Source organism: Cydia strobilella, chromosome Z (genome assembly GCF_947568885.1).
Source record: "Cydia strobilella chromosome Z, ilCydStro3.1, whole genome shotgun sequence".
In the NCBI taxonomy this organism is placed as follows: Eukaryota; Metazoa; Arthropoda; class Insecta; order Lepidoptera; family Tortricidae; genus Cydia; species Cydia strobilella.
The window spans coordinates 19,727,830-19,799,918 of record NC_086068.1 but is presented as its reverse complement, the minus strand read 5'-3'; the positions used below and the strand labels follow the sequence as shown (position 1 = coordinate 19,799,918).

The 72,089-nt window shown below is 37.1% G+C and overlaps 2 protein-coding genes across 4 annotated transcripts; one reads left to right on the top strand and one right to left on the bottom strand.

Annotated features, from left to right (window-relative positions):
* The first annotated feature begins 15,206 nt into the window (after window positions 1-15,206).
* LOC134754422 (enolase-like) lies at window positions 15,207-39,050 on the top strand. 2 transcript variants are annotated; one of them, XM_063690747.1, is made up of 4 exons: window positions 15,207-15,500; window positions 16,857-17,079; window positions 19,981-20,071; window positions 38,866-39,050. In XM_063690747.1, the coding sequence occupies exons 1-4, from the start codon at window positions 15,307-15,309 to the stop codon at window positions 39,003-39,005; spliced, it is 648 nt and encodes a 215-aa protein (XP_063546817.1). In that variant the 5' UTR covers window positions 15,207-15,306; the 3' UTR covers window positions 39,006-39,050. The 2 variants fall into 2 exon arrangements, with proteins under 2 accessions (XP_063546817.1, XP_063546818.1); XM_063690748.1 differs by lacking the exon at window positions 38,866-39,050 and adding an exon at window positions 30,179-31,461 and having other exon boundaries at window positions 15,208-15,500.
* Window positions 39,051-50,353: 11,303 nt separating this feature from the next.
* Window positions 50,354-69,653, bottom strand: LOC134755044 (lysophospholipid acyltransferase 5). Of its 2 annotated transcripts, none has more exons than XM_063691522.1 (4): window positions 69,618-69,653; window positions 60,371-61,082; window positions 56,443-56,577; window positions 50,354-54,834 (listed from the first exon to the last, which is right to left on the bottom strand). In XM_063691522.1, the coding sequence occupies exons 2-4, from the start codon at window positions 61,077-61,079 to the stop codon at window positions 54,218-54,220; spliced, it is 1,461 nt and encodes a 486-aa protein (XP_063547592.1). In that variant the 5' UTR covers window positions 61,080-61,082; window positions 69,618-69,653; the 3' UTR covers window positions 50,354-54,217. The 2 variants fall into 2 exon arrangements, with proteins under 2 accessions (XP_063547592.1, XP_063547591.1); XM_063691521.1 differs by lacking the exon at window positions 69,618-69,653 and adding an exon at window positions 69,388-69,592.
* Between the last annotated feature and the right edge of the window lie 2,436 nt (window positions 69,654-72,089).

The window sequence follows — 72,089 nt, the reverse complement described above, 5'->3', positions numbered from 1 at the left end:
GCCCACCGAGGGTTCCGTACTTTTTAGTATTTGTTGTTATAGCGGCAACAGAAATACATCATCTGTGAAAATTTCAACTCTCTAACTATCACGGTTCATTAGATACAGCCTGGTGACAGACAGACGGACAGACAGACAGATGCACTCGCTCGGTGCGCGAGTCCAACTCGCACTTGGCCGGTTTATTTTTTATACCTATTAGAGTAATTGATTCGAGTCAATCCGTCCTCGCTTGAAATACGGGCGCCCGTTTGCTCTAGCACAATCGGATTAAGTTTCACCTCGAAATCCTTCCAAAGATGAAATTTGGTATGTATGTTAATTAAAGGTCTCTTTTTCATGTCCACACTATTTGACTTTTGGGGACCTCGAGGAATCGCAGGCATCTTGGAAAATGTGTACCATCCTGGAGAAATTTGCGTTTTACTCTAAATATACGTTCTCTATGAAAATATGGTGTAAGGCAACATTAAAGCTTAATAAATTCTACACGAAAAAGTCCTAGACATCTTTGCGGAAAAAATACATCTTGTTGTAGAAAATAATAGCTGAATCCAGATTTAGCGCTTATACCCTTTCAGGGGATATTCTCTTAATATGAAACTTGGAGGAATATTAATTTCACTTTTGTCTATACATTTGTACGCGTTCTACCCCAATATCAACATTTTACTCGACTGCGACTTAAACAGAAAGTAGGGTTATGGGTTTAAATACTGAAAATCAGTACACCCTGTAGCTCAGGATACTGGACGGATTTTTTTAAATGACATATCGGTAGATTCCTCTTGCCCTTCACAATCTGTTTACACCTGTTTTATTAAAGAAAAATTAATACAGCCGCCTTGAAAGAACTCATATTTTTACTTCTAGCGCCTTAACTATTGAGTGGATTTCAATAAAATAGACATCAGCAGATCCATAATTGGTACACGAGTGCTATGCAATACAAATTTAATAAAATAAATGGACGAAAAATGTGTAAAACTTAAAAATGTGACTACAACTACAGATTTTAGGTCTTAAATGGGGTTTAAACAATAGTGACAGTAATGAAATTTGACACCTACAATTTCAGGGATCCCTGTTTACGTGTCATAAAATTGGAGCTTCGGTGACCACGGAGATCAAACGCCATCTTGAAAAGTATAAGTATTTTTTGGTTTTTCTGTGTTCCTCGGAATATCTGGGTTTAATGTGAATACTGTGTATAACGAAACAAAAGCTTATTAGGTTCTACACAAAAAAAGGTATAAAACACCATGTCCCTAAAACGGAGCTTTCTTCTAGAAATATGGCTCAGAAGTCAAATCATCTTAATCATCTTTTACTAAAATTTTATTTTAAGACGGGTCAGAAAATTTCTAGAAAAAGGCTTCGTTTTTAGGACATGGTGTTGTATGACTTTTTAGTGTGGAATTTAATAAGCTTTCGTTTCGCCATACACAGTATTCACATTAAACCCAGATATTCCGAGAAAAAAAGAAAAACCAAAGAAGACATACTTTTCAAGATGGCGTTTGATCCCCGTGGTCCCCGAAGCTCCAATTTTATGACACGTAAACAGGGATCCCTGAAATTGTAGGTGTCAAATTTCTTTACTGTCACTATTGTTTAAACCCCATTTAAGACCTAAAATCTGTTTTTGTAGTTACATTTTTAAGTTTTACACATTTTTCCTCCATTTATTTTAGTAAATTTGTATTGCATAGCACTCGTGTACCAATTATGGATCTACTGATGTCTATTTTATTGAAATCCACTCAATAGTTTAGGCGCTAGAAGTAAAAATATGATTTACTGTTCGGCGTCCTCTCAAGGCGGCTGTATTAATTTTTCTTTAATAAAACAGGTGTAAACAGGTTGTGAAGGGTAAGAGGAATCTACCGATATGTCATTTTAAAAAATCCGTCCAGTATCCTGAGCTACAGGGTGTACTGGTTTTCAGTATTTAAATCCATAACCCTACTTTCTGTTTAAGTCGCAGCCGAGTAAAATGTTGATATTGGAGTAGAACGTGTACAAATGTAAAGACAAAAGTGGAATTCATATTCTTCCAAGTTTCATATTAAGAGAATATCCCCTGAAAGGGTATAAGCGCCAAATCTGGATTCAGCCATTATTTTCTATAACAAGATGTATTTTTTCCGCAAAGTTATCTAGGACTTTTTTGTGTAGAATTTAATAAGCTTAATGTTGCCTTACACCATATTTTCATAGAGAACGCATATTTAGAGTAAAACGCAAATTTCTCCAGGATGGTACAAAATTTCCAAGATGGCTGCGATTCCTCGAGGTCCCCAAATGTCAAATAGTGTGGACATGAAAAAGAGACCTTTAATTAACATATATACCAAATTTCATATCTTTGGAAGGATTTCGAGGTGAGACTTTATCCGATTGTGCTACTTAGTGAATTGCCGTGTCTGTTTAGTGGTCTTGGGCAGGTTCCCGCAATGGTACGGTACGGGCATACCTGCCCCAAGTTTTAGGTATTCGCCATGACATGAAGGAAAGATAACTATAGTTGTGCCATTCTCGAGAACGCTCTCGGGACTATGTTACTACTAGCTGTTGCCCGCGACTTCGTACGCGTGGATTTGTATTTATGGGGTGGGTTCTTGTTGTGTAAGTAACGGAGGGGCTCTCAAACAACGCGTTACGTAACATTATTTATTAGGACAAATTTGAGCCCATTTTAACATAGGTATTTCAAATTATAAGCAATGGTTTAATGTTAAATATTACATTACATTACCTAATTATTTATTTAATAACAATATGATAAAATTAAGTACTTACTTTAGTCCATCGCTTTCACCAAATAGCCTAGTTCATTTTAGATTCCATCAACTCTCGATAGTCCTTATTTACTTAGCTGTTTTCTATCCCAATAATTTTAAAAATCTACTAAGGTAATCTTGTCCACGTAGATTTGGTTTCTTGGAAAGGCTCTATAGTTTTGACTAACAATTTGTATTTACAGAAGAGTTCTTATCCCTTTCTCCTTTTCTCGGATCGGAAAACGTGTATTCTGTTTTGTCGTTTTATCTGGTCTGATTGATGTCAATCACGCAGACTTTTCATAATAATATTATGTACATAAGGTCAACCGGGCTAATAGCGTCACCGTTTTTTTAAAAGTATAAATTAAAAAAAAAAACCCTAAGTTAGAGTTAGACCAAGAAGTCTGCAACTATTTTGATAGCACACGCAGTGCAAGTGTTATTTTAAACGTCAAACTTCTATGAAATTATGACGTATAAATAACACTTGCACTGCGTATGTTATCAGCATCGTTGCAGACTTTTCTTGGTCTAACTCTATGAAATATTTAGTTAGTGTATAAAAATATTATTTTAATGTCTGTCGTCACAAATTAGAGACGCATTTACCCAAATTATACCATTTTCTACCTGATGTTGTTAATTGCTGTTTTTGGCCCATTATATTGATTATACCTTCTAAAATACTGTATTATGAACATGTTTCATGAGGTTTAAAACGTCTTATCATAATTGTTTATAAATTATTTTTAAAAGACGCAATTTGCCCAACTGGGGCAAAGGCGTTAAAATTTCCGTTTTTAAAAAACATAATTATGTATTTTAATTATAGTGCAACGAAAAAGTTACTTCACGAATTATATTATTGGCAAAGAGTTGTAGAAACTAACGTTGTTTAAAAATTAACCAATAATCCCAGTGGCAATTACCTCGCTTGACCTTATTATGTACATATTAAGTACCTACATATACTATATAATCAACAGTTTCCAACTTTTTACAGAGCCACATGCGAATCTAAATCTAAAATGACAATTTTTCGTAAATATTTACAAATTGGTTCAAGTTTGAGGTTTGAGGTTGATCGGGTGAGACTGTATAGGAATTTGTCCTCTTCCTAGTTGACTATCTGGGTCTGGGATCCAATGCCATGGCCGTAAAATATGCTTGAGTTGCTTATTAACGACAAAAAGTGTACCAAAATAATTATCATTCGTGTTATTTATTTGTATAAAATAAGCAGGCCACTGACGAGCCTTCCAATCATTTATCATTTGAGAATATACATATATTCGAATGATTATTTAGTTGAACAATTATTTGAATAATGCCCAGCTATGCTTGGAAATAGGTAGTCAAAGAGTTTGTGAATGCCAAGGACTGCAAAGTGAAGGAGAAAATACGGAAAGGGGATCGTGGGCGCCGAAGCAGCTGAACGTGCAACTGGGATAAACGCTCAGACGAGGCGATAGAGACTCAAACATTGGTTACCTTTTAAATTCCTTAACTATTATGTAGCGTTTTGGCGTTGCGTTTACAGTTGTTGAGGATTCAGATGCACTGAAAAGTTACACAAAAATTATGATAGACATTTTATAGTACCTACTTTATATTTTATATACATATATACTTTACTTTTTGGGTTTAACAAAATAATATGCGATTTGTCTCGTGTACGAATTCGGAAATACTTAGAAATCAGAAACTATTTATTTTATTTGCATTGATACAGTATGGGGATTGTACAATAATAATAAATAATAAATAAATAATAAAAATCTTATTTATTTAGGTATCAACCCATAACATTAAGAATAATTATTATATTAATCTAATTTATACATTCTAATCTATATTAAATTTTACTATTCTAAACTAAACTAATTATTACCTAATCTAACACTAATTAAATATTTGCAGCAGAGGCCTTGCTCATACAGTAGCAGGTTGCGTACACTACGCTAACAATGCTGTTCATCGATTCGATCACTCTCCCGACAAACGACCAGTGCCTTTTACGCATTATAGCGTAAAAGTCGTCTAGTCTGTTCTCGGCGAACATGCCAGATGCACTACACCGCCACGGTAGCCGTAACATTGCACGAAACGCGTTGTTGTACTGTACTCGAAGCTTATTGAACGATCGTTTCGTGTAATGGTACCACAGCTGACTGGTGTAGAACGCCTGACAGTACGCCCTGAACAAAGTTATTTTAGCTTGGTCGGAACAGTGAGCAAACCGACGCGCCAACATGTTGCTTCTCATCGCTATGGCCCGCCGCTGTGTTTCGAGATCGTCATCGTCCTTTAGTCTGTCTATCAAAACGTGCCCTAGATACTTAAAACTATTTACAGTTTTTAATTCTGTCCCGTTTAGCCTAAGGGGAGGAACGATATCTGGGCCCTTATCATATTTAAATACAATTAATTCGGATTTTTTAACATTATATTTTAGTCCGTGTGTTGCAGCATAACGCTCACAAATCGACACTAGTATCCTTAGGCCCGTGATAGAGGGGCTTCAATTAAGACACAATACATTATGTCTTAATTGAAGTACTAGTAAACAAAACTGCATTAAAGAAATAAATATTAACTGATAAATATACAGACTTCTTTAGTGTCCCACTGCTGGGCAAAGGCCTCCCCTCGTTTCCTCCACTCGACCCTGTCGTTTGTAGTGTCCCGCCAATCCGGATAAAATGCGTCCAAGTCGTCCCGCCATCTCCTTTTCGGCCTGCCTGCACCCCGGCCAGCACCATCTATGGTGTTCCGTGGGTCCCACTCGGTAACCATTTTGGCCCACCTGCGGCAGACATGCCCAGCCCAGTCCCACTTAAGCTTAGCGGTCTGGACACCTACATCTACAACTCGAGTTCTGGAGCGCAGTTCCGTGTTTCTGATTCTATCAGTTCTGCGAACACCTAGTATACTGCGCTCCATCGCTCGCTGGCAAACCTTGAGTTTGGACTTTAACGCCTCAGTTAATGACCATGTTTGAGCACCGTAGGTTAGGATAGGCAGGATACACATGTCGATGAGTTTGCGCTTGAGACACAGGGGAAGGTCGCCCTTCAATAGCGCCTTCATGGACCAGAAGCTCTTTCAGGCGTTGTCAATACGTCTATTGACCTCTATGGTTTGCCTGTTTTCGAAGGAGGCTATCTGGCCCAAGTAAATGTACTCATCAACATACTGTATATCCTGCCCATCTACCGTGACCCTGTGTTTTGCTCCATTGGTCATCAACTGAGTTTTCGCTCTGTTCATTATGAGTCCAACCTCGAGGCTCGCTGTGCTGAGATCTTGTAGCATGTGTTGTAGTTGAGATGCCGTGTGGGAGAAAAGGACGATGTCGTCGGCAAAACGCAGGTTAGTTAACCGTTTATTACCGACGACAATGCCCAATCCTTCCCACGAGACCGCCAGCTTTTTGAATATCTCCTCTAGGCAACTGGTAAACAGTTTAGGAGACAGCGGGTCGCCCTGTTTAACGCCTTTCTCTATTTTAAATATAGGACCAGGTGCGTGTAATTTAATGTTGGCTGTGCTGTTATTATAAATTGTTCCAACGAGTCCAACGTATGTCGGGTCTACACCCTGATTCTGCATGGCGGAAAATATAGCGGAGTGTTGGACGCTGTCGAATGCTTTGCTATAATCTACAAAACCAAGGTATAGAGAATAAGATTTTTTTGATTTTATAAAGTCTGTATTTTTATAAAAAAAAAAAATACAGACTTCATATGTGGCTTTTCACTGAGAAGGGTCATTATGCTTCATGTGCAATAATGGTGCTCCCAGATTGGCTGTTATAAAATGTTATACAACATCGTGTGACAAGGACAGCATGATAGTATTGATAGTTTTATTATGACGACCGGTCTGGCCTAGTGGGAGTGACCCGGCCTGTGAAGCCGAACCGAATCCCGGTAAGGGCATTTATATTTGTGTGATGAACACAAATATTTGTTCCTGGGTCATGGGTGTTTTCTATGTATATACTCGTATGTATATCGTCGCCTAGCACCCATACTACAAGCTTTGCTCAGTTTGGGACTAGGTTGATCTGTGTAAGATGTCCCCTAATATTTATTTTCATTATTTTATTATGCTGTCCCTGTCAAACGATGTTATATAACATTTTATAATAGCAAAAGTGGGTGCACCATGAGGACCATTCTATCAGAATTTCTGTTGGAATTTCAGATAAAAGGGACCTTATTGCACTTGAAGCATAGCCCAATAGCCCTTCTGTGATGGAAAGCCACATATACCTATATAGTGTACTTCTGAGGCTTATTGCCTTATGGCAAATCGATTTACTGTTATAAGTAGGTATACTTCGATTTAATCTATATTAGAAAAAATATTGTGTGCTATTGTGCGCATATTGAGCTGCACTTTTAATTTGTTAGTATATACTTTGGCAATAGATAAAACCTAAGCTAATAAATATGATATATGTAAAAATAACAATAGGTACTAAAAATATGTATGTAAGTAAGATTGGCAATAAAGGCTTTTATTATAGCAACTATCTCCTTAATCCATTTCAGTCTGGTTTCCGATCTGGTTGCAGCACGGTCACCGCTCTAGTTAAAATTACAGACGACATCCGTTTAGGAATGGATAACGGAAAGCTAACAATACTGACATTGCTCGATTTCACTAACGCATTTAATACTGTAGACTTCGATATACTGTTAGGGGTGCTAGGTACTCTCAATATATCTCCTAATGCAATTAGGTGGTTTCGCAGTTACTTGGAAGGTCGTCGGCAACGTATTAAAATAGACGACGTTCGTTCATCGTGGTGCAACACGCTAGCTGGCGTCCCGCAGGGTGGCGTGTTGTCTCCCCTTCTCTTTTCCTTTTTCATTAATTCTATTTCTCTTAACCTCCTTTCTTCTTATCATTTGTATGCCGACGACCTCCAAATTTACTCTCAGTGCCCAATTGCGGATCTACCTTCTCTGATTCTTACCACCAACTCTGATTTAGAGCGCATTTTGCACTGGAGTTCTTGCTATGGAATTAGAGTTAATCCTACGAAGACCCAAGCTATTATTATTAGTAGCCCTAAGAACATAGCTAAGGTGATTTTTGTGAGTCTGCCTCCTATTTTATTCGATGGGGTCCAGATCCCGTACTCGGCCCAAGTAAAGAATCTGGGCGTGATTATGGATCGTACTCTTTCCTGGGGTCCGCAACTTAATGAAGTCGGTCGTAAAATTTTTGCCGCTGTGGGATCTCTTAGGCGTCTCCGCAACTTTTTACCACTTTCCACTAAAACCGCGCTGGCCCAATCCCTTCTTCTTCCCATTTTAGACTATGCCGACATCTATTATCTCGATCTTACGAAGAGCAATTGAGCAAGATTGAACGGCTTCAAAATGTGTGCATTCGCTTAATTTTCGGGCTACGAAAATTTGATCATGTCTCCAGCTTCCGGTCACAGCTCAGGTGGTTACCGATTCGTTTCCGACGTAATACACATATCCTGTCTCTACTCTATCGCACTTTATTTATTCCAAATACTCCTGAATACCTTAAAAAACGGTTTAGTTTTCTTTTGTCTGTTAGGTGTTCTCAGAATCGCCTTCTTGCTCCCCCTCGGTCATCTAGTAAGTTCTACAACAAATCCTTTCCAGTCTGTAAGGTTGTGGAATGCTTTGCCCATTGATATAAGACGTGCTCAATCCCTACCCATTTTTAAAAAACTTCTAAAAGAACACTATTTAAAATCTCTTTCTTAGTCTTGGTCCTTTCACTTACACATATATATTTTTCTTCCCAGGTAGCATTTATACGTCATTATGACGTCCTTTACGTCATTATGACGTATCAATGACGTCATTATGACGTCGCTGACGTCACTTTGCTACCTGGGTTTTTATTCACGCTACCTGGTCGTTCTTCTCTTGCTTAAATTCTCATTATGTATTTATGTATTTTGTGTAGGTTTATGTAGTGTATTATTGTTGCTTAAATAATATATGTAGTTTATTTTTCTTTGTTTGTAGTTTATACTTAGGTATTTGATTTGTAAACTTTACACCTTTGTTATTTTGCACTGCCCATTAACTTATTTCTAGCCACTGAATCGCTATCTGAAGGTTGTCTGGAAGAGATCGCTTTTTAGCGATGAGTCCGCCTGTTGTTACCTTCTCACTTATGTCCTGTCTTTGTTTGTAACATGTATTTTTCTTTGTAGTGCACAATAAAGTATTTTATTATTATTATTATCGTCCTTTACATAATCTCGGGACCATGGGGTCCCGGACAATTGGAAGGCGTGCGTGGGGCCGAAGCCAACACAGCCCTTTGTAAAAAGAAAATTTACTCTGAAAGGTGATGTGACACCAACCGACGATTATCCCTGTATGCACTATAGTAGTGCACCCAAGGACAAGCCCCGGTTAGTACAGGACTATTGAAATGATAAGAAACAAAATAAACTAGGCTATTTTGTTGAGATGTTAGTGTACTGGTTACCGGGTCTATGGAAATACTATGACACCTGCCCCAATCTATGTTTAAAAACACGACAAAAATGGACAGGTGGTGACTCGCCAACTCACAATATGGGTCCCCGAAAACGGCCGCTCGCACGGAGCGACAAGGGGACAACATCGCGTGAGTGGCTCAGGGTGTGGAGAGGTGTGCACCGCTTTCTACCCAGTGGCTGTAAACACTCACAGCCACTGTGCCAACTCGCGTCTTATGCATATTTCACTTCCACCCTGCGAGCATATAGCTCTGACACCCCACTCTGGACGGCCGGTAAAGGCTTATTATTATTATTATTATTTGTATCTCCGTTATAAACTCTCGGGTTTTCAGGCCCGGTCATTTATAAGGCGTGCGTGGGGATATAGATCCAACACGTAGAGGCCGTTTGGAGAGTTTTGATGTCATGTAGAACGCCTGCTGGAACCCATTCACCGGTACATAAATAGATACCCGTAAACCGGTTTCAGCAGGCATCGGGAGCTATTATAGAAAAGTGGAAAGAGTCCTGGGGCCCTATTCGAGATGCACAACTGTCATTTTCGGCTTCAACATCACTTCAACAGTGGAATGAATCATTTGTTCATCAACTGTGGAAAGTATCATTTGGTACAACCAAAACTCATTCATTGAAAAAATTATGCAACAAAAATCAACTTTGTTTTCTTACTACTATACGGTTTAAAATGGCTCTGAACTCGGCGTGGTTCGGTTTGGTTTCGTTGTCACCTAACTGTGTATTGCTAATGTCAAATTTACCTATTCGACAACACCCGATCTCTTCCATTCAACTGAAGTTCAACACGAAACGTCACTTAACGCATGTCAAATACCGCTCCAGGTCTATGGCTTAAATTTGGGTGGAATATAAAACTGGGCTATTGCTGTTGCTGGGCTGGGCTTTTCGGACACCTGCCATAACATTGTGCTATACAGTGCTATCGAGGCAGGCGGTGACTCGCCACTCGTTAGATGGGCACCTGATGCGCCATCGTAAAGACGGCCAGGCGCAATACCGGCGTGGGCGGCTCAGGGGTGTCGAGAGGTGTGCTGCGCTTTCTCCGAAGTTACTCGCGGCGTTATGCCCTTTAACACTTCCACCCCTGGAGCATATAGCTCTTACGACTCCCCTCTGGACGGCCAATGAAGGCAAGCCAGAGCTGAGAGTCCTACGGGTCCCCTTGGGGTCTACTCCGACCGACGAAGACACACCGGAGACGGAGACCCTGACTGACTCTCTGGAGCACTCGGGTCCGTGGGGTCGTCAACCCCCCAACAGCTCGCCACAAGCTGCCCTGCGGGCTTATTATTATTATTATATTACCTAAGCATAAATTGGTTTTTAGGTTCAACCAAGTTAATTAAAAATAATAAAACTAATAATTAGTGTCGAATAGCTGAAATAATCTTATGTTGTTCACATTAATTAGGTACCTACCTACCTAGTAGCCTAGTACCTACAGTAGCGGAAAATAATGTATAATATTTTTTCACATATTATATTCGCATATTTTTTTTGGTAATTTACAATAAAGAGACGTATGAAAAGGACAATTCGATCAAATCAAATTAGGCCAATTCTTTTAAGTAATTAGTTTGTCCGAGTTTTCGCGGTAGCCCGGTGGGTACTGGGTATTAAATTTTAAAGTAATGATACAATTTAATTTTCAAACCAGAGGCTAACGGTGGTGAAAAATCGATCCATCTAGGTTTTATTGTTGGCAAGATTCGCTTCAGTGTTTTCAAATAAGAAATTCAATGAACAAGTTTGGGAACAAATCAAATTATTATTTTTATTAAATATTTTGATTTGTTTTTTTTAAGTAGTCACACTACTATATAAAAATTAAAAACTGTAATAGATATATTAAAGAAAAAGTGACGAAGCCCTCCAGTGGCGAAGGCCGGATTCGAACCGGCGTCTTTAGCTATCGCGGCTAATGCCATGAACCCCTAGGAGGCCACCCCGCCACGGCGGTGCCCGTCCGAATTTCTCAACTATATGCCATCTTAGTAAGACTAGGCGTCTTTGACCAGCTCTAAGGGCAAGCAGTGCGCGCTTGCACCTCCTAAACGAACTCCTTACGGATTTACGTTTATTTACGGCATATAGTCGAGAAATTCGGGGCTTCGTCACTTTTTCTTTAATATATGACATCTATTACAGTTTTTAATAAATTCAACATTTATAACATACATTAATTGGTGTGTGTGAGGTCCCCAATCCGCATTGTTCTAACGTGGCAGCCTATGTTGACACGTGCAGTGGGACGTATATATTTTATTCATCCTTTTTACATATGTATATCAAACCACAAATTGATTTGCTGATTTCAAAACCTGGGTAACGCACGGAATAGCAAGCAGGGTAGAGGGCCGGGCGTTTACATTTACTCCCTTTGCTCACTTTGCTGCTTTCTGCATTTTCATTCCGTGCTCAGTAGCACGGTGCGACTTACACTTGGCCATTTTTTAGGGTTCCGTAATACCTCAAAAGGAAAAACGGAACCCTTATAGGATCACTCGTGCGTCTGTCTGTCTGTATGTCCGTCTGTCACAGCCCAATTGTTTGGAGACAATTCTCCAAAACGACTGGACCAATTAAGTTGAAATTTAATACACATATGTAAATTTGAGACTCAAAGACGGACATGTAAACAAATGAATTTTAAACATGGGGGCCACTCTTGCCGGGTAAATGATAAAATTAAAAATAAAGTTTTTCAAACCTTATCGTTTTATATATCAAATGAAATACATTATTTTAAGAATCTCATATATATATATATTTTGTAATTTTAAAATAAATAGTTTAGAAGTTATTAAAAAAAATAGACAAAAAAATACCATTCCCCCTTTATCTCGGTAACTATTGCGTCTAAAGCTTTGAAAAAAATAAATAAAATAGTTTTTTACCTATAGAAGACAGGAAAACCTATTAGAAATGTCCAGTCAAGCGTGAGTCGGACTTAATTACTTAATAGTTTTTGATCCGACGCGGGTTTTTAAAGACATTTCACTCGCATTTCACATAAATAAATACATTGTTAAAAATTGTGTAACATACATCCTTGGAACGCAAGTCCGACTCGCACTTGGCCGGTTTTTTGTACTTACTTGTCAGGATTTTCAGTAAATGGATTCACACAGTCGGAGCGGCCGTAACAAGGTGGGCCCATATTATCATTGAGGGTGCTGTGCTTAGCGTCAATTCTATAAAATGTAAAGTTTTGTGCTTAGTGTACTTGATCATTTTCATCAACGTACCTACACGTTGATGAAGTACTATTATAACAAATTAATAATACTTTGTCTGTATGAGTATAAATATTTGTACTTAACAATAAAAAAGACCTACAACAGCAAAAAATATGGCATAATATAAAATACACCAAACATTTTAAGTATAAATAATTCACAATACTGAATTTGTCAATACAACCAAGATTTTTATAACTGCAATAAAATTGTTTTATGACAAAAAAAATATTGATTCCAATTTCTTTTGTGGGTACTGCGTTGGTACCTATTGCATAGAGATACTTACTTACTTACTGCTGTGGCGCGACGACCCGAAGTGGATCTTGGCCTCCGACACCAAAGACCGCCATGCTACTCTGTCCAAAGCCGTAAAGCAAAGAGATAGGGTCTACAAATTGAACGGTCTCTAAGTGTGTTGTTGCAGGAGTTGGCATCAAAAATTGAGAACTTTTGGAAAATTAACTAATGCTGGCTATACATTTTTTTTATTATGAAAAAAAAAAATGAAATATATATTTATTTTGCACACACAAAGATGGGGGCCACAGATGGGGGGAAAGATGGGGAGATTATAGCCATTTATTTCCGATCCTTGGGTACCACGGTTATTAAATTGATAGTAGATATCATTAATTTGTAAACTACAAAATGTCCCGCTGTTCGGTGTGCCTTTTGGCATAGGCCTCCTCCAGCCTTCTCCACTGTACGTTGTCCTCTGCAACTCTGGACCAGTAAGGCCCCAAGGTTAAGTGGATATCATCTACCTCGTCGGACGTCTTTGTTTTCTACTTCCGTCTCTCGGGTACCATAGGGTAACTTGTTTGCTCCCATTTGTTTAATTTGCAACTCAGCAGGTGCAGTCCTGTCCACCCCCACTTTAGATGGTCTAGCCGGCTTAATATGTCCATAACCTTGGTTTTTCTTATCCCTGAGCTTGAGATTTTGTCGACAAAATCGTAAGCGACTATACAATACCAACCGCATTCCAAATAAGGAAAAGAAAAGACCAGAACTCTGATTTTATCATATTTTATTTGACAGCTTTACACCCCGAATGACTGCGTACGTAATTGGTAATATTAATGGCAGACCTTAAAACTGTAATGGTGATATGTGATTAGTCCACTTACAATTATTATTAGGTACTAGCTTTTGTCCGCGACTTCGTCTGCGTGGAATTAGTAATTTGAGTACCTTAATTTTTAAACAAATCTGCTATTAAATCCATCCTTTTTTTCACCTCCAAATTAGTCCACTATAAATTTCCACCCCATTTATTACACCCTTAAGGGATGATTTCGGGGATAAAAATTATTCTATATCCTTTCGACAGCTCAAACTATCCCCATACCAAGTTTCATATAAATTGGTTCAGCGGTTATTGATTCCCCATACAAATTTCCACCCCCCTTATCACCCCCTTGAGGGGTGATTTCTGGGATAAAAAGTATTCTATGTCCTTCCCCGGGACTCAAACTATCTGTAGGTATATTTCAAGCAAATTCCAACTAAATCGGTTCAGCAGTTTTAGCGTGAAGAGGTAACAGACAGACAGACACACTTAGCATTTATAATATTAGTATGGATTCCCAATAGTGACCCGTGCATTGCATATGCCATATGGCTCCTGCAAAACATCTTATACTTTCTCGTATTAGGTACATAACTAGTATAACTACACTCAGCAAGTCAGCATCAATGGTAGCGGGCGGATATCTGCCAAGTTATTCCCACTATTTATCACCAAGTTGTTACCAGTGGTAACTACTGGGAATTATTTTCCCATCTTTTACCACTGGGGAAAAAAACCAGTAGTTACCACCAAAATAGTTTGGTTTTTTTTTTCAGTAGTTACCAGTGGTAAAAGGTGGGGAAAATAAATCCAAGTAGTTACCACTGGTAACAACTTGGTGATAACTAGTGGGAATAACCCTATCTGCCTCGCTGGAACACTTTTTCAAATAGATATACCTTCATATATCTCTACCTACAGTTCGCATTCAAATATATCTGCTACTGTCTAATTTGCTCTTCATAAAGAGACATCTCTTTTTGTTAAGTTATTAGAGAAGTTATGGATACCTTTGACGGGTAGTCTGATCCGTTGCTTTTAATGCTGACTCCACCTACGTATATGTATGTGTATATATTTATATGTTACGGTCATGTATCAAAGCAAATCAATGGGAGTATGTTCTATAGGTCTTTGAATGCTTAGGAAGTTACCTGTAAGCACTGTATGAAAAAATAAATCGTAAGCTAAAATTAGTAGAATAATAGACATTTTCAAGTAAAAGTCTAGTACACTCTACATAATCATATAGTTATAATTCAACGTACCAACATTCTGAACGACTACTCCAATTCTGAAAACTGTTTCCTATCCCGCTCTATTTTTTTATAAAAACAGTGAACAAAGGGAGAGGCCATACGATAAATACCGTTTCCACTAGGGGGGTAGAACGAAATGTGGGCGTCAGGCAACAAATGGGCGGGGTGCCCACCCTCTCGGATTAGCTTTAGGCCCTCCCTTCAAAAGCACTCCGGCCTCACTGTGGCTTGTATGTTCACGGTCCGCTGTTCGCATTCCATTAATTCACAAATGGAAGTGAAAACTATTTGTTAACAGAAATAGTACCTACTAATCATTAAGTCTAGAACTGTTAGAGTCTTTCACAGTTGTTTGTGATGGTATTGAGGTGAAAAACTGAGTGAGAGTGCAGGGGCCGGTGCGGTGTTAAGTGCGATGTTTAACATGGACGGTATAAGCGGCAACCACCGCTGCCTACCAGTGGAGAGCAGCAGTGTTGTCCCCGTGAGTCTGGGCGGGTCACCCACTTCCGCGAATGGGTCAGATTTGTTCCTCTACGATGATTCGTCCATGTCGGATGGCAGTCTATACGCGAGCGACCAAGAGAACCTGTCTATACCAAGAAAACGGTAAGTCCGACCATATTCATTACAATTTTTACATTTCTTTGTTAATTAATGTATATTGACGTATTTCACTTAGTTATAAACGTATAAATCTTGTAATAATTTGTAACAAGCCAAACGCTAGGCGATTTGTCTATCTGTGTATACTTATGCACTTGACAAACGTAAAATGCACACTTTTATATAGGTACCTAAATACTATTGTTTTCAACACAGCACTGCTATTGCGCGCCATGTGTTTACTTTGCTCAAGCCTAAAAAGTAAGTGATTATCTGGTTAATGGCGTGGATAAGATACCCGTTTTAGGGCTCCATGTGGTCCTATACTTTAATTGTAACAACTATGTACTATGGTTCGCAATAAATTATTTATGATTTATTTATGAGATCAGCAGTAAATAATAACTAATTTGAGATCAGAATACATTAAGATGATGTTTGGATAAGCACAGTCGAATCGATATTTTCCTTTGTCTTAGAAAAACACTTTATTGACGAACTTTTCTAACTTGTTCAAAATTATCTTGACTCTATTTATTACATTGGTAACATTACACTTAACATGTGCACATCTTGTAACAGTTGTAACCAGTATTGCAAGTCCATGGAGATGATATTCTGACATAATAAATAACATGGAGCATGGATTTTATTACCACAGTTCAGAGGTGATAGAAATTAAAAATAACCTCCTACATTATATTTATTTGACTCAACTAACTACACCAATACACTAATTCGTGAACTGTTTTAATCACGTATAAATAATGTCGATATCCCATCCAACTACTTATTAATGTGCCTCAAGCTCACTAAAATTACTTTTTCTTAAGTACTTAACTATATACAAGTACGAACTTTAAAAACAAAATATGATTGTTATAATGCTGATACAGGAAATACATATAGGTAGTTAGTAGTTACCTACGCTTGATCTATTTTTTGTACACAGTTGTCGTTGTGTGTGTTTGACTGTATTTGTCCGAAAAAAAAATAGGTGGAGAGAAAAGTTTTTATATAGGTAAACAAAAACTTTTTGGCAAAATATTTTATGCCTATTTTTGATGCTTAGTAAATACCTAGTCATTGAAGAGTATACGTATACGTACATATGTAACTAAATAAATATGTAACTTCACATAGCATATTATCAAGCACATCACCTTAAAGGTTCTAACATTCAGGATGACTGATAGGTATATAAGTAAATGTGGCAGTAGTAAAATTACGAGCGAGCGTAATTTTACTACTTTACGTCATTAGTAAATTCGGCACCAGTTTTTAGTTTAGTGTTTTCCGATGTTATAATTGGCATGTAGTAGGTAGCTAAGTCTAGCTAACACGGAGCGAGTGTTGCAGGTCGGAGTACCGGCGGCACCACAAGCGGCGTTCGCGCTGCCCGCAGCAGCAGATCCAGCAGCGCCAGGCGGCTAACCTGCGCGAGCGCCGACGTATGCAGTCCATCAACGACGCCTTCGAGGGCCTGCGCGCCCACATCCCCACCTTGCCCTACGAGAAGAGGCTCTCTAAAGTAGATACTCTAAAACTGGCTATAGGATACATCAGCTTCTTAGGCGAATTGGTAAGTAATGTTATAGAATGCCCTCTGGCGGCCGATTAACGGCCGAGCTAAAGTAGATATTATATTTATTTATATAAATAATATACGGAGGACATTATTTCACTCAAAATCGTGTAATCTTGTTGAATTCACAATTCTCTAGACTGTATTTGCTGATGATAATAAAATTGCCGCTGCTGCCTGCCGCAAGTGCGAAAAAATGTATTTCATAAAATCAGAACATTACCTAATGAAAAATGAAACTAAATAATACCTCCCTTTAGCTACATATCTATAGGAATGCACTTATATACAATCTGGAAATGATATTATAACTATAAATCGGTTTATACTCATACATACCTACTAAAATTACTAATGAATGAGCACAAAAATACTTACATGTTTATTTTTTAGGGTTCCGTACCTCAAAAGGAAAAAACGGAACCCTTATAGGATCACTTTAGCGCCTGTCTGTCTGTCCGTCTGTCACAGCCCATTTTCTCCAAAACTACTGGACCAATTTAGTTGAAATTTGGTATACATATGTAAGTTTGTAACCCAAAGACGGACATGTAACTTAAACAAATGAATTTTCATCATGGGGGCCAGTTTTGGGGGGTAAATGGGAAAATTAAAAAATTAAGTTTTTCAAACTATATCGTGTTACACATCAAATAAAAGAGCTCATTTTGAGAATCTCAAATATATATTTTTTTGTAATTTTAAAATAAATAGAAGTTATTTGAGAAAATAGCTAAAAAGGGACCATCCCCCCCCCCCCCTTTATCTCCGAAACTACTGGATCCAAAATTTTGAAAAAAATACACAAAATAGTTCTTTACCTATGAATGACAGGAAAACCTATTAGAAATGTGCAGTCAAGCGTGAGTCGGACTTATTTCTAAATACGACTGATGAGATCACCAAGTAAATAATAAGGGTTATTTTAGCTCCGAATGCGTCGTCTCTAGAGCAAAATGAGCGCCATCTCTATCAGCAGACCATTCAATTCTAAGTAATGGCTTCTTTCCTAAACATCGATATAAAAATATTAAACTTATACATAGTTGCAGAGATATAAGCCACCGTGCCATAACACTCCGTTACATCTGGGATTTCATCCGACACATTCGGTTTTTTCAAGACGTTTCACATACAAAAAAAACATAGTTTAAATTTGTGCGATGTACGGAACCCTTGAATCGTGAGTCCGACTCGCACTTGATCGGTTTTTATTACCTACGAATGAATCGGTTTGGATGATTAATTCGCGCAATGCATTCATCATTGTTAACCCTTGAATGGATTTTGTCCGTTATAAAGGACATCTTATAAACATGACCACACCATTATTTCTAGAAACGCTAGCACAAATCGCGTAAGACGCGTGGCTTATATACCTTTTGCTTAATTGTGCTTAAGATGTGAATTGAACCGTTATTCGGAAAAAAAATCTGTTCAAAAACTACCAACTTCCGATTTTATTTTCGGTCGATGTAAATTTGTTTTTTTTTTTTTAGAATATTTCCATCTTATATGTTTTTTAGGGTTTCGTACCTCAAAAAGAAAAACGGAACCCTTATAGAATCACTCGTACGTCTGTCTGTCTGTCTGTCTGTTTGTCTGTCTGTCTGTCCGCCTGTCACAGCCTATTGTCTCCGAAACTACGGGACCAATTAAGTTAAAATTTGGTATACATAGGTATGTATGTTTGTGACCCAAAGACGGACATGTAACGTAAACAAATGAATTTTACAAACTATATCCGTGTTACATATCAAATGAAAGAGCTCATTGTGAGAATCTCAAATATATTTTTTTTATAATTTTAGGATAAACAGTTCAGAAGTTATTCAAGAAAATAGGCAGAAAATGACCATACCCACCCCCCCCCCTTTATCTCCAAAACTACTGGTTCTAAAATTTTGAAAAAAATACACAAAATAGTTCTTTACCTATAGATCACAGGAAAACCTATTAGAAATGTGCAGTCAAGCGTGAGTCGGACCTAATTACTTAGGTTTTGATCCGACCCCTACGGGTTTTTTTAAAGATATTTCACTCACGTTTCACATAAAAAATCCATGGTTTAATCTATGGAACCCTTAAAACGCGAGTCCGACTCGCACTTGGCCCGTTTTTTTTTACTAGTTATGTTAAATTATTAACAATTTTAATTTAAGCAGGTAGTTAATTCTCCTCATTAGATTAAATGTAGATGTCACTTAAAAAGGACATTGCCCCTGATGGGCACCGATTGCGGAACTTTGTGGTGTCACTTGTAACGAACATTGCCCGTGAAATCCAAATACTACATCATTTTTGATCAAAAATGTATTTTTTTATTGTGTTATGGCTAAATAACAGCCACGATCGAGGAGAATTATAGCTCGTCTAGATATTTATGTCGATGTTTCAAACATAAACCGTCTTTTCTCGTGTATTCACAGCAATTACACCAGTTGATTGTGCAACAAGCAAGGAAATTTAGTTTTTGCTTTAAGTGGTAGTTTTAAGTACACATTATAATAATAAACCATCGGAGTGATGTCGAACAAATCAAATCTTTTACACCGAAAATAAATGTTAAAATCTTTGTTATTATACGGAAAAAAACGGTAATATATAACGGCAATAATACATCACTCAACCAGAGATTCACTTAATATTATGGAACACTGGACATAATTGGACACTTTTTATATAGAAAAATATTGTATCAATGGAGATAAAATAGTAAATGAATCACAAAAAATGCTTATTTTCGTTTATATTTTGATATTGTGTTAATTTTGATGATAATCTAAGTTAAAGCTATTTGTGGCAATGTCCGTCTCATAGGACGTTTGAAGTAGGGAATGCAAAAACCGCAAACCCTAGTTGCACGGCCCAAGTTCTAACGATACATTTCTTTTGCAGGTAAGAGCAGATCGCAACTCTCCTAGTCACATGTTAACTGGTTCGGGCAAGAAACATGATAACGAAGAACGGAAAAAAGTGGTAATACGAGGTATGTACCTTCTACATACTTACTCGATTCTTTTGCCTTCTCTAATTCGCAGTTACAATTTAACCACTAGTGATGACCGTAAGGAATTTGCAGGAAGAGTTTAACTCGGGTGGTATAAATGGATACTCGATACAGTCCGACAAGAAATTGAAATTTAATAGTGGCAATACTGTAGTGTCGTCCCGTTTTCTTAGATTGATTTGAAAGGGTTGATTATAGTTAGACACAGAAAATCTAATTATTATTACACAATTGGCGCAACTCGATCTGTTATCTACATTTTTCTTAAAAATTTTAGACAAATCAAAACAGCATTTGTCTTGGCAAATTTTGGCGGCTCTAAAGGTTTTTATTATACTTTAATGTGCATCGTGAATCCATAATGAAGCCTGCACTCATGTGGCAAGTGGTGAGTTTTCGGGACGACCGTGCCAGGCAGCAGGCGACCCCAGCACTTTGCCCCTCAATTTGGCCGTGCACCTTTCTGAGATCGATTCCCCGCTTTGGAGCTATAAATTAATGGTTTGTTATCTCTGCTTTTCTAGGTAGGTAGACTAGATAGGAATCATACCTGTCGCATCGAATGATAATAGTCTCTATGACAGTTTCTTATCGAGTAGCTGTCATGTGATATGTTTGAAGACGTTTTGTGAAAGTTTAACACACTCATAGGAATGTAACATTTAGAATTGTTTTTTTTTTAATTAACCCCAACCAAAAGAGATTTGAAGAAAGTGTAATATCCAACCACTGTATTCTGCAGGACCAACATTCGACACGAAAGGCGGATAATAATAATAAGTACCCGTACCGTACCATGAGTCACTGACAGTGTCAAAACTGACATAGGTATACGCTAACGTCTACGTAATTTACTTTCTATACATCCCGCTCGCACTAATATGCGAGTACGAGCGAGATGCATATAAATTAAGTTACGTTCTAGAAAGCGTTTATGTCAGTGCTGCCAAATGGTGGTAGCCACACTAGTAGGGGTTATTAGAACCTGGTAAAGTAAATATTAACTGTACATGAAACGTCGCTCTATTGTGTCGATATGCTTTCTCCTATTTTCAGAATTAAGTAGACAAACTTTTTTTTATCTAAACTCGGATTTATATTATTCAAGACCAAAAAAATGCAACAAGGTTGCCGCTGCAAATTTTTTTTTTTGCAATATTTAGTTTATTCCTCTTTTACAAAATAAAACCCGCTAAGATAATTTCTACATTGGTAATTTTAGTCGTAAGATTTAAAGAAGTAATTAGATTTATTTATTTTTACATTTAAATACAAGACGTGTGAAGGGACCCACTGACTATCAGTCCACCGGACGATATCGGCCTGTTAGTTGTTCGGAACTGTCAATTATTACATTTAAATACAAGACGTGTGAAGGGGCCCACTGACTACGAGTATCAGTCCGCCGGACGATATCGGCTCGGCCTGTTAGTTGTTCGGAACTGTAATTTTTTTGTCACAGCGTTGTTGTTTTTTGTTGACAGGCCGATATCGTCCGGCGGACTGATAGTCCATGGGCCCCTTAAACTTTTCACTAAAACTCAAAAACCTTTCAATCGGACATAGCATGACTAAATATAGTTTGTCAAATGACTGTCTCATTTCAAACATAGACAGAGAGAATCATTCAATTTTTGTCTTATTACACTAGTACTAGCACCCAAAAGAAAAGGATGAGTATAGTTTTTTTGTTCTTATTCACTGACAGTTTGGTTTGACCAACTATATCTTTCATTGTCCATGACTGTTCTCATAATTTTTGAACTGTAGTTCAAAGGTTTAAGAAGGAGGGGTAGGGTCTTTTCGTGTAGAGGACAGGCAGTCAGCAGCAGAAGTAGTATCTTTTACTATGGGACCAACCACGAAATCAGCAAAAAAAAATTACCCTCCCATAGAAAATGGACCAGCCAAAATGTATGAAACAGGCAATTTTTTTGCGATTTCGGGGTTGGTCCCATAGTAAAAGTTGCTCAGTATAATCTCAAAACCTCCCTGGCAATGGGAATGCACTTATTGTTTAGACACCGCGTATATATCAAACATGTTAAACTTCTGAATTTTATAGCTTTTAGGGTAGGGTAGTTTAGCAAGGTTATAATCTTACGTGAAAATGTTATGACAGTAACTTTTGCAGCCATGATGAGATCAAAATGTGAGCATTCTGAACAATACATGTAACTAAGGAAACGCGTTTCAAATTCGAATTATGTACCTACGTATTCTGAATAAGTAGTTCTCTACTTAGCCGCGTCGAGTTAAGATATAATGATGAACAACGTGTTCTCTCCTACATCGGATGTCGCCATCATAGATTAGTATATGTTATTACGTCGCCATGATGTCGCAGTCGCCATATACAGATGTAGTGCATAATGGTTTGCCATCGTTTTTTCTCGAAAACGTTCGTATTTGTCATGCTAAGTACTTCTGTCAACCTCAGTACTTATTGTACTGAGACTGACAGAAACAGCATAACACGTTCAGTGCGTTTCCGTGAAAATACGATGGCAAACAATTATGCACTAAATCTGTACCATTAGGTATTTGGGAAGTTTCGTCGATTTTAAAATTAGTTTTCGGGAGCCGGTAAAAAATAAAGATGAACCGACAAGCCAATTCGAACGTACACTGACATCAAAATGATATTTGAATTATGTTATTTAGTTATCGTTTATCGTGCTTCTCGCGCGCACCAATACACGTACGGATACGGATAAGGACGAGCGAAATTCTGATGTCAGTGTATTTACGTTCGAATTGGCCTATAAACTCGAAAGTAATTGCGTGTGCATTGTGCATTATCACGTTATGATCGCGATCGATTGGTCCAGGTGTTTGCGGCGCGCGGTTCCCACGGCCACGCAAGCGCATCCCGCCCGCGCCCGTCGCGTGATGTGCACCCACTCCCGCCCGCCGCCCGCCTGATGCTCCATGCTCTCACGCGATGTCATCCAATTCGTTGCAGATTATTTGCGGGGGTGAATATGGGAGCTGTACTCGTAATACGTCAGGAAATTTAATTGAAAAAATCGTACCCTACTCGTTTTACCTACGTCAATTATGAAATAAAATTATTTTAATTTTATCATTATCATTTTTAGTGTTCCGTACCCAAAGGGTAAATACTGTCCGTCTGTCTGTCTGTCTGTCTGGCACCAGGCTGTATCTCATGAACCGTGATAGCTAGACAGTTGAAATTTTTACAGATGATGTATTTCTGTTGCCGCTATAACAACAAATACTAAAAAGTACGGAACTCTCGGTGGGCGAGTCCGACTCGCACTTGTCCGGTTTTTTCTTACCTCAATGTGAAATTGTTAATGAGTTGCCTATTTCCAAAAAAAAACATGTGTGAAATATAGTCGTATACAGAGTAAATAGGTTCTAATGTCATCAGTCAAATTGGGCTACTAATAGATTCTAATTTTATGATTGTACCTACCCTTAACGTTAAGGGATAGCTAGGTACTCCTTTTTGAACCTGAATCATAAAATCACAACTTACCTATATACGAAAGAAAACAAGATTTTTACTGTTGACAACTTTAGTTTTGAAATCTGTGTATAGGTAAAAAAAAAATTATTGAAGCCCCTCTTGCATGTGTAAGTAAAGTGTTCGAATAGGCATTCCATTTTTAGGGTTCCGTAGTCAACTAGGAACCCTTATAGTTTAGCCATGTCCGTCCGTCCGTCTGTCTGTCTGTCCGAGGCTTTGCTCCGTGATCGTTAGTGCTAGAAAGTTGCAATTTGGCATGGTTATATAAATCAATAAATTCGACAGTCGTACAATAAAATAAAATAAAATAAATTATTTAGGGTACCACAACACGTAAAGTGGGGGTGTAATTTTTTTTGGCTTGAACCCTACAATGTGGGGTATCGTTGGATAGGTCTTTTAAAACAAATACGGGTCTTCAACAAACATTTTTTGACAAAGTTAATATTTTCGGAAATAATCGCGTGGAAATAGAGCTTTAGACAGACATTAAATGAAAACTATAGCGAACATGATCAGTTTAGCCGTTTATAGTAAAAAGACGTACAGCCACATTTAAACGTTATTAAGACATTAAATGGGTTTTTTAAGTTCTTTGGCAGTATTTTTGTAAATAAAGTAAAATGTTAGATATAAAATTGCTTATTTTACTCATTCAATTGTTATTTAATATTTAATTACTCTACAACAGTTTCATTGGCTGAACGCCGTTGCCTATTGGCAGTTTTAGAACAAAAAAGTAAAAAGTAAGAGGCAGATACCGCTGATTTTCATACTTTAATTAACAAATCATTTTAAAATTACTGCAGTTTCCTAAAATATGTGTTTTTTTTTTCATAAATGCAATTTAACAACCAAACATGTAGTCTCCGATTGAAAGGAAAAAATCATGACGTCTATAACCTTAATTTAAATTACTGACTATGCAAATTTGCCTTGTCCTTTTGGTTTCTTCGTATTCGATATGAAAAGTAGATTGTTTAACTCGGGTGAAAGGCACCAATAATCATTTCATAACTATGTTAAGAGGCCGGTGTTGATTTTAGTCGCAAAAATATAAAATTGATAGATTTAGTCGGTGAAATTGTACACCTTTTATTACCAAATTGAAATAGCAAGTACTGGTTTCTATTAGCACGTCTTCTTATCTTGCCTTTTATCAGATCAATTTTTGAAAACAGATTCACTAAATTAGTAATGATTTTTTTTCTGATGGACGTTTAGGTAAACGCGCGTAAAGCACTCATTTTGTCGCTCTTATTTGTAAATTTCGTAAAGTTTGGACTGCTAAAAATGGTAAATTTGTATTACGCATGTTCTGTACTTGACCTTTATCAGATTACATTTTTGTTATATGACTTGGAGTTCGAGGAAATGAAAGTTAAACGAATTCAATTCTCTCTAGAAATTACTTCAAGACAAGTGACAATTTCTCTGAAAATCGACTTAATTTCAACGTAATTTGGATACTTAAACAATCTACAACATTTGCTGAAACTATTCTTTTACATCAATTTGTATAATTTACCACCATAATTTTTTCATGAATTTTTAAAAACTGCCCCTTCTATATATTACCGGTGACGCACGCTCGCGACCTCATTATTAAGAGGCAAGATGAGAAAACGTGCTAATAGAAACCAATACTTGTTTTTAGATATTACGTTACAAAACGTGTATAATTTCAACGACTAAATCTATCAATTTTACATTTTTGCTCCAAAATCGACTACGGCCTCTTAACGTTAACAATCTTCTATACAAATAGCTCCAGTTTAGCCTATTGTGACGCAAGGGTAACTACGGAACCCTGAGCATGGCCCGACATGCTCTTGGCCGGTTTTTGTACCTAAGTATTAAGTAATGTAAATGTATGGTTTGCAAACTCATTATTTGCTTATATTTCAAGTTTGATTGTTCCTGACCACTTGATTCTTTTCTATTGCATGATGAGATTGATGAGATATAAATATACTCTGGCTCACCCAGTTTATCAGTCAAAAAATGGGCGAAATTTAATAAATGTAGGCGTTGGAAAAGGTTGTCCACCCATATAAAATTTGAATTTCGCACCTTTTTCTACTGACAAACTAGGTGTGCCTGCCAAGTGCCAGAGTATAAGGAGTTGTCGCTTATGAATATACAATACAGTACCTACAATTTAATTTACCACCAAAGTAAATTTGAATTCAGCTACGCAACTTAATATAGTTATAATATGGAGTTGCTATAATAATTTCACATAACTTGGGTACGGTGACAGGTGCCCCCTTGAATAACATTAAACGCAAAATTTTATTGAAATGACAGCTGTCCAGTTGCTATTTAAAAAATACTATTACAGAGGATGACCACTGCATATTCAAACGGAAATAATTTTTCCCCTCACTAGCTCGGAAAGTTGTCGTTAATCCTTCAATACAAGCGGGGAAAAACGCGTTTTATCCACTAGTGGGGAAAGTAATTTGACCTTGGAAGGAGCGTGTTTAAGTAGCTTGACAGATAACAAAACGTAAAACGCTCATGATAATGGTTCGTTCGATATTAATTATCATTAAATAAATGGTTTGAGAATCTAATAAAAAATACCAAATTTAGCTTTATTTAATGATTTTAAGTCATAAACCTTAAAATTCTTAAAATGATGTTAAATATAATTCTGAACGCACAAGTTGAGTCGATGCAATTTCAAAACGCATCGTTGACATTTCATACATCAGAAATGTCAACATTGTCAACATTTTTTTTACTTAAAACCTTTTCTCACCGACTCGCGTAATACACAACTTCCAGAGTTTTCTGTTATAATATCGTAAAGAAATGAGTGATTCCAGTGATGAAGAGGATCTAACGCCTGTGGATGTTGCACTTTCCTCGCTATAGTGAGGTGAAAAGTTTTGTGTTACACACGGGCGCAAATGTATTTTACTTCTCGTGTGTTGAAACACTCGCTACGCTCAGGATTCTATTGTAGAACCACTCGCTTCGCTCGTGGTTCACCCATAGAATCCTTTCGCTTGCTCGTGTTTCAATTCTACACTCGCGGGTAAAATACAACTTTGCACCCTTGTATAACAAATAACTATTTTAATACAGTTGCTAAAAAGTGCTACTTTTCGTGGCTGTTTAGCGTGCGGAAAGTTGGTTTTCGCGAACTAGTGCTTATTACTTTTCCAATTTTTTTAAATTTTTACTTGTTCCAATTCATAACTGTTAATACACAATTGATGAGTGTTAATATTAGTTTCCTTTAAACGTTGTAATCAACATAAAAACCAACTGTTAATGTAAGAATACGAAAAATATGCATATTTCATATTTTATTACTTACCTCTCATAAGTATTATAACACGTTTATTTTTTAATGTTGAAAAACCGTTCTTAATAAGTTGTCTGAATGGAACCGAACGCCTGTCAAAGAAGAGGTGTATTTTCTTACTGCAAGAATGTTTTAAGTTTCCAAAGGCAACATTCGATATTGTTTTTATAAATATACGATACACAAATAATCATAAATAACGATATTTAGGTAATAATAGTACAATGTTTTAATATTTACAATTGTTTTTGTCTTATAGAACATGCATTTGAAAAAAAAAACTTTCTTTGAAGTGGGTTTAATAATAATAAAAAAATTTATTCTAGTCGAATATATGCTAGAAAAACACTACTTCATAATGTCAATGTCAATGATGTCACAGAATTAATAATATAAAAGTTTCGAATTCTGTTCCTTACTTGTTGCTTTTCTTATTTTTTCGCAACTGTATTAAAAAACGTCGTTCGATACATGTGCGGAAATGTCATTCTTCACTCGTCCCGAGTATTGCCACTCGCCTATGGCTCGCGGCAAGATATCTCGGTACTCGTGAAGTAATGACATACTTTCCGCACTAGCATCGAAATGTACTATTGTGTTCTTAGTAGGTACAAATATTTCCAAGAGGTTTGCGATAAAGACTCAAATTGTTTATATCAACACCAAGACAGTTTTTTTGGTCATTAAATCGTATAGTGCATCTAGAAAATTTACATAATTTATTATGCGTGCAAACTGTACACAACTACGCGTAAGACGGGTTTTACCAAAGATTTTTACCATATCTAGTTGTAACAATATCAAATATGAATAAGTAGGTACACTACATTATTAAGAACATTCCCTTCTCTCATTTGAAAAGCGTTTATAGAAAATGTGTTTTTGCCTCTGCCTAACACTTTTTTAGTTACAATCGGTCCATGTGCACTTTAGAAGTGTAAACAAGGGAGACGTGTTTGACGACAATCACCGGAGCAAATTGAAAGACCCTTCATAAACTGTTAGGCGGGGTGTATTAGAAACCTATTAAGCACTCAAGCCCCCTTTTGCTATTAGTATCTACGTATACGCTACCTCTATATTAGGTAAGGTACCTATCACTATCAGATCACTTTGTTAAACACATTAAACTGAACAGCACATCTAGCACATTTTGCCGAAATTCGCGCGATGTAGTGCCCATTTTCCACTCCGGATATCGACGTACCTATTAGAAAAGTTAAGTTGCTCTTTTTCGCTTGTAACTTATAATAAAATATACCTACTTGTAAATGGTATATATGTATGTATGTAAGTTATTTAAAACAATTTCATCATTTTAAATATTAAAAAGCAACACGTAATCCTTTTTTTTTTTCAATTAGAGGTAGTAAAACGCTATCAAAACAGAGAGGAGATTATCATGCACGTGCGTCTCGCAGCCCCGTCGGTTGCCAGCGCCGCGCGCCGCCGGGCGTGGCTAGTACGACAAGTGCTAGAAAAGTACCCTAGCTAGCACGTGGAGGCGATGTGGTTTTTAATCATTATTAGAAGCTTTATGCAGCAGAAGCAGAATGTCCCAGAACAACCACGTCACAGTGACGAGGTAGGTCAACTGAAGGGGAACCTAACAAGCGTTTTTTTTACGTAGAGTAATGCAGTTAGGCATTGCGCCCAGCCGAACATGACCCCAGTAAAAGTTGCATGGTTTTCAGGTTATCGATGCTGGTAGGTACTAAAATGTTAAATAAAAGAAAAATTCTCAATTTTTTTTTCGGTAATAACTCGAAAACCATGCAACTTTTACTGGGGTCATTATTAGGCTGGTTAGGTTCCTCTTGAGTTGACCTACCTCCGGTGTCACTGTGACGTGGTACTTCTGGGACACCCTGAATTTTGTCGCACTATACTTAGGATGTTTGTATGGCGTTCACACAAAGTTTCAAATATGTATCTTAGAAACATCGGATTTTTTTGTTCCCATTGGTATGGAAAAATTTCGTAGGTAAGTAGAATAGTACATTTCGATGCTAGTGCGGAAAGCATGTCATTACTTCACGACTACCGAGATATCTTGCCACGAGCCGTAGGCGAGTGGCAAGACTCGGGACGAGTCGAGAATGACATATCCGCACGTGCATCGAACGACGTTTTTTTAATACAGTTGCGAAAAAATAAGAAAAGCAACAAGTATTAAGGAATGGAATTCGAAACTTTTTATATTATTAATTCTGTGACATCATTGACATTGACATTATGAAAAGGTGTTTTTCTAGCTTTTATTCGACTAAAATAGATTTTGTTATTATTATTAAACCCACTTCAATGAAAGATTTTTCTTTCAAATGCATGTTCTATAGGACAGAAACAATTGTAAATATTAAAACATTCTAAGAACAAATTAAATTATTTTCTATGAAAATATTTTAATTTGTGGTTTTTCAAGTAGACACACTACTATTTAAACTATAAACTGAAATAAATATCATATACGAAGGAAAAAAATAACCAAAGCCTCCACACAGCTCTGGACACTGGAGGCTTTGGTCATTTTTTCCGTCGTATATGATATTAAAACATTGTACTATTATTACCTAAATATCGTTATTTACGATTATTTGTGTATCATATATTTAATAAAACAATATCGAATGTTGCCTTTGGAAACTTAAAACATTCTTGCAGTAAGAAAATACGCCTCTTCTTTGACAGGCGTTCCGTTCCATTCAGACAACTTATTAAGAACGGTTTTTCAACATTAAAAAATAAACGTGTTATAATACTTATAATGATGAAGAGGTAAGTAATAAAATATGAAATATGCATATTTTTCGTATTCTTACATTAACAGTAGGTTTTTATGTTGATTACGACGTTTAAAGGAAACTAATATTAACACTCATCAATAAGTAGTCATGAATTGGAACAAGTATAAATTTAAAAAAATTGGAAAAGTGAAATGCACTAGTTCGCGAAAACCAACTTTCCGCACGCTAAACAGCCACGAAAAATAGCACTTTTTGAACAACTGTATTAAAAATAATATTTATACAAGTTGCAGATATGATACAATTGAAATTTTGGTAATTTTTTTAAAGAAATGCTCAATTGCTCATGTCAAACATATTTGGTATTTTTTTTAATACTGGCATACTTTTTATTAATACAAGTAAAGAACAAAATTGACATTTTGACACGTGAAATTGTATTCAGTCGATAGATTTTTGATATTACTTACCATAAAATCCTTTTTTAAATTTATTTTGCAAAATGCCTATTAAATTATTATTAGCCCGTCAAGTATTTGATTCTACTGGTATCCCGACAGTGGAGGTAGACTTGGTGTCCGAACTTGGATTGTTTCGTATCGGAGTACCAAACACTGATTCTAAAAAAGTCGCCGAAGCAGTTCAGCTCCGTGATAACAATCCTGCCGAGTATCGAGGAATGGGCGTCAAGGCTGCAGTTAAAAATATAAATACCATTATTGCTCCTGAACTCATAAAACAAAATCTTGAAGTCATAAATCAAAAGGAAATCGATGATTTTATGATTGCTCTGGATGGAACGGAAAACAGATCACGATTAGGTGCGAACGCCATCATGGCCGTATCATTGGTGGTGGCGAGAGCCGGGGCGGCCAAGAAAGGTATTCCTATTTACAGACACATCTCGGATTTGGCTGGCACAAACACCATAATACTTCCGGTACCACATCTAACCATTCTGACAGGCGGGATCCTGTCTACGAATGGACTACCATTTCAAGAGTATTGCGTGATGCCTACCGGTGCCACAAACTTTTCGGATGCAATGAGAATGGGGACAGAAATATATCACTACGTCAAGCAGGTTGTGAAAGAAAAGTATGGCGTCTTAGCTACTTATGCCGCTAATAACGGAGGCATGTCGATTCCTATGGAAGGGCACCGCGATGCTCTCGTCTTCCTCACTGACGTCATAAAGCAGTGCGGTTTTACGGGTAAAGTAGAAATCGCCATCAACGCGGCAGCCACTGACTTTTACAAGGATGGGTCGTACGATTTAGAGTTTAAAAATCCCCATTCCAACCCACAAGGGTATATGTCGTCAGACAAACTTGCGGAGGTATTTTTAGACAACATAAAAGAGTTTCCCGTATGCTCCGTCGAAGATCCATTTGAATACGACGACTGGGCCGCTTGGTCCAATATGACTAGTCGGACGCAGGCGCAAGTTTGTGGAAACGATTTGACCCAAACAAGCTTAAGGAGAATCGGATTAGCAGTGGAGAAAAAAGCTGCCAACTCTGTAGCTTTGCGTGTGAATCAGGCGGGAACAGTGACGGAGGTCATAGAAGCTTTCAAGCTAGCAAAAGCGAATGGGATGGGGTGTTGTGTGATGGACCGCGCAGGCGATACCGAAGACTTGTTCCTAGCCGACTTGGTGGTCGGTCTATCCTGCGGCCAGATCAAGTGCGGGGGACCGTCGCGCGGCGAGCGTATCAGCAAATATAACCAAATATTGAGGATTGAGGAAGAACTTGGGGCATTGGCTAAATATGCCGGCAAAAATTTCAGAGGCCAACAACAATGAAATTTCCATCCCCACTGCAACTGCAACTGCTTACCATCAGGCGGGCCGTATGCTTGATTGCCACCGACGTGGTATAAAAAAAATTCTCACATTATATATCGTGTAATATTCTCAAACTAACTAACTAAATTGATGTATTCACTTGAATTTATTTAATTAAAAGGGCATTTAACCTCTATCCATCCTATTACTTCTTTGTTTTCTACAACTTTATAATTTATAGTCTGCCGATTCGCGATAACCTTAAATACTAGTCTTTGATCATTATTAATACTCTTGGCATAGCTGTATACTCATACAGCTATGCCTACCTACCTACCAAATTTCACAGAACGAGCTACTTAATTCCTGCCTGCTTATGAATTTAATAAACGCTTAAGTATTAAATCTTAAAGCGCACTTAGGTATTTCTCGCAGAAGTCAGGCAGATGATGTCTTCATTAAATTAGATACTGCGTTCGTTCGTTAGCGCATTGTTTCTTGGCTCACGTTTCTGCATTTTTTTTACATTTATTATCACAAAACAGATTAAACAAAATCTAAACCTAAATTAGCCTGAGGCATTAATTGTGCCATTTTCAACCAAAAGGGTACTTATTGTCGCTTGTCAGTAAGGCGCTATTTCCATATAGCTTCAATTAGAAATCAACCTTATCGACAACCGACAATGTGGTACCTTTTGGTTGAAACCGCGTTCCCCCTCTGCACAGTGAGGCTGAGCTTCTGCGCAAAAAAAGCGCCAGCTCGTAGGTCGCCAGACACCCAGACTAGTTTGGTAGAAATTTATTTTACTAGTTTTCTGGTGTCTGACGACCAAGGACCGAAAGTTTCAATCGCAAGTGCCGCAAATACATAATGAGTTTTTAAAAATGCATATTTGCGACACTTGGCAATTTGGGCGTCGTCTGCTGCCGACCCTGACTTCCTGGCTGAGCGCCGGACGTGAGACGGGGCCAGCGTGTCAACGCCACATCACACGCCAGGGGCCGCCCCAGGAACCAAGGTACGAGCGAGCAGCCGTCGGGCCTTTTGCCATCCGCCGCAGATAGACCAACTGGCTCCAGGATTGCTGGCATGGAGGCGGAACCGAGTGCTTTTGCGGATTAGGTCGTTTAGAGCCATGTGTCTATAAAATCGGCCGGCGCTTGACTGGCAGTGGAGTCCGTGGTGCCCATAATTGTCAACATTGCTTCCGCAGCGGGAGCAAGCGTGTGGCTCGCAGGCTTTTAAACCTAGCCTGAGGCATACGGCTACGCGCAGTGACTCCGGGTCCAAAAGGGAACCAATGGTCCGCGACGGCAAGGCGCGCAGCCAATGCCCTGACTCAGGTTCCGATACTGCGAGCAGTCTAGCGCGTATTTTTTTTATAAGTAGATAAAATACGCATAGTATTTTTCACCACTATCGTTATCTTTGCCAAAATACTTATTCGGTTGTAGGTATTAGTTTATTGAATTGTGGTTTGCTCAAATATGCATAATATTGCATATGCACCCGAGTGGCATACGCGACAACCGGACTAATAGCCGGAAACACTCATTATGTCCATTGTGAGATAGCCTAAACTGTTATTAATGCACTTGTCCAACTTTTCAAATAGGGTGAAGGGTGGTTCCCAAATATGTCGATACCGTATGTACCTAATGTCGTATAGGTACGTCATTTACGAGACTAGTAGAAATAGCATAGAAGATAATTTATAAATGTACCAATTAGCAGTTCCTAACTGAAAAAGTATAAAGGATTAAATGTTGGTAGTTAGATAAATAGTGTGTCTTCACTTCTGACCTCAAAAGGTACCGGTTTGTGCTGTGGGTTCCACTTCGACCACACTTTTGAGCATTCATAAACATACAATTTCAAGACGGTAAGGGTGACATTAGTCATTATCAACATTGTTCAAATATTAATTGTTGTAACAATCGACACAGGTCAAACCCTATCAGCGATATCGTCGAGGCGAGGGGGCTAAGTTGAAAACATAACAGCGCGCACGTGCGCGACCCTCACATTACACCCCACTCACAAAAGAATAACACTACGGTATTATACCACATTCGCGAATACTTAGTTTGGATTGTCCTCGGGGGCCACTCTGCGCTCTCGCCTAAATAATTGTGGATAAATAAACCTTAAATATACTTACTCACGTTAGGGACACCCCAATTCGATTAAAAATACAATGAAAGAAAGGAGATTGGAGATTAGTTTTTTTTTTACGGATTCATTCATAGAGCTTTGTTTTGTTAAAATTGTTAATGAAAAGTTTGAGTAAGCTAAGGTTTATTGTTTTTTATGTGATAACGTTAATAATAGAATAAAATGGAAAACGATCCAGTAAGAAGTCGTAAGAAATAATTAAGGTCTGGATACTACCTACTGATAATGAAATTCAATTGCGTTTGTTTTATTATTTCGTCCGATTAAAACAAAACTGGTCAAGTGCGAATCGTATTCGGTTCCATACAAACTTACCTATGCAAATAATTATATTGCCGATCCTCTAACGAAAGGATAAACTATACTGTACCGAGGGATAAACCATAGATTAGTATATGTTATTCCTGGGATAAACTACTTATAACATATTGTCGTTAGAAAACTATTATCCTATACATCGACATGGGTTGCGGTTAGTTTACCAACTGCAAATAAGTTTATAATTGCAAGAAACTAATTATTTTTTGATGAAACTAGAAAACGGTTTTCGGACTGTAAGAGACCTTTACTTGCCTTAGCCTTCTCTTTAGATTACGTTGACTTAGAATTTTTCCCCTCACTAGCTCGGAAAGTTGTCGTTTATCCTTCAATACAAGCGGGGAAAAACGCGTTTTATCCACTAGTGGGGAAAGTAATTTGAACTTGGATGGAGCGTGTTTAAGTAGCTTGACAGATAACAAAACGTAAAACGCTCATGATAATGGTTCGTTCGATATTAATTATCATTAAATAAATGGTTTGAGAATCTAATAAAAATACCAAATTTAGCTTTATTTAATGATTTTAAGTCATAAACCTTAAAATTCCATAAGAAAAGTTTGTTTTTTTATAATGATGTTAAATATAATTCTGAACGCACAAGTTGAGTCGATGCAATTTCAAAACGCATCGTTGACATTTCATACATCAGAAATGTCAACATTGTCAACAATTTTTTTACTTCAAACCTTTTCTCACCGACTCGCGTAAAAATACACAACTTCCAGAGTTCTGTTATAATATCGTAAAGAAATGAGTGATTCCAGTGATGAAGATGATCTAACGCCTGTGGATGTTGCACTTTCCTCGCTATAGTGAGGTGAAAAGTTTTGTGTTACACACGGGCGCAAATGTATTTTACTTCTCGTGTGTTGAAACACTCGCTACGCTCAGGATTCTATTTTAGAACCACTCGCTTCGCTCGTGGTTCACCTATAGAATCCTTTCGCTTGCTCGTCTTTCAATTCTACACTCGCGGGTAAAATACAACTTTGCACCCTTGTATAACAAATAACTATTTACTCCTCCGAGTATATGATATTAATTTTAACTTGATACCTCTACGCGTTCCTAAGAAAAAGGGTATAGACAAACGGACAACAGAGTGACCCTAGCTATAGGTATTTAGAACTCCAGGAAGAGGACTGGTCTGCTAGTCTAACCCGTTCGTATAAAAATACCGCAAATCGATGTACAGGTTAGCCGTTTGGCACACACATACTAGAGGTCAAAACAAAATTTTAGTCATATGAAAGAACTCATAGTGAGAAGCTCAAATATATATTTTTTATAATTTTAGGATAAACAATTCAGAAGTTATTCAAGAAAATATACAAAAAAATTACCATTCCCCCCCCCCCCCTTTATCTCCGAAACTACTGGGTCTAAAATTAAAAAAAATAATACACACAACAGTTCTTTACCTATAGATCACAGGAAAACCTATTAGAAATGCGTAGTCAAGCGTGAGTCGGACTTAATCACTTAGTTTTTGATCCGACCCCTACGGGTTTTTTAAAGACATTTCACATAAAAAATACATTGTTTAAATTGTGTAATGTACGGAACCCTGGAACGCGAGTCCGACTCGCACTTGGCCGGTTTTTTATTAAACCATTCCATTCGTTATTTTTCACCTCAACAGCTCGAACAAGCCTACTTTCGTCACTCCCTGGAGTGAGGAAAGTGCGACTTTCCTCACTTCAGGGAGTGAAACAATGTAGCTTTTTAATTTAGTGAAGGCCATGAACTTCATACTTTTATTAAAAAAAATTTTATGGTATGGTATGGTATGGTATGGTGTGGTGTGGTGTGGTATGGTATGGTATGGTATGGTATGGTATGGTATGGTATGGTATGGTATGGTCTAGTCTAGTATGGGTATCGTATCGTATCTTATCGTATCGTATCGTGTCGTGTCGTGTCGTGTCGTGTCATGTCGTATCGTATCGTATGGTATGGTATGGTACATATTATAATACTTTTTTTCTGTTTATTCTGTGTAATTCGAAATACATTTTAACCTTTAATATGTTCTCACTACTGAGGTGAAAAACTATGTGTGCAACACGAGAGCAAAGTTATTTTACATCTCGTGTTTTTGAGTCCCTCGCTACGCTCAAGATTCTACCTTAGAATCATTCGCTTTCTCGGGACTCAAAATAAACACTCGCAAGAAAAAACAACTTTCCTCTCTTGTTGCACAAATAATTATATTATCCAACCATTTATTTAATGATAATTAATATCGAACGAACCATTATTAATATTATTATGAGCGTTTTACGTTTTGTTATCTGTCAAAAGCTACTTAAACACGCTTCAAGGTCAAATTACTTTCCCCACTAGTGGATAAAATGCGTTTTTCCCCGCTTGTTTTAAAGGATAAAAGACGGCTTTCCGAGCTAGTGAGGGAAAAGTAATTAAAAGCATTGCCGAATTCCTAAATAGTAAGTCAAAAGCCTAAGAACTAACATAAATAAAGCCAACGCCCTTAGGATACATTATTACAATAACCACTTTGCCAACACGGGGACACGTCTAGTCTAGACAGTAACTTACTCTCAAAAAAGGACAAGACAGAGCTTACTCTCACATCGACTCTCGGCAAAGCGGCCATTCGGTATTTGGGTGTTGACGTCGATCAGCACTTCTCATTTAAGCAACACATAGGCTCACTTTCACAGCGAGTAAGAATTATGATTTACGTTATGCACCTACTTCGGAATTCCTCTGATAACAGAGTCCTACGTCAAGTCTAGATTGCCTTATGTCAGTCTATACTGGGGTATTTATATCGGTATGGGGCGGAGCTGGTACCACCACGATTCTCGGATTAGAAAGAGCACAAAGAGCTGTTCTCAAGGTTATGTACAAGAAGCCCTACCAACATCCTACAGACCAAATTTTCGCCGAAACCCAATTACTTTCAGTTCAAAAATTGTTTGTCTGCAGGATCGCCATGATAATGCATAAACTCACTCTCAACTCTCCCACATACGCAGCATTGCGCAAAAGGGTTTTTCGTGTCCCACAAACTTTGACAACAACATCTCGCGACGCTTCCCACAGTTTCTACATTTTGTATAGGTATATTTGTATTTATAGCCTCTCGTGCTAATATTGATACCCGAGCAAGCGAGACTCCAAATTTTAACCACGAGCGTACTGAGTGGTCGAAAAATTTTATCTTGAGCATTGCGAGGGTTAGGCACGAGGGTTAAACAAATTTTACCACCGAGCGAAAGACAAAATTTTTCACCACACCAACACAAGGAAAATACTGTAAAATATCAAACAAAATCATACAAAACAATTCAAAATAAATGTTATTAAATATTTATCATTCAAAATCCTCATTTAAAAGTCAATTCTACCAGCCAACATAAGGAAACAACTCAAAATTTGCATTTCATTACTTTGCCCCACATGTGAATAAAATGCAACTTTATCCTCAGTTTTTCAACCAAGAGAGACTTTACTAGCTGGTGTGGTGAAAATAAATAAAGGGTTCTGTTTTTGCCGACTGAGGTACGGAACCCTAGAAAAAAGCCGGAAAGTGCGAGTCGGACTCGCGCACCTAGGGTTCCGTACTTTTTAGTATTTGTTGTTATAGCGGCAACAGAAATACATCATCTGTGCAACTGTCTATAGCTATCACGGTTCATGAGATACAGCCTGGTGACAGACAGACAGATGGACAGACGGACAGCGGAGTCTTAGTAATAGGGTCCCGTTTTTACCCTTTGGGTACGGAACAAAGAGATTCCATCTAACTTCTATACAATGGGAAAATGAGTTAAATGAGCCAAGTGTAATTAAATAGTAGATTGTGTCACAAGGGAGCAAAATTACATATTTACGGCGAGGGCGTACAATTGAATCCTAAACGAAGCGAAGGATTCTATAATAGAATCCTGAGCGTAGCGAGGGATTCTAACATAGAATCCTGAGCGTAGTGAGGGATTCAAGTGTTAACGCCCAAGGTGAAAATAATTTTGCTACCATGTGACACATACTGCTTTTCACATCACCTATGAGGAAATTACATACATATTCATTAGGTTTCAAAACATTGTTATTTTAAGCAAAGATCGATACGGACAAAGTGCAAAAAATATGTATACACGACCTTAGTATAGGTACATACTTCTGGCACTTTGTCCGTATCGATATTTTCAGACGTGACTGTACTGACAAATTAAAAGTACCTACAGCTCATAATTATGTACCTAATATCTTTTCAAAGACAGCAGCAAACACCTAAAATGATACAATGAAAATCAAGTGCATTATTTTTGTAGATTTTTCTGGTAACAAATTAGCTCTTAAGTACCCTTTTGAACCAAATCTTCGGAAGAACACTATGAAGACTGATATCACTTATATTTATTATTATAAATTTATTGATTTAAACTAAGTATTTACAAATTTATACACAATTCAGAACCGCATAATTATGCTTTGTGAAATATTTGTACAATTTTTTTTAATATAAACTTTTTAAATTGCATAGACAAGTATGGTTGCGTTTAAGGAGACCTAAAATGTCAAAATAAAAATTAAATTATTAAACTAGTGTTTTTTACGTTTCTTTGTAAATATTACGCTAATTAATTAATTTACTTAATTGAAATATGCTATTAATTAATTTAAAATACGCTAATTACATTTATTGTTTACAATTACAACAAAATATTATTTAAGTTAGAAAATTGTATGCACGTAATCGATTATAAAGAAATTGTAATCGATTATATGCATACTAATTTCATATGTCTTTGTGTCAATATTTCATACTGGCAACAAAATGTCCTTGAACAGAAAAGTGCCACTTTGATCCCTCCTAGCAGGGAAGAAAAGTTCCCTTTTCGATTAGGTGATGTGAAAATGTATATATTTACTCGTAAAATGCGCTTGTTTCAGGCAACAACTTCCAGTCGCACTCTCTGTCTTGGTCGCGGCGGGGCGAGCGCCCGCACGGCGGCCTGCTGCACGCCAAGATTTGGATCCCGGAGGACCCAAGGACTCTAACCAAAACCAATGACAAAGAAGAACTAAGATAGGTCTCTATGCGATCAATGAGTACCTACCTAACTATCTAGTTTAGTAACGATATATATTACCTATCTGTATTGATCTCATTATTAAACGTACGAGTAAGTAAATACTAGTAATACTAGGAAGCAACAGATGCAGTGCGCGCACAGTTGAGATTTATCTATACCAATATGTTACGTACAGTCAGTAACAGAAGTACCGGGTGTGGTGGTCAAAGAAATTCGATCCTAACAAAACTTAGACGAACTGTATTTCTATTGTGATTCTCGTCAATTGTATATACTTATACGTAACTTTTTACTCGTACTTACATTACCTAATAGTATTTCTACTAATAACAGATTTATCCTGTCGGAAGACTTTAGAAATGAAAGTGTACTTTATAAATGTAACCCTAGATTTCTTTTGAGATACGAAAGTCCCGCGTCCCGCGTAATAAATAGGCACCTATTAAGTATCTGTCGCTAAAGATAATGAAGTCACAAATCTGCTGAAATCGTTTAACTCAAATGGTACTAGAGTACCTATCTATAAAATGCCAATAGAAATGTATAATAAGTACATATTTCAATAACATTGTGAAAGGTAAAGAAAACTATAAGTGAGGTATACGTTGCATTTTAGTCGGCCATTTTGGTACTTACTTGTTACCTTTAATGCAATCTAGTCTTTTTTTAGGGTTCCGTACCTAAAGGGTTAAAACGGGACCATATTACTAAGACTCCGCTGTCCGTCTGTCTATCTGTCCGTCCGTCTGTCACCAGGCTGTATTTCATGAACCGTGCAGCTAGACAGTTGAAATTTTCATAGATGACCTGTTTCTGTTGCCGCTATAGGTATCAACAAAGACTAAAAACGGAATAAAATAAATATTTAAGTGGGGCTCCCATACAACAAACGTGATTTTTTGCCGTTTTTTTGCGTAATGGTACGGAACCCTTCGTGCGCAAGTCCGACTTACACTTGGCCGGTTTTTATAATTCTGCACTATAACTACCTACTGTATGTATTTATATTCAATAATGAATACCTATAATTAAAATAACAAAGGAATATGGGCGTTTTATTATCACTCATTCATTAAATAATTGACATACCTACCATGTAATGCTCAGTTTATGGCAAATAAACTGAAACTAATAGATACATCGATACCTAGTTACAGTCAACATCAATAATATAATAGGTATATACCTAGCGGATGAGACTACACTACGACTACGTGTCAAGAGTATGTACCTATGTACATGCTCTAATAGCTCTAATAGTCTAAACGACACGTGTCATGTGTGAATAGAATAGAATGCCTACGTCAATTCTTAGGATTAGTTGTCAAGCAGATCCCAGGCTCCCATGAGCCGTGGCCGCCGTGGCAAAATGCCGGGATAACGCGATGAAGACGATGATGTACGCCTCCAATACCTAATATGAATAAGAAAGATTGTAAACACCTAATGATACATTAAACTGGCACTGGCTACGGTTAATAATCCATACTAATATTATAAATGCGAAAGTCTGTCTGTCTGTCTGTCTGTGTGTTCCCTCTTCACGCTTAAACCGCTGAATCGATTTAGATGAAATTTGGCATAGAGATAGGTTGAGTCCCTGAGAAGGACATAGGATAGTTTTTATCCCGAAAATCATCCCTTAAGAAAGTAAAAAGCGGGGTGGAATTGAGATAATTAACGAAGTGCCTGCTAATTTGTGTGCATAATATGCTTAAATTTAGATTGCTATGAGAATTTTTCCAGGCGCTATTCTTACTCTAACTGCGGTTACTAAGTCCACGCAGACGAAGTCGCGGGCAAAAGCTAGTAGATAATACATACTGAATTTTTTTAGGTAAGTACAGATGTCAAACCCATACATAATTAAGAACTTTACTTTTACTAGATACCTAGGTTATGCAGGAAATAGCCGTAGAATTATTGTGGCAAAAAAAATGTGTTCATTTCAGCAAAATGGTACTATACCTATACTTTAACAGTATTCAGGAAAGCACCTATATAATTATGTATATTAGAATGATTCAAACTAGTACTGAAACAAATGATCTATTGCATTAGAAAACACTAGTTTTTTATAAATTTTTAAATTGGTATTTAGGGGTTGCTACCGACGTTTCAAAATTTATGAAAAAAGAATATTTTTATTTAAATTGTTTTACTCTCAACCTCTGACAATGACCCTTTGCATTAGAAAACACATTTTTTTTAATATTTTTAATTTGATATTTAGGGGTCGCTACCGACGTCCGAAAAGTGAAATTAAACAAATGCGATATTATCTTAAATGTTGCCTTTCATTTTATGTAGATTGTCATGGCACATAATTAAAAGCAAACCCATATCCCACCCCACATCGCAGTAAGAACGTAATTGTAGAAAATTTGTAAAAGTTGGCAGGTACCTACTGGTGGTAGCGACCTCTAAATGTTAATCAAAAATTCGCAAATTAATTACTATAGTCTGTCAATTCATATGCGTCAGTAGAAAAAAGCGGCAAATTTAAAACATGTCGTCGCGAAGGGTTATCGTTCCATAGAAAATTAGTTTTTTTGGCGCCTTTTTCTACTGACAAAGTTGCTTGGCCGGCTATAATTATTATTTTAGTACGTAGGATGGTATTATGGGTTGCCAGTAAAAGAAATATATACCTACTTTGATTCTTGAATCAGCCTATCCTAGGCTAGTTTTTTTAGCGTTAGAGAAAGGGCAAACAATCTTGACGTGTCTTTTTATTGAAAAACGGTTTAAAAAATAGTAACTGTTTCCTATGAAACCGAAATAATATAACAATGTCCTTGCTAAATAATTGTAACATACTTACCTATTTGCTGACTTATATTTCATATACACATATATATATATATATGTGCGTTACCCGAAGATAGCATATGTAATCGAGGCTTCGTATGCCTCCCTATCATCAACCAGGTGTTATGATTCTCAGGGGGCTAAGTTTAGTAGGCGGGAGTTTGCCAGCACCCACTTTCTCGTATGCCGAAGGGCGTCCCATGCGTGATAACGACGACTAATAAATAAAATGTACTTACTGGTATCTAACGTATTTGTCACTAGATATACTTAAGGTGCCGTAGATAACAATAAGGTTGCCTAAAAGTTAATTAGCAATCTTGGGAATTTTCTGTAGGGACTTCAGCGATTCGAATCCTGATGTTTTGACTTTCGCTCTTTAGAAAAAAATCACGAACATAGCTTTAAACGTACTTACAAAATTTGTAACACAACATGTATGCACTTTCGTGCAAATTTGAAAATTGCTTTTAAATATGCGCAATTTTATTTTTGAAGGAACTCAGCGATTACTTACTTTATTCTCTTTTTAAAGTTACAACAAATAAAAAATAAAAAACCGTCCACGTGCGAGTCGGACTCGCCCACCGAGGTTTCCGTACAATGTAAATTTAATTTTAAGCAGCATGTATTTGTTGTATTGTTGTTATAGCGGCAATAGAAATACATCATCTGTGAAAATTTCAACCGTCTAGCTTTCACGGTTCATGACATACAGCCTGGTGACAGACAGTAGAGTCTTAGTAATAGGATCCCGTTATTAGCCTTTGGGTACGGAACCCTAAAAACTGATATCCGCGGTCCCACGCACGTCCGTCTCGCTCACGCTTACTTACGCTCAGTGAGAGAAGAACACGAATCTACGGGGCGTATCGTAGATTCGTCGTTGTTGAAAGTTGTAGAGTTCGAAGGACGACACAAAAAAATTGATTAGGTACTTATTTCAAAGATAGATATAACTACGTAATAGATGGATACAGTCTAAGGAAAAAACGTGCCACGAAAAATCAAGAAAATTTGATTTTAAAACAGATGGCGCCACTACCTTTGGCCTTCTCTCGGATAGATGGCGTTGACGGTTTCGTTTGTTATTTAACAATTTTAACGCATATCAGTGAAAGAACGGGTCAAAATCATATAAAAATAATAAATGCAAATAAAAAAAATCATTTATCCATATATAAATACATTTTATGGTATTTTTATACGTCTTCATTTTTAGTTTTAATTGTGTGTCGATAGATGGCAGTGAATTTACTGTGGCTACAAAATTTACCACGACAGTACCGCTCTTCTTTGCTTATTTCTTATCTCTCACTAAATTCAAAGAGAATAGAGTGTATAGACTATAGAGGGTTATTGTCATAGTAAATTTTGTAGTCACTGCCATCTTTCGACACAGGATTAAAAATAAAAATGAAAATGAACAAAAATAACAATAATCTATACTATAAATGCGAAAGTCTGTCTGTCTGTCTGTGTGTTATCTCTTCACGCTTAAACGGCTGAACCGATTTAGTTGAAATTTGGCGTAGAGATAGTTTGAGTCCCGGGGAAGGACATATGATAGTTTTTATCCCGAAAATCATAAGAGGGTGTAAAGCGGGGTGGAATCAAGGTGGAATTGAGAAATAAATGAGTTGCATAATATTTGTGTGCTCAAATTGAGTGATTGCTATAAGACTTTCTCCAGACGCTATTCTTACTCTAGCTGGGGTTACTAAGTCCACGCAGACGAGGTCGCGGGCAAAAGCTAGTATAATTGATAATATATATTATATATACACATTACGATTTTTTATTTGTAAGTTTTTTAGTTTAGGTCATTATGTTTTTAGCTCACCTTATTGTTTTAATAGAAAATAAAAATTATTACTGTAGATATTACAAGATTGCTGAAATATAAAAAAGCGAAAGACTTGTTTCATTGTGACATGTGACCTTGCCATCAACGAAACATTCAAAATATAAACCGTCCCATCTCAGCCGTTTCTACAGTTCAGTATTTTGCCATATGATAGACAAATTATTATCAATTTTCATGGTATTTTACTTACACATATTTCGCACATACAGTACCGGCCAATAATATATAACCATGTTTTTACGGTATAACTTTTTTATTTTATTTATGAGTGACTTCCACCTAGTAGGCCAAGAAATAAATGCCCAAAAAAAGGTATAGAGAGAAATGCTTGGAACACAATTTTTGACTTCGTAGCTTTGTTTGGACTAGTTAGGTGAACATATCAAATGTCCCCGGCCATAACCCTGGTGCTGGGGGGAGAGGGGGGTTTGAAGGTTCCATTTTTCGGTTTTTCGATTATATCTCGGAAACTATGCGTCTGAGCGACTTGTCCACTTATACAAAATGAAAAGAGATTTAATTTGTTACAAGTTTTATTCAGTCAAGTTTTTCGATATCTTGTATAGTTTTTGAGATATCCGCTCTTGAAGGTTTATTTAGGGCTCTCATTTTTATCTTGATTATCTACATCAGTGAAGCTGCTAGGCCGGGTTTGGGATCGTTTTCGTATAAATCGGGGGTGCTGAATTCATTTATGGTATCAACATTAACACCATTCCTAAGTAAAAACAAAATTAAAAAAATATATATATAAAACTACGCTTAAACCGCCGAACCGATTTCGTTGAAATTTGGTATAGAGATGGTTTGAGTCCCGGCACAGTATATAGGATAGTTTTTATAACCAAAATCATCTTTTAAGGCCGTTCCATCCGTTTGCCGCTGTCACTGTCACATTTCGCAAGAAAGAGCGGGAAAGATCATGCGCGCCAAGTGTCAATTTTGATCGAATTTTGTCGATTTTTATTTAATTTAAAAACGTTACCTAACAATATCGAAATTCGAAAGCTATGAAATTACCATTTAAGTAAACATTGTTTTTTCTTCTTTTTTTGTTTATAGTATCACATAATAAATAACCGAGTAAAGTTAGATTAAAAGTCCGAATTAGAGGTTACTTTGGGAATTAATTGTATCGAGCGAAGTGTCATAATTCGTGTATCGGAATCTATGTTATTACAGATAATATAGTCAAGAACTACATATATTTTTCCACGTCTACGAATATCAACGCCTCTTAGAAAAACATGATTATATAAGGAGATTTTTCGCCTTCTGGCTCAGGGAACCGCCTTAAGGGTGTGAAAAGTGGGGTGGAAATTTGTATGGGGAATCAATAACCGCTGAACCTATTTAAATAATATTTGGAATGGTCTATATGTTTGATTTAGTTGATAATGATACCAAACATGACTTCAAACCTAAATTTAAACAGTATTAACCTCAGGAATTCAACTTCGGCGAAGAAGCTGAATTCCCCTCACATCAAGTTTCACACCTTCAAAGTATGATTTTTGAGATAAAAACTATATTATATCCTGTCTCGGGACTTAAAACACCTATTTACCAAATTTCAACTAAATCGGTTCAGCGGTTTAAGCGTGAAGAGGAGTTTAAAAAAAAGTTATTTGTTAAAGTTTATATGTTTTTACTTCGGAAACGTGTCAATGTTGATACCATAAATGAATTCAGCACCCCCGATTTATACGAAAACGTTACCAAACCCGGCCTAGCAGCTTTACTGATGTAGATAATCAAGAGAAAAATGAGAGCCCTAAATAAACCTTCAAGAGCGGATATCTCAAAAACTATACAAGATATCGAAAAACTTGACTGAATAAAACTTGTAACAAATTAAAATCTCTTTTCATTTTGTATAAGTGGCCAAGTCGCTCAGACGCATAGTTTCCGAGATATAATCGAAAAACCGAAAAATGGAACCTTCGAACCCCCTCTCCCCCCAGCACCAGGGTTATGGCCGGGGACTTTTGATATGTTCATCTCCTAACTAGTCCAAACAAAGCTACGGAGTTAAAAATTGTGTTCCTAGCATTTCCCTCTATACCTTCCTATTGGTTGGCCTACTTCCACCTCACTGCTTTAGGTAGCCTAGTAGTATTCCTTTGTACGGGCGATGAGAAAAATTGGTCTCATGTAATTGGTTTTTTCAGAGGTTTTTTTTAAATGTATTGTCAACTTCGTTTTTTTACTAGATGTTTTTTTGTAATATGCTGAGTATCCTATTGTAATTCACAGTATTTCATTGCAGTGTTCATCATATATTTGTATATAATGACTAGTATAATATGCAATCTACAAACTAACCTATATTGTTTACTTTATACAAGCTCATACAAAAACACTCAAAGGTGATATATTATTGGCCGGTACTGTAAGAATTTATTTGACTGTAGTAAATGTAGTAATATTGATATCTAACGTCGTGAAAATTCGTGAGGCTTTGGGTGGGTTTCGATCAATACACGTCTGCAGGTGTCCGCTCCCACGCCTTGAGCTCTGTGCTCGCACACATATAACGACGAGCGGCGAATGGAGCTCTTAACGACCAGTGTAACGCGACCTCGCCGTAACGGAACAGCTGGCCTAGCCAAGGTGACAGTCGTTATCGCTTCGCCATCGAATCGCTTTGTGTCTCTCTATAATTTGGCATGTTGTCTACAGGGCTAACGCTACGTAGCGAACGAAACGCAACTGTCACTGTCACACTGATATGGAAGAGTGATAGAGAGACACAAAGCGATTCGATTCGCTGTAATAGTAATAGTTGTTTAATGTATATTTAATATCGAATGTAATGTGTAATTGTGAACCGACGGACGTATAAATGTAAAATTTTATGAATAAATAATTGAATTGAATTGATGGCGAAGCGCAAGCGATTGTCACCTTGGCTAGGCCGCCAGGTAATGACGCCTTTACAGTTGGATCGCCTGAGCCCTCGACTGCTCGTGCATTTGTCCCTACAAGCAAAGATAGATATAACTCCGTAATAGATGAATACAGTCTAAGGAAAAAACGTGCCTCGAAAATCACGAAAATTTGATTCTCGATCGGCCTACTCTTGTATAGAGGGCGTTGACGGTTTCGTTTGTTATTTAACAATTTTAACGCATATCAGTGAAAGAACATGGGTTAAAATAATAAAAATAATTAATGCAAATGAAAAAATCATTTATCCATGTTTAAATACATTTTATCGTATTTTTTTTTTATTTTTTTTTATTTATTTAGGAAACAAACAGTCACATACAGATAAGTTTAAACTTGCAGATATACAATAAGACCTATAGTTCCATTAATTATAACATACTGATATTGATAACAAGTAGAAACAGGGCTTGTTCGGCACTGCCTATAAATAGGAAGATACACAGAAGTAACAATTGGATACACAACTAATAAAGTACCTAAGTATCAAACATGCTTACAAACATACATACGTTACATAAGACTATAGAACAATTACATTTTTTTTTTAAAGCAAAGACTGCTATGGAAAAAGTAAGCTCCGCAGACCACTACTATATTTACCGAAAGACAATGAGAAGATATCTAGATTTATGAAATTAACATTGTAATCATGACAGGCTCGTCTAAAAAAAGTATTTTTGGCGAAATTAGATCTACAAAAATCGATATGGAATGTTTGGGGGTGGCGCGTGGGAATACGAGGCAATTTAAAGACAATTTTTTCAAGAAGAGTGGAAGAATCAGTAAGGCCATTTAAGAGTTTATACAGAAACATTTGGTCTATATAAACACGTCGTGTATCTAGTGGCCCTAGACTACGACGGTGTGTACTATTCTCTGACATATTCAGACCGTGGCGGAAATTGAGCGACTTTAACAGCTTTTTTTGGATTCTTTCAATTCTTTTTATGTGAACGGTATATTGAGGGGTCCAGACGACGCTACCGAACTCTAAAATGCTGCGAACGTAAGAGGAGTATAATACTTTTAGGGTGTTTGGATCTTTAAATGGTTGAGATAGTCTAAGTATCAGGCCCAATTTCTTGTAGGCCCTCTCGGAGATGTGGTCTATGTGTGAAATGAAGTTAAGCTTAGAATCCAAGATAATACCAAGATCTCGGACCTTGGTGATTCTATTTATGATCTTTCCTGAAAAACTATAATTAAAAAGAAGGGGACTTTGTTTATGAGTGAAAGTAATACAGTTGCATTTATCAGGGTTCAGAAGCAATTGGTTATAACCGCAATATGCGGCAAAGCTATCAAGATCGCGTTGCATGTCCAGGCAGTCGTTCTTTGTTTTTATGATTTTGAAAATTTTTGTATCGTCTGCATAAACTAGATGTCTTGAACTAGAAAACGATGAACCCATGTCGTTTACATATATGATAAATAAAAGCGGTCCTAAATGAGAGCCTTGAGGGACCCCTGAATCAATGGTTAAGTATCTGGAAGTATAGCCTCTTAGTGATACTGCCTGGCATCGGTTCTGGATGTAGGATTCAATCCACCTGTAGAGGTCTCCGTGTATACCGAGTTCGTATAATTTGTGTAATAACATAGTGTGATTAATTTTATCAAAAGCTTTTGAGAAATCGGTATACACGGCGTCAACCTGATGACCGTTGCCAATAGAGTTCAAAATAAAATCAGTGAAGGTAATAAGATTGGTGTCAACACTACGGCCACGAAGAAAACCGTGTTGGTCAGGGGAAATTATACGAATGATACAATTTGTCAATTCGGATGTAACAATTTTTTCTAATATTTTGCCAAAAATGCATAATTTAGATATGGGTCTATACTGTGTAACATCATGTTTATTTCCGCTTTTATGTATTGGTGTTATTAAAGCCGTTTTCCAAACAGACGGGAAACAACCCTCGGATAACGATTTACGGAAAATAATAGTAAGAGGAGTAGCCAATTCCTTGCTACAGCGAGAGATTAAAATTGGATGAATACGGTCAAGTCCCGCTCCCTTATTTGTGTTAACCTGTTGGAGGTGTTTAAGAACGAGTTTATTATTTATGTTAATCGAAGAGATCTACCGGGCTATTGTTAGTATGAGAATTTGGAGAAACAGGGTACGCGATACCTTTAACAAAAACTGAGTGGAAATAATCGTTGAAATAATTAGCTACTGTCTCACTGTCAGTTGAGGAATTGCCTCCATAATACATACAGTCTGGGGTTTTATTTGCGGAAAACTTTGATTTAATGAAAGACCAAAAATATTTAGGACACTTACGGATATTTTTCTCAGCAAAAGATATGTATGAATTATAGCAATCCAGTTCCATTTTGTGCTCTCTTGTTCTTAACAGCTTGAATGCAAGATAGTCTAAAGTTTTTATAAATCTTCATTTTTAGTTTTAAAGTGTGTCGATAGATGGCAGTGAATTTACTGTGGTTACAAAATTTACTATGACAGTACCGCTCTAGTATAAGTTACTCTATGCTACAAGCGATTGGAATCTCAGAATAATGACTATTGGAATGAAATGAAACCCGGTTAACTGCAAATGCTAGCTGCCCTATGAGTAAGTAGGTACTTTCTGACAAGACCTGCTGAAAAAATGACATTATGTTAATTCAAATGACAAAGAGGTTATTACGAGTATAGTATTTTTCACATAGCTTGGGTGCGGTGACAGCTGTCAGCTATAGTCTGTTAGCACTATTAGGGCCACTTGCTCTATTCACTAACCCGGGGTTAACCGGTTAAACCTGGAGTTACCATGGTTAGGTACCAGTACAATTTAGCACTGGGTTAACGGTTTAACCGGTTAACCCCGGGTTACTGGGATGGTACAAGTGCTGCTTTAGAAAAAGACGACTAAAGCCTCAGCTGTCCGTCGCTGCCTGCGGTCAGTGTCAGTACAGCATCGACCATAATAGGCAGGCAGAGGAAATCTCCCAGACTGTATTTTTATCCAAATAAAAAAAAAAATCTGGTGTAAAAGTTATATACCTACTGCTGCGCTACAATTTAAATAATTGAATCAAAACAACATAAAATAAAGACTGAATGTTGCGTGATGTCTCACAGGGAACAAAAGAACTTGTTCGAGGTGTGCTTAAACTGTAAGACTACACTCTTAAATTATGATGATGACGATGATGTTCTGATATATAAGGAGACCAAGCGAATTGTGAATAACTTGTTTGACCTACACAGCTTCAAAGGTTCGATAAAATATTGGGTTACCTGTGTTCAAAAATCACAAATTAAACAGATGTCTATACATATAATTCATTGATCGTACAACCAGATAATAAACCATAAAATACAAATAGCTTGAGTCGTATAACATACGACCGTACAATACTATTAAAAACCCTAAAAAAGATCCATCCCACCACGTAACTAGCAAGTGAAATAAAAAACAATAATAATTATTGATAATGATTTATTATTAGTTGAAACAGAGTTACAAATTGTTTATAACGTTTAGTGTTACCTGGTCTATGGGAATGACTACACAGCCAAAGCTGGTAAGACTCCATTGCAAAACATAGTCTACTACTGTGTTGTGTTGCCATCATAATTATATTTAAAAAGTCTGTTAGAGAAACGATGAAAATTCATTGGTTTTCTTAAAATGTGTATATATACATCACATATTTATTTATCTTAAAGTACCACAATTGATTTTCAAAAAAGAATGCCATAGTAAGTAAACATATTTATTCGTATTTTCAAAGATACAATTCAAATAATCGTCTAATTAACTTGACAACACTATTTTACATGGTTAAGTCTGACCAGAACCAAAATGTGGTAGAAATAATTATAGCCCTAGCTGGCTATCAATTTATCATACACGTCTTCATAGCCAATCACAACGCGTACAATTTTTTTATACCACGTTGGTGGCAAGCAAGCATACGGACAGATCTTTGGTACATTAGATGGAATTTATCTCCATGTACTCATCTTTTCACATAGAGCTCAGGTGCATAACTAACTATCCTAAGTACAAATTACACAATACTAGAGCAAATACGTAAATCATTGATAGCAGATACTTTTCTGGATATCGTCATTGTATTTCTACCAGTTTGCCCCTCGCCTGCAAAAATACTCGTCAATTAGGCAGGAACCTACACAAAAACAATGAGACGACATATGGTATGGTATGGTATGGTATGGTGGTATGGTATGGTATGGTATGGTGCTACTGAAGAATATGATTTCATGGGTGGAGAATCTGCTGTAGTTTTATGTAATGAGTGCCCAAAAGCCTCAGACCCACCACTATTAATGCAATATTAGCACAACTCGCAAAGTACAGCTCAGCTGCAAAGAAAAGGTACCCCACGTCCGTACTAATTTACAGAACTGTATGCAGGGGGTGCCTTTTCTCTGCAGCTGACTGTACCTAAGAGTGGCTCTATAATATATGTGTATTATGAATTGACTATTATTAATAGTAACAATGAATGTGTGTATTACTTATAAGCTAGTGTACAATGTATTTAATTACATCTATTTTAAATAGAGTTTTATCGTTTGATGCAGATTGATATACATTATACAGTACTAAAAAGGTCTGATATTTAGGTAACAGGCATTAGGCAGCGCTAGCTACATTCAATATCACTTCAGTATTCGAATTTAAACTATCATGAGACATATTAACTTAACTAACTTAGCGATTTCACTCACATATTTTTCACTTTTCAGTATGTGCCACATTGTTGTAGAATTAAATAACTGAGTATTTATTTAAACATTGTTTTATAGATTAATTCTCAGGCTTAAGCTTTAAGTATTTACTAGAAAATACAGTGGCATCCGTTTATAATGACTGCTTATACTGACCAACATCTTACTACGACGTAATTACTGTGCAGTTAGATTTTTCATATAAAATTCTTAGTAACAAAGTCGGATAAGATGACTTCGCTTAAAGTGACAAATCGCTTACCTATGCAATTTTATTTCCGACAAAAAGCGACATCTTGGATGGCTCAATGACAACACCGGTGTGAGCGGCTCAGGGGTGCCGAGAGGTGTGCGCCGCTTTCTACCCAGTGGCTGTTAACAGCCACTGTGCCAACTCGCGTCTTATGCATATTTCACTTCCACCCCTGGAGCTTATAGCTCTGACGACATTACTCTGGCCGGCCGGTTACGGCAAGCCAGAGAATCCTGTCCCACCCCCCCTTGCGGGAAACAGAAGTCCCCATGAGCACTCGGGTACGTGGGGTCGCTACTCCCCAACAGCTCGCCACAAGCTGTCCTGCGTTATTATTATTATTATTAAAGCAATTTGGAAAACCTAACAAAAATAAGAAGTTAGTCAACTATGCTTTATTATATGACACCCGCTTAGTATGACGTGTTTGTCACTTTCCCTTCGATGTCATTATATGCGGATTCTACTATACATAAAGCATTAACATAACCACAAGCCGTCGACAGTCGGCTCGTGAGAAATAAATAGAAGTTGACTGTGTCGTGGTTGAAGCTCAACTTGTATTACCCTCAGTAAGTTAAAATTATTAAATACCGTCGACCGGGGTGAATAGGGTCTAAAACTGGAAATGAGATTTACCTGATAATTCCTTAAACACTTCTTACAGTAATTGTATCATGCGGTTTGAAAATAATAGTAGATTTTGCATGAATTTATGGGGGGGGAATGTGGGAGTTTATAAGAAATTATTAATTTAGCAGGTAAGTTTCAATCTGGGTTTTTATCCCTATTCACCTCGTTTGACCTAAACTTAAACTAGACTTAGTAACAAGTAGTTTATTATGGTATGTTACCTATTGCCGCGCAACCACTGAATGAACCATCGATCAGTTAAGTTGTTAGGGCTCGCGCCAATCATCCAGTCCGCTCTAACTACACCTAGGCACGACTCTGTGTCTCTCTGCATTTCTGTGCGGGCCGGTCCTACTATCAGTCCGAGCGGACTAGATATTGGTGCGGTACCTTAATCACCCACTGTACCTACGTTCAACGTAAACGTTCACCATTTCTTAAATTAATGTACTTGTGTTTGTGTTTGCCTCGCTTACGGCTGCGTTTACAAAACAGGATATTCTGAACTTTTTGCTGCCTTTGTCCCGTTACGTGATTGCGTGAGGACGACGGCAGGTGGGAGATTACACTTTACGGCGTCGATTTAACTAGTGTGCATGCGTTAACCTTAAACACATAATCAACATCTTCTACAATAAGTATATTATAGGAATTTATGCCTCAGGAGTACAAGCTTCTGACGTGAGCAATTTCTACTATAGTAGATCAAATGATATATGAAAACAACATAAGCAGTAATCTTAATTATTTTATCTATAGGCAATTTGTGTGTATTGGTAATCGGTCTACTACAAATTACAGGACGTCTGATATCTACACCTCTGTATCTGTAAGTTGGTATTACTCACATTACTAATTATTGAATTATGTATCTGTATCAGTGAAAGTCAATGGAAAGACAACAAGTACATTTTTATGCTGGTTTTTGTACAGAATGTTAAGAGTTTGTGACATCTCTATCGTACGAATTAGGTACCTACTATAAATATGAAGCAGTTGACATTTTGAACTTTGTGCTTTATGCTTCACATCACAGCCATACATAGGTATTAAGCTAGTAGTTTAGATCATTATTATAAAATCAAAAGGTTTGATTGTTTTTATTTTTTACAGACAAAATTATTTATTTATAATAAATAACTTTGAAAACTAAGAATGAGTGAAAGGAGGTGATAGAAACAGGGCAGGTACGTGGTAGCTATATAGTAAAGAAAGCGAACTAGATTATACTAGATAAGAGTTACACTTGTATATATGTATTTAATAATACTATTTAACTAGGTATTCACCTATCTACTTCGGAAACTAGCATAAGCACAAAACGTTTTTATCACATTTCTATAACTAGATACTAAAGTTAATTGAATTTACATTTTTTTAAAGTAGTCTTGTTTCCTATTATAGTTTGTTCTTTTAGGCATTTTAATGACGTAATTTGGTTGATTTATTATATTTTTTAACCATTACGCCTATATATACCATAGAATATTAAGGGCCCTCCACACTCGCGTTCGTGGCTTCGCGCCGCGTAGTCTGGAGCGACCTTTATATACAGATGTGTTTTGTATGTATATTATTATTTGATTGACCGAATGACGGAACCTCGTGTTTTGTTGACATTATTTGAAACACTTCAAATAACAGACGATAGGTTAGAAAAGTTAGAATTAGGGCCAGTTGCACCAACCACAGCTAACAGACTGATCAACGTCAAACTGCAGAGATCTATGAAACTGCGAATAATAGAAAAAAAATGCGAATGCTTTAACGGTGACAGACGGTTTGGTGCAACCAACCTTTACAGGGTAGGATTTGTCAACGCATCATGTACTTACAAGATTAATGAATGAATTATACAAGTTCTGAGTCTACAAAAACACTCGCTCACTATTGGATCTACTCATAGTAGCCAGCATTTATAGTTGTCACTTGTAGTTCCAATCTTTACTTTGAATCACTTATTAGACCTAGATACCCATATTTCATTGAGACTTCACTTTTAACTTGAAGTGCTTGATTGCAGAAATAATAAGTGGCTTATAAATGAATGCCCACGGTATGAACAGGAAAAATCCTGAAAAATACAGACTCGAGTAGATGTTCCACCACTTGGAGAATGATTTGAGGTCAAAAGGAACCAAACTCCAACCCATAAACACTATGGTGTAGAGCTTCAGCACGGCGTACAATATATACTGCACGATATTGTTAGACCACATGTTATGATAAAACTCGTGTTTGGTCAAAATAGACTCTAATCCTTTCTCCATGAATATGATAATGAATTCATTGAAGAAAGTCATATAATAGCCGGACCCGGTTCCGTGCCAGAACGCTAAGAAAAGCAACGTGAAAAATTGACTGGCGTTTCTGTTGCCGAGAAATTTGAGTCGCTTGTAGATGTACTCGGCGGCGAAGTGGTTGGTGTTGCAGTTGAAGCTCTCGATGTAGTGTTGGAACTTGGTGGCGAACTCGAACCGCAGCAGCTTGATGTTGCTGCAGCCGTCCCAGCGCGGCACCGGCGCGCCGCCCCCGCCCCCGCCCCCACCCGCCCTCGGCGCCGACCCGTTGTACGACAACCCGAACCGGATGCATGACGCTGCACAAACACATCGATTCTATTACATATACTTAGGACCAGTAAAACTGTTTCAAGAGTCATGTACCTACCTATCAAGTGTTCCTACTAGCGGTCAAAAGATGGCGTGAGGGGTAAAACAAAAATACATGTGTTGATATATAAGTAAAGGGAAAAACAATATAACTTTGTGACTTTCGAGTACAATAAAGTACGATTCCCACCGAACGGGCGGGGTCGACGCGCAATTCATATTTGCACGGCCGCAAGCCGGTCGGCTCCTCGCGGACGCCACCGGCTCCGAATGGATTTCATCGCTTCTGCCATACATAATGTACAGGCACATTGAAAATGCGCTCCGGTGCGGCCCGACTCCAGCCGGTCGGTGGGAATCGTAGGTACATAACAATACTCTCAACTTCTCAACTATCCTATAAACTGACGGTTTACTCAAAATACACCATAGGGCCTATTTAGACTTTGATTAGTGTTTAGCGCGAGATCATACATTTGCAAACAGGGCCTTAGGTACATAAAAAAACATCCAAGATTTTAGTCAAGCTGTTTTTACTACAAGCTCTATTTTTAAGTAGCTTTTATTTTCACAAGTACTAGCGACTAGCGACCCGCCCCGGCTTCGCACGGGTTAACAAGTTATAGGTATACTTAAACCTTCCTCGAGAATCACTCTATCGATACGTGAAAACCGCATGAAAATCCGTTTAGTACTTTTTGAGTTTATCGCGAGCATACATACACGCAGACAGACGCGGCGCGGCGGGGGACTTTGCTTTATAAGGTGTAGTGAAGTATATTTCTTTCTAGCCGTTTTCATTTCATTTTTGCGGAGCCGAAAGAATACAAACATAACAATTTTTAGGGTTACAATACAGAATATTGAACCAATACTTGTGACCAAATAAGTCATAACATTTGTAAGAAATTTGCCCAAGGAGAAGGACATCTACCTACCTAAAGCGAAGAATGAACCACTTATGGTTCTTTTTTCGCTTTAGGTAGGTAGATGTCCTTGCACATGCACAATGTGCATGCCACATTGCATTGCAACACATAAAGCCCCAATCAGCATGTAGTTGTTACAAATTCGAAACACCTGCCATTGTTCAAACAAGAATATAATTAACAAATTACCTATTACTACAAATAATTTGTATGCAAGAGTATAGTAGTATAAATAATAATAGTATTGTTAAGACATAAGTTTGATCTTGAACCTTGGGTGAGTAGGTACATGGTATATTATAATCGACAGAAGTACAAATATTTTAGGAACAAAGAAATAATAATGCTATCCAAGAATATCACTATGAACATGACCTTTGACAATAACTCCTAATATAATTCATAATCAAGTAATACAAATTTATGTTTATATTTATATTTATACATATATACATGTATAAATTTTCCAGCGCTTTGGTGCAAACTGTAATGCTGTGTAAATATGTTGTTATAATAATAAATAAATGAATACCTAGGTAAGTTATATTGACACAGTAAATAAATATTTATTTTTATGTTAAGCATGTGTTAATTATCCTTGTAACTTATCAGAATTATTATGAACTTACATGATTGTACGAGTTGGTTAGTATTAACAGTAGTTACCTTCAGTGAGCAGCCAGCAGGATATGTACTTATAGAGAGCAAAGTGCGCCCACAGTCCGCAGTACAGGTGGCGGTAGAAGATGGACCGCTCCCAGAACTCGTCCGATTGCATGTACTTCATACTAAATACACTTACTGAAATATAAAAATAAATCCATAAGGGTTTTTATTTTCATTATTGATAATACGAACGCATCAAAGGAGCAATATTTGAAATACCTAAAGGAAGAAACAATTTGTCAACGGTTCTATTTCAACCATACAGTTGTGTGCAATATAATAGGAAAATTAAAATTAGGGGAAAACTATAACTTCAGATCAATTATGTTGGATCTTTTTTTATAATTCTTCTGCATTACTTGACATTGTTTCAAAATTAACTGTACATACAGTTGTGTGCAATATAATAGGAAAAGGAAAATTATGGGAAAACTATAACTTCAGATCAATTATGTTTTATCTTTTTTTATAATTCTTCTGCATTACTTGACATTGTTTCAAAATTAACTGTAACCTTTACTTAAATAATATTGGAAGTAAAAAAATATATTATGAAAATCGGTTTTTTGCTACCTAGTGGAAATTCATATAAAAACGAAACCTACGAAAAAATACAATTGTGTACCTATAATTGCAATTTAGTATATTGCCTATATTTTCCAATTAAAGCTTAACATCTAAACCCACATGTAGGGTTTGCAATCCGAATATTCGGATTTCGGATATGAATAATATTCGAATATCCGCTAATTGTAATATCCGAAAATATTCGAATAATACAACTCAAAATATTCGAATAAACGGATATTTTAAATAACACAGAAATAACGTTTTTAACTATGTTTTCATACAAAGACGTTAACCTAACCAATTTTATATGATTACTATAACAGCTAAACATGCATGTACATAATATACTTTACGCAAATAAATAATCTGAATATTACTGATATCTTTAAAACCGTATTTAATAAGGAGGGTTCATAATTATCTGGATTCACTGGTGCCTCACCTCGTGTTCATTCGTCTACTCGTACATTCAGTCTTTATCAATCCAGGAGCAATGAAATGCTAACAGCAATACTTACTTACTCCACTGGATCAGTGACCCAAAAAGAATATTGGCCTCTGAAACAAGAGAACCCCATTCTGTCCTGTTCTGCACCACTGCCACTTCTATGATTGTATAGCCATGGCCTCCAGATCGCTTGTGGTGGTTGATTCTGAGACCAATCTTCTCTCCTTCCTACTCTATGATCCTAGCCATGGCCTCCAGGTCGCTTTTGTTTTGAGCCTATAGTCCCAAGTCATCAGCATAATCCAATGATCTTATGTTTGCCGTTCAACTCTACACTCCCACATCACCCATCACACATAAACAATTTTCGGACGATGTATTCGAGTGCCAAGTTGATCAGCATTGGCGAAAGAGCGGCTCCTTGTTTCAGACCAGTGACTAGTTCAAATTTGGCTGTTGCTTGCATTGCAAGCTTTTTACACTCATCCTGCTTACTTCGGTGGCAACAATTATCCTTTTTAACAAGTTGTCTGGCATTTTAAAGCACTGCAAAATTAGACAGTGTCTCTCTGACATAATTATACTTTGGCAAAATCAACCAATAAAATATGGAGTTTTGTGCCTACTTCCATATCCTTTTCATCACCTATTTCAACAGTGCTGCGGTTCTAGCAATAGAAAGCAATAATAACTATGAAAAAAAACAGGGACTTTGTCTAAAACTAATAATCACCAACAACAAAATAAAAAATTGCATTCGGGATATTTTTACTCTGCATGAGAATGCGATCTCAAAGCATCCCATAAGGTGTCTCTGAAACTAGCATCTCACCGTTTTATGAGAGTTCTAGTAGCACCCTTAATAGTTCTATAGCCCTAGGTGGTATTTTTTTCCATAGTTCTGCTGATTTACGCAAAAAAAAAATTGAAACTTCGCATTATGGCACCAGCATCTGCACCGTTATCAACTCCACGCTTATTTTAGCGCTAGATTTACGAATTATATTACTTGGAATAAATATTTTGGTTTCATTTATAATTATCCGAAATATTCGGATAATACAAATTGTATTATTCGAATTATCCATATAAGAAAATCGGACGGATATTGCAAACCCTACCCACATGTCATCCAGAAAAAAATAATCTCTTCGTGGCAGTGTACTTAGTAGTCCATCATACGGACTTTTTTGTTGATTTTTGACCAAATAAGTACTTGGTTTTGTTTGTTTGGGTGAAGCTCTAAATGATAGTGCCGCGCCGCGCCGCGCCGCGCCGCCCATGACAGAATGATGGCCTACTCACTCACTCTTGAGACAAAGATCGTCTTATAGAAGTTTCTTTTTTTCTGGATGACATTGGTTTAGATAAAGCTTTGATTGGAAATAATAGGCAAGACTAATTTACAATTTTAGTACACAACTGTATTTTTTTTTGTAGGAAGTTACGTTTTTATAAGAACTTCCGCGAGGTAGTAACAAAATATATGTTTAGTACAGTTGCTCAAAAAGTGCTACTTTTCGTGGCTGTTTAGCGTGCGGAAAGTTGGTTTTCGCGAACTAGTGCTTTTTACTTTCCAATTTTTGTAAATTTTTACTTGTTCCAATTTATGACTACTTATTGATGAGTGTTAATATTAGTTTCCTTTAAACGTCGTAATCAACATAAAAAACTACTGTTAATGTAAGAATACGAAAAATATGCATATTTCATTACCTGTTCATCATTATAATAATTTTATTTTTTAATATTGAATATTGAAAAACCGTTCTTAAATAGTTGTCTGAATGGAACGGAACGCCTGATAAAGAAGAGGCGTTTTTTCTTACTGTTTTAAGTTTCCAAAGGCAACATTCGATATTGAGTTATAAATATACGATACACAAATAATCGTAATTAACGATACTTAGGTAATAATAGTACAATGTTTTATATTTACAATTGTTTCTGTCTTATAGTATAGAACATGCATTTTAAAAAAAACTCATTGAAGTGGTTTCAATAATAATAACAACATCCAAGCTATCCAAAAGCTAAAAAAAACACCTCTTCATAATGTCAATGATGTCACAGAATTAATAATAAAAAAGTTTCGAATTCCTTACTTGTTGTTTTTCTTATTTTTTCGCAACTGTATTAAAAAACGTCGTTCGATACAAGTGCGGAAATGTCATTCTTCACTCGTCCCGAGTCTTGCCATAGATATCTCGGTACTCGTAAAGTAATGACATACTTTCCGCACTAGCATCGAAATGTACTATTATTTTGTTCCGTTTCTAGTATTTGTTGTTTATAGCGGCAACAGAAACACATAATCGGAGAAAATTTGAACTGTCTAGCTATCACGGTTCATGAGATACAGCTTGGTGACAGACGGACGGACAGACAGCGAAGTCTAAGTAATAGGGTCCCTTTTTACCCTTTGGGTACGGTACCCTAAAAAGCCGATTTTCATGATATATTTTTTTACTTCCAATATTATTTAAGTAAAATTTACAGTTAATTTTGAAACAATGTCAAGTAATGCAGTAGAGAATTATAAAAAAAGATGCAATATAATTGATTTAAAGTTATAGTTTTACACTAATTTTCATTTTCCTATTGACTGCTATTATATTGTACAATTTGTACACAACTGTAGATGCACTGCAAAAATATCTACCTACAGCCTACAGTACTAATTTGCTGAACAGGTTGGTAGTGTATCTACATAATTATTGTAGTCTACTGTTATTTCAGTCTTCATTGCATTGCCATTTAGGAAATTTATTAATTAATTAACGTAATTGAATTATGTGTATGAAATTTTAATAGACTGGGTCAAATTAATATGATTCATATAAATACTATAAATAATTTAGGACAAATGACGTTGTATATTTAATTTATAAATGCCAGGAAAGTGCTTACCTCCTAGTTGGAATGCTACCAAATAAAGAATGCCTTGCAGAAGTCTCTTGAGAGATTCCTTTTCATATAGGCCAGCATGCTGCTCCAATGGGAACTTCCCATAAACAAAGTCAATGTAGCGTTGGAATGAAAACTGAGGGCCCACTAGGAAACAGGGGGGAAAGTACACAAATCCAAGCAGCTCTACTAATGTAGGTGGATTCTCAACTGCTGTCTTTTGATTTGTAGCAGACAGTTGCTCTCCTGCTTTCATCCTTTGGTAGTCCCACATGTCAAATGACAAAGCTATAAGCTTCAGAGTCAACACACAGTGAGGCATTGTCCATGTAATGTCATAATCTTCAGATTCAGTCAAAATATATCCAGCCATAAGATAAGTTACGTTGAACACAAATGTTATAATAACATTTATCTTTCCTGGCCCAAAAATCATTGTGGTTAAATATATAACAAGCGTTGGGATAAGGTTATGGTACATTGATATCCCAAAGTTGTATAGAGCTATATCAAAGCCTGTCACAATGAAGTAGATATTCCGTAACTCTTTATGTTGTTTGACATATTGATGGTATACTATTGCCAGAGGATAGACCATAAAGATCGATAGAAGCAATTTGAGAGCCGGTTCTGATGTTCCAACCAAGTCAGCAACAAATGGGACAGGGCTGAGCCCCATCCAGCTCAGAAGAGAGAAGAATAGGCCCCACATTGTCTGAAAAGCAAGAAATAAACAAATATGTAGTAACTATAAAAACCATACGCGCTTTAGAATAGTACCTATTATAAGTATATCAAGAATTTCATACTACATACAAATTCTTGAAAATATATTCATAACTGAAGTGATATAGGGCAGTGGCACCAAAAGATGACCGTCCCCCAGAAGATGAACGTTTGGCCTTAAAATCGAAATAATCTTTACAGTGTATGTGGTTTTGTTTGACAGTGGGATTCATAGTTAACAACTAGCGTTGTACTTATATTAATAATAAAGTACAGTCAGCAGCAGACTCGTAATTAAATCCTGACGTACTTTACATGTTTAGTATTATTTTTTTACTAAAACTGTAACTCTTCCCCGAGGCTAACATTTCAGTTCTAAGACAATCAATCAATCAATCTATGTATGCGGTCGTGAGCGGTCGCCGCGTACATGCTTCGCGCCAAAAACACCGTTTGTATGGAAATCTTATTAAGATGGCCGCTTCAAAACATAAGCCTTTAGATGCGTATAAAATACATTTATCACAATCGGATTAGGACTAACCTGGAAATCTCTGGAACAGTCCAGAAATTTGGTATGTTATGTTAATAAAAGGTTTCCTTTTCATATCCACACTATTTGGCATGTGGGGACCTCAAGGAACAGCCGCCATCTTGGAAAATGTGTATCATCTTAGAGAAATTTGCATTTGACCCGGAATCTAAGTTCTGTGTAACAATACAGTATGTAAGGCAACATTAAAGCCGATTAAATTCTACACAAAAAAGGCTTCGACACTTTTGCGGAAAAAATACATGTTTTTAGAGAAAATACTTGCTGAATCCAGATTTAGCGCTTATACTTTTCCAGGGGACATTCTCTTAAGAGGAAACTTGGAGGAATATGAATTCCACTTTAGTCTATACATTTGTACATGGTCTAACCCAATATCAACATTTTACTCGACTGCGACTTAACCAGAAAGTAGGGTAATGGGTTTAGGTACTTATACTGCATTATACCCTGTAGCCTAGGATAGCAGACGGATTTTTTTTCTAATGACGTATTGGTAATGCTCTTGCCCTTCACAACCTTTTTACACTTGTTTCATTAAATAAAAATCAATACAGCCGCCTTGAGAGGACGCCGAATATGAAAATCATACTTTTTAAGGTCCCGTACCCAACAGGTACATTCATGTATTTTTTCCGCAAAGGTGAAGACTTTTTTGTGTAGAATTTAATCGGCTTTAATGTTGCCTTACATCATATTGTCATAGCGAACTTAAGATTCCGAGTAAAATGCAAATCTCTCAAATATGGTACATGTTTTCCAAGATGGTGGCGGTTCCTCAAGGTCCCCAAATATCAAATAGTGTGGAAATAAAAAAAGGAAATTTTTAATTAAGATACATACCAAATTTCAGGACTGTTCCAGAGATTTCGAGGTTTGTCCTATTCCGATTGTGCTAATATTGGTATGATTTTGGTTCGTATACATTCTAGACAATTTTTTCTGCAGTTTTCGTTTTTCATTACTATTTTCGTTTATTTATTAAAATATGAGAAACTTGCTGTGCAAGTTATGGTTCTAACATAGTGCATGTAAACCAACAGATGAACGGTGTTCAATTTTTAGATAAAGAGGGGCACCATGAGGCAATGCTCCTCACCATGTTACCTATTTCGAATAGCCTAATAACTGGGTTAAGGCGCCGAAATTAAATTTTAAACTTGCAAGTGCGCCGCAGACTGAAAAAGATTGGGAACTCATGGACTAGTGCAATGTGAGTACTTAGTAATTAGAAACAGGGGCCGGTTTCTCAAAAGCTTGTAACTTGTAATACAATTGGAAGTCCCTTTCTAACATAAGCTGTCAAAAAGTGACATCCACTTGTATTACAAGTTACAAGCATTTGAGAAACGGACCCCAGGTGGGTAGTTATCTCTCATTACAACATGAATCAAAAGGCAGGTCTAGAACAAACCTACACAAGTTGTCATTGTCATTAAATTCTGCACCAGTAGCATACAAAAAACATTTACATGAGGTAGAAAATACAATTAATGCATGTAAACACAACTTAACGAAATCAAGGCATATGTTGATGTAGTTTTTACTACACTAAGCCTTTTTTACCATACCGGATCATTGGTGGGAGAGCAATATAGTTATGCATGTGCGTTAGAGATAGGAAGTGGGGGGTCAATGTACAAAATTATTCATACTTAGTGTCCTTACTTTAGTTCAAATAGCTTTAGGCCTATAAGGTAAGGCAGATAGACAGACAGTTACAGTTTGTGTGTAAGGTAAGACACAAAAAGAGCTGTAATATAATATAATATTTTACAAAAGCAAGCAGCCATCCATACAACTACCATTTTATCTAAAGTACTAGGAAATACTATCTATATTGGGGAAGCCGATGCTCCTCTTCCTTGAGTGTCTCAAGGCGGGACATCGACTTAATACCGACTTTTAAAGTCGAGAAAAGAAAAACTTTAAACATACTAATATAATATAATATACCTACGGTGAAATTAATAGAATAGAATAGGATATGTATAATTAACAACAAGGGTTGAATACTACCTAGTGTTTGAATGCTGCAGTTCAACAGAAAAGACATTTTCACAGAAGGAAGAAAAACCTAGGCAACACCCGAAAGAAAATTGGTCTCTATACTTATAAGATGATAGTTGGGTGGTTTTACGAAATGTATTTTCTACAGTCTTTGTCTATACACAATTTTAGAATATCAAAGAAATATTTCCAATGTTTAGTTTACAGATTTTAGTTATGTACCACTGTCAGTCCCTGATTAGTAATGATAATGTACAAATGTTAGTCTGCACATCAAGGTCTAACTTTAACTTTAACTTAAAGCTGTAGACCTCATAAGTCTGTTTTTGCATAGCATAAAACTGATTGTATGGATCCTCCACTTTGATAAAAAGGGTTTTTATCAAAGTGGAGGAAAAATTAATCAACAACAAAAAAATCCATGTCATTATAAATTAAATTAAATATATCTTTATTTCAGACCCATAAGTCCATATATGGTTAGTACATTAACTTAAAAGCTATATTAGTTACCTACACTAAATATTTTTAATTACATTTTTTTTTACACACCTAGTACCTACTTGACATAGGTCAAGGTAGACCTGACCTGCTCCATCCAATGCCACATTAATGGGGCAGTTAAATCTGTTCGCAATCACCTTCAGAATGCGGTTTCGATTTTCCCTTACGCGACCCATTAGCGACGTGATTTTTTTACGCATAATTTAGTGAAAATCGTCCGTGTGCGTTTGGGCGAACATTCCTGATGCACTACACCATTTTGGAAGTCTCAACAGCATTCTGAAAGCGTTTTTGTATTGAATGCGAAGAGCGTTATAGGCTCGTTTCGTGTACCGAATCCAAAAACCGCTAAAGTAAAAAGACTGGATATATGCCTTGAATAGTGTTATTTTAACTTCCACGGAACATCTAGCGAATCTTCGAGCCAGCATATTACTCCTCACCGACAACGCCCTTCGCTCAATCTCGATATCACTATCATCACACAGATCATTTGTTATAATGTGGCCCACGTATTTGAATCATTCCACCACCATTATAGAACCTACCCACAAAATTTCATGAGATTCAGTTAAGAAATGCGTCTCGTAGAGGAGAACAGCCAGTCACCAAAACAAGTGTTTTGCCCAAGCTGAAAGTTAACTAACATCACAATATCAGTCACTGAATTAAGAAAACAATTGAATAAAATTGTCGCATTGGGTCCTAGGATCCTGGTTTAGGTATGGCTAGTAAAATTCTATCAAACATTTATTCAGCAAATAGGCCACAGGGGCACTTTTACATGTCAATTTTTACAAGCAATACAAAACCAAAATAACCAAAATTTACAAAAAACAATTCCAAAATGGAATCAATAAAATATTAGATACTTTGTCAGAGATGTATCCAGTCTAAATGTCGAATTACACAAAAAAAAACTAATAAAAAATATACAAACAACAGACAATTACTAAAATTGTTTAGAGTTTAAAAATGCTTTCTTGTTGCAGGGTTCTAGGATAATGCTGCCGTAGTCAAAGTGACTCCTAATAATAGCGTTATATAAAAGTTTCTGGCAATAGGGATGTGAACCCAACCTTACACCGGACAAACGACGAATGATATTAATATTTTTTTCCACTTTTTGACACAGGTAACGAAGATGGCTTACGCCCAGGAGCTTGGAATCAAGAATGATACCTAGAAATTTTATCTCTTCTGCTATCCTGACATTTTCCTCGTCGATCACAATATTCACTACCGGCACACAGCGTTTTCTAGTGAATATAACCGCACTGCTTTTTTCCGCTGACAAGGAAAGACTATGATCGGACAACCACGTGCTTAGATAGAAGAGAGCAGAATTTATGGATTGCTCAGTTTCTGAAAATACTTTAGAAGAAGCATAGAGGACAATGTCATCCGCGTACTGTAAAATTTTGCAAAAACAGTTCACTGAGGTATCTAGTGTAAAGACTATAGAGAAGAGGGCTCAGTACCGAGCCTTGGGGGAGACCCTTCCACACAAGATTTGCTGCAGACAACTTTCCATTTGCTCGTACAATGATGGAACGGCCCATATACATATTACATATGTTGTTGATGATCCTCACAGGGATACTCAGATTGAGCATTTTCTGCCTGAGTATAGGAAGATCTACATTATCGTATGCAGCCGTGATGTCCAAAAAACGCACCGATAACGTGCTTGCCCTGAGTGAGCGACAGGCGAATGTCTGAGGTGAGAACGCTCAGGCTGTCTGTGGTTCCCATACCCTTTCTAAATCCAAACTGGGTTTTTGATATAATATTTTTATTTTCTATGATCCACTCTAATCTATTTTTAATAAGATGTTCCATTATTTTTGCTATCACTGATGACAAGGCGATGGGTCTGTATGAATTTGGATTAGCTGGATCTTTTCCGGGTTTTAGAATTGGTATTATAATCTGGGTTTTCCAGCTATCTGGGATATTTTCCGTTAAAAAAATGTTATTAAGTATTTCTAAAAAAAATACTTTTGTAGATTGCGAGCTTTGGATCAGAAAAGAGTATGGGATGCCGTCACACACCGGAGCGGAGTCCCTGAGGTGATCAAATGCGCAGCAAAGCTCATCAAAAGAAAAAGCCTCATTCATCCTCTCAGATGGAGTGGAAACTGAGCAGTAGCCACCAATACCTTCCGGGCTTGGAACATAAGGTGGAGCCATTCTAGATATAAAATCTTCAAGCCACATAGATTCATTAGTACTGACATTATTATTGGTTTGAGAGGAACGAAAAGCTTTAATCTTTTTCCATATCAATGGGGAGGGAGTTCTTGGGGACAGTGACTCACAAAAGGAACGCCAGCCCTGTAATTTCCTTTTGCTAAGGAATCTCCTTGTTTTGGCAGAAACACGCTTGAAATTGAGATAATTATCTAGGGAAAGATCCTGAGCAAAAAGCGACTCCGCCTGTTAACGCTCCTTTACCGCGGCAGAGCATTCAGCAAATCAGCATCCCACCATGCTGGAGAAGATATTTTGTTACGAGCTGAATTTTTCAAAGGGATAGAGTTATTAGCCGCTGAAAGAACTGCCTCAATAAATGAGTCATACATTTCCAGGATACTCATTTGACTTGTATTGAGAGTATTTGCTAAGGAGGTGTCTAACTCAGATCTAAACTTAGGCCAATCTGCTCGACATGTGCTATATTTAAGAAGTGGTGTCTGAGGGGGTGTTGGAGCAATCAAGGAATCTTGCAGGATTGTTAAGATAGGAAGGTGGTCGCTCCCAAAAGAATTTGAACAAACTGTCCACACCAAAGATTGCATTAAGCTCGGTGATGCCATCGTTAGGTCAGGGACACTTGCATTTTGAGTGGGTGAGACTCTACGCGTTGGGGTTCCGTCGTTTAGAATGCATAAGTTAACATTGTCCATGAGATCCAAAACGTACCGGGAATTCGCATCGTAATCTCTTGAACACCACAGGGGGTGGCGGCAATTAAAGTCTCCTTGTAAGATAATAGGAGCTGGCAATGACTGCAAAATAGAGTCAAGCTCTTCAATTATTTCTCGATTGGGGTGAGGGATATAAACAGAAACAAAGGATATGTTGAGGCATCGAACTGCCACAATATTAAAATCAGGTGAATGGGGAGGGAGGGGAAGTTGAGAAAAGGTTATATTTCTTTTAACAAGAATAGCACAGCCAGCATGCCCGTCATTCCTGTCATCCCTGAGGCAGGAGTAGCCTGTCACCCAAAATTGGGATTGAGGCTCCAACCATGTCTCCGACATGGCAAGAATGACTGGACTTTATGAATTAATTATATTAATAATTTCATGTTTTTTATTTTTAACACTTCTAGCATTCCATTGAATCATATTGTGTGAAGCCGTTTTGAATAGCTTTATTGATTGAAGAACAAACTTGAGCCTGGAAGGCTTCTAGAGCATTGTACGGTAAGATATCTGCAAATCTGTTTAGGAGGTCCTCAATGATCATTGAGATACCAAAGCCTAAATTGTCATTTGGGGTCTCTGAGGACTGCTGTCCTAATGCACATCCGTTAGATTGAGAAGATCGAGGGGTGGATGTGATATTTCTGTGGGCCTCTACATCATAAGACTTACCAAGCGTGGGCTTGGGTCGCCTTTGAACTAAAATAGTTTTTCTGTATGACTGAGTTGGTGGTACATTCTGAGTTGGTGGTACATTCTGAGTTGATGTACACTCAGATGGACTTTTAGAAGGGGAGGAGAAAGTCCTATTCACTGGGTTTGATTGACTTGCCAAGTTAGCCTTTGAAACATCCGCAAACAATGTTCTGACTGGGCGAAATCGTCTTGCAGCTTCAATATATCCTATATTTTCTTCCACCATTACCAACTTGATAGATCTTTGGCGAGAGAATTCTGGACAGCTTTGATCGGTTGCAGCATGAGGACCAGAACAGTAAAGACAGGAGACCTGACTCCTGAGCGTCGGGCACAGAACATTCAGTTGTATCATGGTTTTGTGCACAACGTGAACACCTGGGATTGGAGCGGCATTGATCTTTTATATGGCCAAATCGGACACATTTCCGGCACTGGATTATGGGTAGTTTATAAATATCGACTGGGATGGACATACTGAAGCTATAGATTCTCTCAGGTAAAACCTGACCTAGGAATGTTAGCACAACTGTTCCTGTGGCCTCCCAGACGCGACGTCCTTCCACTTCTTTTTTTTTTGTTGAGCCTACGTGCCTTGACCACTGGGCCAGACCCCGAAGGGCAATCAATGCTATTTATGAACTCTTCTAGGGTCCAGTCCAGAGGGATCTGCCTAACTACCCTCATTCGAGATATCTGGAACCGCGGGATGGCCGCGGAGAACTTATGCGTTGCTAAAACGGAGTGAGATAAAAATTCGTTTGCCTCTGACGCCGTCGCGAAATGAATCTCCATTTTAGTTTTCCCTAAGGCTTTAATTTCCTTAATCCCCGAAATCTTGCTATTATATATTATTTGGGCCATTTTTAAAGCTTTCATCCTGCTCGGGGTAGATTGGTCAGTGTCTTCACGAGACACATGGACTACGAATGGACCTAAATCAGTAGGCGCGTACTTAAAATCATTTGCGTTTTCATATCCCGGACGAACGTATGTGCTGAATTGACGCACTTGGGGGACTAGATTTTTTCCCATGAAGGTCTACTCCACTGTTTTCCTCAGAAATAGGACGCTTTTGACTAACCGTATGGCCACCGGTTTTATCCGGTGGCTCAGCATCCTGCTCCATGTTAACTACCACCATTCACCACAAAAACTTACCTCAAGAGTTTATTAACCCACCACCAACACAAATATTCAATCCTCAGTGATTATTTGTAAGAAAAACCACAAAAAGTCGAAATTTTAAGCCCGGCACGTGCGTTAACAAAAACCAAGAATCGGCGCCTCTGTTGATGGTGGTCCAAAAGACTAAAGAACAGCTCATGCACCGCACGTGGCGATGAAGTTTTGAAGCGAATGATCCACAAAATAATATAATAAAAATAATAATGGTGTGAATGACATTATTAGGAAATGATTAGCAAATTCATGGCACCTAGTTATTAACAGACTGTGAGCAAAGGAAAACAGCATTTATTTATACTTTCAATTAACACAATTTATATTTTTGTGCCTTATTTTCTACGTAGATTTAATTTTGATTTATATTTGAAATGCTTACTTGCAATTGCATTATTAACTTGCTAAAAACTTACCAAAGTGCACCTCACTGAAGACTGGCAAACACGAAGTCGAATATACTTTACCTACACTATTTACCTATGCCACTATCACGTCCGTACGTCCATAAATTATGCAAGAAAGTATGGCTTACTTCACAGGGATTCAAATAAAGTATACGGGTAAAGTGAATTTAGTCACAAAGATAAGATTACACATAGTACGATTTAGTATAACTTCGCTGATTATAGCTGATTTATATTACCTATATTTTGCCACAGTCACATTAGTGACAACGAGCCATTAGTCTGTGGTAGACAGCGCCGTGCATTTACAAAGCCTAATGGCCATGGAGACTATATAAAGGAGCCAAATCTCTATGTATGAAGTGTCCATCATAAAACAGTAATTAGGCGGCGCCACCATACACCGAAATACTACCAAAAACAACCTACGTAATTTGGTCGGGTTATTTGTTGCCTTATATGGTTCATGTTATACTCATGTCCCAGAGCCTAACTAGCGCCACCGGAGAGATTAGGAACTATTATTTAAAGCTGAAAGCGGTCACTTTTGCAACAATTCTGCCATAAGAGATTGGCATCCTTTCTATACCATCCATACTAATGGCATGTAGCTTATGGATGATTATTTTTGATGGACACTTTTCATACATAGAGATTTGGCTACTTTATATAGTCTCCATGATATAGCTCCTGTAGCTAGGGTTACCAGATACAAATTTGTATTTCCTGATAAAATTCCTGAATTGCGAGTATTTTTCCTGACACTCATCGTTGACGGGAGGGGGGGGGGGCTAATGCAAAGAGTAGTATAATATATAGATTAGCAGAGAGCGCTATTATTGTTTGCCCTTTTCACAGTCTCACATGTTTTTATTCTACCGCACCTGCAGTAGAAAAAGGCGCGATATTCATATTTTGTATAGATTTTCATAGTGTGGAGTCTATTTCGCTAATCAGCGAAATCGACTCCACACTCGCGTTCGCAGCTTCGCGCCGCGTAGTCTGAAACGGGCTTTACATCTGTGCGGCTGCTGGGCACTTGCGAAAGGGGGCCGAGTATTATATTCTTTGGGCTGCGTCTTACGTAGGCGAACGACTTGCGGACGCGAAGCGAAGCGGCGCGACGCGGCGGCCCACGCGGCGAGGAAGAAACAAACCGTTGAAATAAAGTGTTGGCCGTAATTGTTAATTTTAATTAACCATTGATCAATTTTATTAACCATTAGTTCCGCCATTAACCAATTGCATTAAAGTTAATTCGGATTAAATTTTTGAGACGTTATGGCCATTGAAGTTAATGGCCATTAACTTTAATTCGGATTAACTTCAATGGCCATTAAAATTTCAAAAAAATTAATTAGAATTACTCTCAATTGCATTAACGTCTAATAAAATTACATTCGTGATATTTTAAAATGAGACAGCAAAATGACCCTGACTGAACTCTGGCAGTAAGCAGTACCTACCTACTAACTAGTGGAATTCTGGTTTGGTGCAACACAGACATACGCGGTTTTGGTCATTTGAATCGTCTTGATGAGCACTTGGGAGAGCAGTACCCAAGATAGAGCTGATGCTGAACACTGGCGGAACATAGTGGAATAGTGGAAGTACATTTTTTTACATGTAAAGTTAATTTTAAAGTTGAACATTTTTATATTTTTTTTATTTACCTGTGTGTAAAGGTTCAGTTGATGGTTAAATTGTCGATGTTTATATATATTTATAATTTTCCTTTGTTTTAACAGTGACTAATGATTTTTTTCACTTACATGTAACTAACTAAGATTAAATATTTACAATTCATAATGTATAAGAGCGTTGATTATTTGTTTGTAATAATCCATTGTCTGTTTTTGTAAATTATTAATTATCCATTGCTATTTCAGTCAGTCTCAGTACAAAAATACTGAGGTTAACAGAAGTAGCATGACAATTACGAACGTTTCCGAGAAAATACGACGACAAACACTTATGCACTACATCTGTATCATTATGTATAAAATAAGAATTTTTATAATTGTTAAAATAATTAGTGGTATATTATTTGTAATATTTTTTTTAATAAATAAATAATGATAAATAAATATGTTATTTTAATTTATCCCTGTAAGGATTCCGATTCAGTTCATAAATACAAACATATTCCTTCATATCTTAGATAATATTGCATGACCATGACATTCGTAATCATGGTCATTTAACACTTTCAGTGCCAAGAACCCGATAGTCGGGTTCATTTTGTTATTGAAATGGGGCGCTTGGCGCTGAAAGTGTTGAATAATACAAAAAATTACAAAACATTGATTCGGCAGCACTTTTGTTACTATTCCCATCAACTTAATAAAAAAGGATTAACCAAAACAGCGCGTGAATAGATTGGACCATACCTGAGTCCTAGTAAGTACCTAGACCTACTGCTTACTGCCATATGTATATGTTATCTATCTTATGAGTTATGTATCTTGAATATTGCGCTCCCAAGTGCTCATTAGAACGAGTTAGATGACCATAACAGCGTGTGCCTATGTTGCACCAAACCTTAGTTCCACTATGTACTGCCAGGGTTCAAAATCAGCTCTATGATGGGTACTGCTCTCCTAAGTGCTCATCAAGACGAGTCAGATGACCAAAACAGCGCGTGCTTATGTTGCACCAAACCTTAGGTCCACTAGGTACTGCCAGGGTGCAGCATCAGCTCTATCATGGGT

Bases quoted from the DNA above. Each gene is read 5' to 3' on its own strand.
- LOC134754422 (XM_063690748.1), top strand. From the start codon at position 15,307: ATGTTTAACATGGACGGTATAAGCGGCAACCACCGCTGCCTACCAGTG. The intron at 15,501-16,856 runs GTAAGTCCGACC...CGAGTGTTGCAG, and splicing joins CTGTCTATACCAAGAAAACG to GTCGGAGTACCGGCGGCACC. The intron at 20,072-30,178 runs GTATGTACCTTC...AATTATTATTAG, and splicing joins GAAAAAAGTGGTAATACGAG to CCCGTCAAGTATTTGATTCT.
- LOC134755044 (XM_063691522.1), bottom strand. From the start codon at position 61,079: ATGTGGGGCCTATTCTTCTCTCTTCTGAGCTGGATGGGGCTCAGCCCT. The intron at 56,578-60,370 runs GTAAGCACTTTC...TTTATATTTCAG, and splicing joins GGTAGCATTCCAACTAGGAG to TAAGTGTATTTAGTATGAAG. The intron at 54,835-56,442 runs GTAACTACTGTT...GTGTTTGTGCAG, and splicing joins CTGCTGGCTGCTCACTGAAG to CGTCATGCATCCGGTTCGGG.